Source organism: Oncorhynchus kisutch, linkage group LG7 (genome assembly GCF_002021735.2).
Source record: "Oncorhynchus kisutch isolate 150728-3 linkage group LG7, Okis_V2, whole genome shotgun sequence".
NCBI classification, from domain to species: domain Eukaryota; kingdom Metazoa; phylum Chordata; class Actinopteri; order Salmoniformes; family Salmonidae; genus Oncorhynchus; species Oncorhynchus kisutch.
In genome coordinates this window covers 13,754,253-13,804,786 of record NC_034180.2, presented here as the reverse complement: position 1 = coordinate 13,804,786, position 50,534 = coordinate 13,754,253, and the positions used below count along the sequence as shown (strand labels likewise).

The 50,534-nt window shown below is 41.3% G+C and overlaps 2 protein-coding genes and 2 long non-coding RNA genes across 5 annotated transcripts; all 4 read left to right on the top strand.

The window, feature by feature from the left end:
* The first annotated feature begins 4,626 nt into the window (after nucleotides 1-4,626).
* LOC109894216 (SPARC-like protein 1) lies at nucleotides 4,627-26,137 on the top strand. Of its 2 annotated transcripts, none has more exons than XM_020487515.2 (11): nucleotides 4,627-4,934; nucleotides 17,227-17,282; nucleotides 17,416-17,481; nucleotides 17,660-18,805; nucleotides 19,104-19,215; nucleotides 19,661-19,782; nucleotides 20,775-20,892; nucleotides 21,128-21,264; nucleotides 21,655-21,803; nucleotides 23,680-23,828; nucleotides 24,073-26,137. In XM_020487515.2, exons 2-11 carry the CDS (start codon nucleotides 17,229-17,231, stop codon nucleotides 24,099-24,101), a joined length of 2,082 nt encoding a protein of 693 aa, XP_020343104.1. In that variant the 5' UTR covers nucleotides 4,627-4,934; nucleotides 17,227-17,228; the 3' UTR covers nucleotides 24,102-26,137. The 2 variants fall into 2 exon arrangements, with proteins under 2 accessions (XP_020343104.1, XP_020343106.1); XM_020487517.2 differs by having other exon boundaries at nucleotides 4,629-4,934; nucleotides 17,684-18,805.
* Nucleotides 26,138-26,946: 809 nt separating this feature from the next.
* Nucleotides 26,947-27,692, top strand: LOC116374630 (uncharacterized). Its single transcript, XR_004210522.1, has 3 exons — nucleotides 26,947-27,002; nucleotides 27,290-27,325; nucleotides 27,578-27,692. It is a non-coding gene; the product is annotated as an uncharacterized LOC116374630 (long non-coding RNA).
* A 10,212-nt stretch (nucleotides 27,693-37,904) lies between these two features.
* LOC116374644 (uncharacterized) lies at nucleotides 37,905-38,446 on the top strand. Its single transcript, XR_004210537.1, has 3 exons — nucleotides 37,905-37,989; nucleotides 38,121-38,171; nucleotides 38,357-38,446. It is a non-coding gene; the product is annotated as an uncharacterized LOC116374644 (long non-coding RNA).
* A 3,741-nt stretch (nucleotides 38,447-42,187) lies between these two features.
* Nucleotides 42,188-44,322, top strand: LOC109894013 (gamma-gliadin B-like). The gene is made up of 7 exons (XM_020487226.2): nucleotides 42,188-42,243; nucleotides 42,565-42,807; nucleotides 43,045-43,107; nucleotides 43,420-43,545; nucleotides 43,872-43,898; nucleotides 44,024-44,107; nucleotides 44,257-44,322. Exons 1-7 carry the CDS (start codon nucleotides 42,238-42,240, stop codon nucleotides 44,290-44,292), a joined length of 585 nt encoding a protein of 194 aa, XP_020342815.2. The 5' UTR covers nucleotides 42,188-42,237; the 3' UTR covers nucleotides 44,293-44,322.
* The last annotated feature ends 6,212 nt before the right edge of the window (nucleotides 44,323-50,534 follow it).

Sequence of the window (50,534 nt, the reverse complement as noted above, 5' to 3'; positions counted from 1 at the left end):
ACCGGACGAACGGGAGATTCCAGCAGCACCGGACAGTCGGGAGACTCCGGCAGCTCCGGATTGAAGGACGATTCCGGCAGCGCCGGCGTGACGGGCGATTCTGGCAGCTCCTGGCAGCACCGAACGAACGGGAGATTCCGGCAGCACCGGACAGGCGGGAGACTCCGGCAGCTTCGGAGTGAAGTGTGATTCCGGCAGCGCCGGCGTGACGGGCGAATCTGGCAGCTCCTGGCTGACGGACGGCTCTGGCAGCTCCTGGCTGACGGACGGCTTCAGCAGCTCAGGACAGACGGGACGGCTCTGGCAGGTCAGGACAGACGGGAGACTCTGGCAGCTCAGGACAGAGGGGAGACTCTGGCAGCTCAGGACAGATGGGAGACTCTGGCAGCTCAGGACAGACGGGAGACTCTGGCAGCAGGTCTCCTACCTGACTTAGCCACACTCCCCCCCCCAAAAAAACATTTTGGGGCTGCCTCTCGGGCTTCCAGCCACGCTGCCGTGCAGCCTCCTCATACCGCAGCCTCCTCATACCACCGCCTCTCGTCTTTCTCTGCCTCCAGCTCTGCCTTGGGGCGGCGATATTCTCCCGCCTGTGCCCAGGGTCCTTTGCCATCCAGAATCTCCTCCCATGTCCCGGAGTCTGGAGATCGCTGCTGCTGCCCGTTACCACGCTGCTTGGTTCTTTGGTGGTGGGTGATTCTGTAACGATAGTCCTCTTCTTCTGACAAGGAGTAAGAGAGGTCAGACCAATGTGCAGCGTGGTAAGTGTCCATTTTAATATATAAAACTGAACACTACAAAAATACAAAACAACAACGTGTATGAACAAACGAAAATCGAAACAGTCCCGTATGGTACAGACACCGGAAACAATCACCCACAACTCAAAAGTGAAACCAGACCATCGCCCTGACCATACTAAAACAAAGACATAACAAAAGCACTAAGGTCATAACGTGACATGTTCTCCCCACTGTACACATACACATACACCCCAGCCACCCCAGTCATAGACTGTTCTCTCTACTACCCCATGGCAAGCGGTACCGGAGTGCCAAGTCAAAGACAAAAAGGCTTCTCAACAGTTTTTACCCCCAAGCCATAAGACTCCTCAACAGGTAATCAAATGGCTACCCGGACTATTTGCATTGTGTGTTCCCTCCCCACCCCAACCCCTCCTTTTACGCTGCTGCTACTCTCTGTTTATCATATTTGCATAGTCTCTTTAACAATACATTCATGTACATACATTCATGTACTACCTCAATTGGGCCGACCAACCAGTGCTCCCGCACAGTGGCTAACCGGGCTATTTGCATTGTGTCCCACCCACCACCCGCCAACCCCTCTTTTATGCTACTGCTACTCTCTGTTCATCATATATGCATAGTCACTTTAACCATATCTACATGTACATACTACCTCAATCAGCCTGACTAACCGGTGTCAGTATGTAGCCTCGCTACTTTTATAGCCTCACTACTGTATATAGCCTGTCTTTTTACTGTTGTTTTATTTCTTTACCTACCTATTGTTCACCTAATACCTTTTTTCACTATTGGTTAGAGCCTGTAAGTAAGCATTTCACTGCAAGGTCAACACCTGTTATATTCAGCGCACGTGACAAATAAACTTTTATTTGATTTGATATTTGATGCTAACACACGCACTCTACACACACGTACACATAGATTTTGTATTGTAGATATGTGGTGGTAGAGTAGTGGCACACACTTAATGTGTTGTAAAAAGTGTTTTGAAATGTAATGTCATGTAATATTTTTTATTGTACATAACTGTAACTGGATAGAAAACCAGGTGTCTGCTAACTGGGTTGAGGAGGCTGAGAAAGCCTGGACCTCAGTCCTGATGAGAGGCTGAGAAAGGCTGGACCTCAGTCCTGATGAGGACCTGCCTTACAACAGGCCTACAAGCCCTGTTGTAAGGCAGGTCCTCATCAGGCATCACCGTAACAACAGTGCCTATGGGCACAAACCCACTGTCGCTGGACCAGACAGGACTGGCAAAAAGTGCTCTTCACTGACTAGTCATAGGGGCGATGGTCAGATTCGAGTTTATCGTCAAAGAAATTAGCGTTACACCGAGGCCTGTACTCTGGAGCGGGATCGATTTGGAGGGTCCGTCATGGTCTGGGGCAGTGTATTACAGCATCATCAGACTGAGCTTTGAGCACGTCTGTGACCTGTTGGATCGGAGGGTGAGGGGCCATTCCCCACAGAAATGTCCGGGAACTTGCAGGTGCCTTGGTGGAAGAGTGCGATAACATTTCACAGCAAGAACGGGCAAATCTGGTGCAGTCCATGCGGAGGAGATCCACTGCAGTACTTAATGCAGCTGGTGGCCACACCAGATAGTGACTGTTACTTTTGATTTGGACCCCCCCTCCCCACCCTTTGTTCAGGGACACATTATTAAATTTCTGTTAGTCACATGTCTGTGGAACTTGTTCAGTTTATGTCTCAGTTGTTGAATCTTGTTATGCTCATACAAATATTTACACATTAAGTTTGCTGAAAATAAACGCAGTTGACTGTGAGAGAATGTTTATTTTTTTGCTGAGTTTAGAAGAGACTGACTAACATTGGCATAATTGAGCCATAATGCTTTTGTGGCTTGTGCATGGGCAGACCACATCTTACCAGAAAGAGTTTTGTGGGTTTCAATTATTTTCATTTAGTTGTAAACCTGATGTAAACAATCTGCCATTGCCAAGTGGATTTGGAGCAAGTTAAATATTGACAGCACAAGCGTGAATCTGTCTCAAGGCAGCAGTTTACAGTATTTACCCCAACCAAATTCAAAGTATGTGCAGCTCAAGGCACCCACTCCGCCAATGGGTTGATCTTTCATATGCTTGATTGCAGGCATTTTGGTTGTCGTGCCTTTGTGTTGAGCAGAAAAATAACCAGTCAGTTCGAGTATTGTTTGTTTAAGTTCTTGCTCGTGCTGTTGTTTTATTTTATGCTTTCTGATTGGATTATGAATGACACATGACTCGCACAATTGACCAGTCACATGTACTTATTTTGCAGTTATTTTTTTAACTTTTTATTAATAAGTTACCCAATCAAGGCAGGACCCCCAGTTACCTACGTGGGCCCCCTAACTCCTCTCCTTCCCCCATCTGATGATTCGCAGAGCAGCAGCAGGCAGCAACAGGCTGTCAACACTCATTGAGAGTGGGCTCCTGAGTTCTTCTGTGGTTGGCAGTTGCAGTACATATATAATATATACTGTGTATATATATTTGTTGCTGTCTCCTGGGCAGAGGGGCTTCAGTCCCGGTAAACCCCTACATTAACTTGGTCCTGACTGTGGCCTTCCCCTCTTAGCCACCTACTACATAACACAATGCTTATGTGTGTTCACACCACAGGAGGCTTCTGAGGGGAGGATGACTCATAATAATAGCTGTAATGGAGTGAATGGAAAGGTACACTATATATAGCAAAGTATCTGGCTCCCCTTTCAAATCAGTGGATTTGGCTATTTCAGCCACACCAGTTGCAGACAGGTTATAAAAGTGAGCACACAGCCATGAAAACTCCGTAGACAAACATTGACAGTAGAATTGCCTTACTGAAGAGCTCAATAACTTTCAACCTGGCACTGTCATAGGAGGCCATCTTTCCAAGAAGTCAGTTGGTCAAGTTTCTTCTCTGCTAGAGCTGCCCAGGTCAAATATAAGTGCTGTTATTGTGAAGTGGAAACGTCTAGGGGCAATAACAGCTCAGTCACACAAGCACACAGAGCAGGACTGCGGAGTGCTGAAGCGATTAGCACGTAAAAATCGTCTGTCCTATGTTGCAACACTCACTACTTTCCAGAGTTCCAAACACCTCTGGAAGCAACATCAGCACAATAACTGTTAGTCGGGAGCTTCATGAAATGGGTTTACATGGCAGAGCAGCAGCACAAGCCTAAAATCACCATGCACGATGCAGTGAAAACACGTTCTCTGGAGTGATGAATCACACTTCAGCATATGGCAGTCCAACGGAAAAATCTGGGTTTGGCGGATGCCAGGAGAATGCTACCTGCCCCAATGCATGGTGTCAACTGTAAAGTTTAGTGGAGGAGAAATAATGGTATGGGGCTGTTTTTCATGGTTTGGGCTAGGCCCCTTAGTTCCAGTGAAGGGACATCTTAACGCTACAGTATACAATGACATTCTAGATGATTCCATCGACCACCTTTTGGATGAATTGGAACACCGACTGTGAGCCAGGCCTAATCGACCAACATCAGTGCCCGACCTCACTAATGCTCTAGTGGCTAAATGGAAGCAAATCCCCATAGCAATGTTCTAACATCTAGTGGAAAGCCTTCCCAGAAGAGTAGAGGCAGTTATAGCAGCAATCGGGGGATCAACTCCATATTAATGCCGATTATTTTGGAATGAGGTGTTCGACAAGCAGGTGTCCACATGCTTTTGGTTAAGTAGTGGATCAAACACATGGGAACCATCTGTTCGATGTGTCCAATACCATTCCATTGATTCCATTCCAGACATTACTATGAGCCCGTCTCCCCTTTTAAGGTGCCACCGGCCTCTTGGGTTTCACGCGTCAGTGTATCATCCATTCTTGTGATTGTAAACCATTTCGGGTGATTTTAGTTGACCATAGGAAATACGAGCTTGCGTGTAATATTCTGCCATAAGGGTTTGATTGAATAAGCTCTCTCTCTTGCTTCCCTGCTTGGCTATACTCAGTTGACCGTCTCCTTTGCTGTGGTCCACTGTCCACTGTTTCCTTTGACATAGAAGGCATGAAAGACGAGGTGTGGTGTGTGTGTTGCTGGACGACACGCCAGTGTGCACTGTCTTGGGTGAGATAGGACATTGTGTGTGTATGTGTGTTTGCATCTTTGTGACCCAGTCTCAGACCTCTCCTTGCAGCTGCCAACACCAGGTAACAACTTTATCTTCTTCTCTCTTAGCTACATCCACTTGAAATTATCATTTAAAATTCCTTGAAGACACATTTTTGATGTCGCAAAAACTAAACCCTCAAAACGTATTTATTGTCTTACTGAGGAAATTGATACTGGGGATGTGGTGGTTACGTATTGTAATGAGAAGAGTGATTTTGTGTTATGTTAACTGCTCAGTCAATCTGCTCAGATGGGTATATTTTGGCCCCATTGTGTTGCATAGGGTGCATCTTCAGGATTGTATTAGGTGTTATGGATGTTTCAGACGTCTACAACTCCGTTTTTTCCTTTATGATTTTACATTAGCATGCATGCTTTAGAGAGCATTTCATTAAATGACTGGGTAAAAAAAACTTTATAAACTCTGCAAAGTTTGACCAAAGAGTAATCCCATTACCTTATGTAGCTAGTAAAACCGACAAAGACAACATTCACGTGATATTTATACCATTAGGCTAAAACAGAATCATCCCTTCTCAATCTTTTCCAAGTGATTTATCATTTTTAGCATTCAATACCCCCTCATGCTTTAGAGAGCATTTAATGTAATTACTGGGTAAAAAAAAAACATTAAAATCTCCACAAAGTTTGACCAAAGAGTAATCTCATTACCTTATGTAGCTAGTAAAACCAACAAAGACAACATTCACGTGATATTTATATTACACTGGATATTTTATATTTAATGGCTAAAACAGAATCATCCCGTTTCAATCTTTTCCAAGTGATTTATCATTTTTGTCATTCCCCCCAAACTCTCCAAACCCAGAGACAAAAAAGTTTGTGGACTTAGTCGACTCTATTTCCTATCTAGTAGCTTCTGGTGTTTGCTTTAGCGTCTGCTGAACTCTCAATGTGGCTTTTGAGAGACTGGCGCATCTCTGAAGGGAGAGCCTCACACAATGGCAACCGAGAGGAGGCGTGGGAGGGGGGTCAAGATTGAAATGTTCTAGAGTTGGGGAAAATGGTTTGTCCAACTTGTTTTTCAACCACTCCACAAATGTCTTCTTAACAAACTATAGTTTTGGCAAGTCGGTAAGGACATCTACTTTGTGCATGACAAGTCATTTTTCCAACAATTGTTTACACACAGATTATTTCACTTATAATTCACTGTATCACAATTCCAGTGGGTCAGAAGTTTACATACACTAAGTTGACTGTGCTTTTAAAACAGCTTGGAAAATTCTAGAAAAATATGTAATGGCTTCTGTGTCAATTGGAGGTGTACCTGTGGATGTATTTCAAAGCCTACCTTCAAACTCAGTGCTCTTTGCTTGAAATCATGGGAAAATCAAAAGAAATTAGCGAGGATCTCAGAAAAAAAACTGTAGACCTCCACAAGTCTGGTTCATCCTTGGGAGCAATTTCCAAACGCCTGAAGGTACCACGTTCTTCTATACAAACAATAGTGCGCAAGTATAAACACCATGGGACCAAGCAGCCATCATACCGCTCAGGTAGGAGAAGCATTCTGTCTCCTAGAGATGAACGTACTTTGGTGCGAAAAGTGCAAATCATTCCCAGAACCATAGCAAAGGACCTTGTGAAGATACTGGAGGAAACAGGTACAAAAGTAACTATATCCACAGTAAAACAAGTCCTATATCGACATAACCTGAAAGGCCGCTCAGCAAGGAAGAAGCCACTGATCCAAAACCACCATAAAAAAGCCTGACTACGGTTTGCAAGTGCACATGGGGACAAAGATTGCACTTTTTGGAGAACTGTCCTCTGGTCTGATGAAACAAAAATATAACTGTTTGGCCATAATGATCATCGTTATGTTTGGAGAAAAAAGGGGGAGGCTTCTATGCCGAAGAACACCATCCCACCCGTGAAGCACAGGGGTGGCAGCATCATGTTGTGGGGGTGCTTTGCTGCAGGAGGGACTGGTGCACTTCACAAAATAGATGGCATCATGAAGATAGAAAAATACGTGGATATACTGAAGCAAGATCTCAAGACATCAGTCAGGAAGTTAATGCATGGTCGCAAATGGGTCTTCCAAATGGACAATGACCCCAAGCATACTTCCAAAGTTGTGGCAAAATGGCTTAAGGACAACAACGTCAAGGTATTGGAGTAGCCATCACAAAGCCCTGACCTCAAGCCTATAGAAAATGTGTGGGCAGAACTGAACTGAACTGAAAAAGCGTGAGTGAGCAAGGAGGCCTACAAACTTGACTCAGTTACACCAGCTCTGTCAGTAGGAATTGTCCAAAATTCACCCAACTTATTGTGGGAAGCATGTGGAAGGCTACCTGAAACATTTGGCTTTTTAAAGGCAATGCTACCAAATACTAATTGAGTGTATGTAAACTTCTGACCCACTAGGAATGTGATGAAAGAAATAAAAGCTGAAATAAATCATTCTCTCTACTATTATTCTGACATTTCACATTCTTAAAATAAAGTGGTGATCCTAACTGACCTAAAACGGAATTTTTACTAAGATTAAATGTCAGGAATTGTGAAAGACTGAGTTTGAATGTACTTGGCTAAGGTGTATGTAAACTTCCGACTTCAACTGTATGTACTAATTGCACTTTGCCTCTTTTAAGGCCCAATACATCTGTTTTTATCTCATTATCAAAACATTAATTGGTAAATATGAAGTACCTTACTGTAATAGTTTTCCATAAAAAATAACAAAAAAACGATTTCTCAAGCAAGAATTTAGCTAGGAATGTGTCGGGAGAGAAAGGGTTCCCTTTCAGTCTGCACTCTCGGTACAACACAACTCACTTTCGCGACTTTGATTGAAGAACTGGAATCATGCCTGACAAGGCTAATGAAATCTGTGCCTTTCTGAAAATGATAACCTTCCACAGGTGATAACGATAACCCCGAGGCCACGAATTCATTCCTGCAATTCTTTCACTCTTCACCTCGATTGTGAGCAGGAACAATTCACGCTTCTGCAAAAAATAATAATACCGGAACATGAGATTATCTGACTTTGTGCCAACTAAACTGTCATGTTCACTCGTTGTGTGCTGGGGTTTGTATTTGTTCTCAGAGTTTTCTTGTCACAAAAAATGCGTTATTCTTCAATATGCTTCAGCAATGAGTAAGACGGCAAAACATTTGACCGAGACGATGAAGGCTAAGCTGGGTTCAGGTTCGGGACCATGTCTCCAGTCATGCGGTTGTACTATTTCTCCCATAGATACTCATGATTTATTTTGTTCGGCTTGGAACATGCTCAGGGGGCACTCTTTCAAAACCAGTCCAGCGGCTGCATGCAAACTCCTTAGATAGACATATAGCATTCTTGAGAAAGCTTGGGGTTAACATTGGCGACCTTCCTCTGCTGGATACCGGTACCTGCTAAGTTGCAGGACGTGGGGAGGGATTTGGGGCTGTGGTCAAAGCAAATAGAACTAGCCTGGCTGATTCGGTCTCCCACAGAGATTCACTGGGCCCAAGTTCGGATGACGACATGTTGTCTCTGGCGGGCTCAGGGGGGTTCTTGGTTGAGGACTTAATTCCGGGGCAGCTACCTCTTCACGCTAGTGATCGTCCTTCCCCGCAGAAGTGACCGTCCTTCCCGCTGAAGAAATCTTCCACATACCTGCCCCCTATGATTGCCGCAGTCCAAGCACCACCTGCCTCTTTTTCCGGTTTTCAGCAAGGAAGTGGCAACAACCTGGTCCAAGCCACATTCCCTTTCGTCCACCACTATTCTACAGTTCTACCAGACCGAGCTGCTGGCAGAGTAGGACCCAACTTTGACTGCCAGGTAGCCCCACACATTTCATTCTACTAATGTCCTGGTGCACTGTTCTGTTGCTCAGGGAAAGTATGGGAGCTACTGTGGTGGGAAAGTGTCATCTTTAGCTGACTCTCTTGGAGGTGCCAGAGAGGGACAGATAGATGTAATTTGATAAGAAGATTTCTCCGGCCCAGTTTGAGGCTAAAAAGAAGCAGGAAGAGGCGCTGCGTGGTTTTCTCACTCTGAGGTCTTTCGGGGCTGACTGTGGAGAACCTTCCCGAAAAGAGACAGGCGGAGCCCTACCAGCTAAGCGGGCTGACCCGCTTAGACACACAGTTGTCGAGAGTGGTGGAAATAAAAAATAACCAATTCATCCCAGTCCACGAGAGGGCATTATGCCCCCTCAGATGACACTTTACGGGAGACTCACTGCCTGCTGCGAACAACGTCGCACATGCGCAGTGTTACCCTAGATCATGTGAGGATGCAGTCAGGAGGCAGGCTGCAAGATGGTGCCGGCAGCTCTGCTTCTAGCTCCTAAGCAACTTTGCAGTAATTATTTTTGTGTGTGTTATTTCTTACGTTATTAACTCAGGACATTTTTTGTGTTATTACATACAGCCGGAAATTACTTTTGGATAAGAGAGCGGCGGTAACTTAACAGTATTACGATCGGGAATACGACTTTCCCGAATTGGATCCTTGGTTCGTACCCCCCCAGGGCAATTGAACTGATTCCAGAGGCTGATCCAAATCACCGCCTGCAGAGAAGAAGGATTCGGAGTGAACTTCTAGTCCGACTCAGGAGGTCCTCACACTATTCACCACATCCGAGTATTTTACTCATTAATGTTCAGTCTCTGGATAATAAAGAAGACGAGCTCAGGGCAAGAATTTCCATCCAGAGAGACATCAGGGATTGTAACATACTCTGTTTCACGGAAACATGGCTCTCTCGGTATATACTGTCTTTGTCCATACAGCCAGCTGGGTTCTCAGTATATTGCGCAGACAGGAATAAATAACTCTCTGGGAAGATGATTAACCACTCATGGTGTGATTGTGATAACATACAGAAACTCACGTCCTTTTGTTCACCCGACGTTGAATACCTCACAATCAAATGACCGTATTACATCCCAAGAGAATTTTCTTTGGTTATAGTCACAGCCGTGTATATTCCCCCTCAAGCCGATACCACGACGGCCCTCAAAGAACTTCGCTGGACTTTATGTAAACTAGACACTACATATCATGAGGCAACATTTATTGTAGCTGGGGATTTTAACCAAGCAAATTTGAGGAAAACACTACCGAAGTTCTACCAACACATTGACTGTAGCACTTGCTCTGGGAAAATATTAGACCACTGCTACTCAGCTTTGAAATGCCTACAAGGCCCTTCCCTGCCCTCCCTTCGGCAAACCTGATCACGACTCCATTTTGCACCTCCCTTCCTATAGGCAGAAACTCAAACAGGAAGTACCTGTGCTAAGGACTATTCAATGCTGAATCCAATCTTCAAGGTTGTTTTGTGTGTATCGGCTCTCTTCTATCTCCTCCTCTGACGAAGAGGTAGAACAAGGATCGGACGAAAATGCAGCGTGGCTATTGCAATCCATGTTTATTAAATAATAAAGAAACACGAACTATACAAAAACAATAAACGTAATGTGAAAACCGAAACAGCCCTATCCCTATCTATAACTAGTGAATCTAACGTGCCAATGTAAACTCAGATTTCTTTGATATAAATATGAACTTTATAAAACAAAACATGCATGTATTATGTAACATGAAGTCCTATGAGTGTCATCTGATGAAGATAATTCAAGGTTAGTAATTAATTTAATCTTTATTTCTGTTTTTTGCGAAGGCTATATTTTGCTGGAAAATGGCAGGGCTTATTGTGGTTTGGTGGAGACCTAACATAATGGTTTGTAATGCTTTCGCTGAAAAGCCTAGTTGAAATTGGACACTTTGCTGGGATTAACAACGAAAATAGATTTAAAATGATATAAGACATGTATGTTTTAGGAATTGTAATTATGAGATTTCTGTGGTTTGAATTTTGACGCCCTCTATTTTCACTGGTAGTTGTCATATCGATCCCAGTATCGGGATTGCAGCCATAACAGGTTAAAACAGTTTTAGAAACTTCAGAGTGTTTTCTATCCAAATCTACTAATAATATGCATATCCTAGCTTCTGTGCCTGAGTAGCAGGCAGTTTACTTTGGGCACACTTTTCATCCGGATGTGAAAATACCGCCCCCTAGCCTAGAGAGGATAACTAAGAGGTAAAGTTGCCAGACTTACTTTTCATATAATTTTATTAGTCCAATATGTTTTCATTAATTGAATTCACCTAGTCTATTTTATGAGAATTTGTAAGATTCTCATTTGCATAAAATAGACAGAGACCAGTCTTATCAAAAATAGATAAGAGTATTTATTCTCAGAGCGCGCTGCCATGTAACCACGAACAACAGTTTATATACAAAATATGACGTCATAGGTTATAAAATATTATTTCTTCCAACAGTTCAAAAGTTCATTCGAGATAAACCTTTTGAAATTTTTATCCATCACAGCAGACAGTTCCAGCTAATGGAAAACCTAAGAAAACACACACTGCCTTATCTAAACATCCCAGAGCTAAGTTGAGTCGGTTCAACCATAGGTTATCGACCCTTTCTCCTTACTTAAAAAAACCCACTTCCAGTCTTCTCCAACCTGGCTGGAATGGTATTTATTTTATTTAATTACCCCCTGTTTCTGGCTCCACAATCCCTCACTTATGAATTAATATTGTTAATCAGATATAATAAAACAGAGTATAAGTTTACTTAGTTACAGTTCTATTTAAAATGGGGATATTGTTTAGTCATTATTCATAAAATTCCTAACTTATCTTTTTCAAATGGACATTTTGAATAATATCCAAATTGATTGGTTACCACAAATGAGACAATTTAAACTTTTCCACGTTAACCTTGATACAGCTACGCTTTCAGGTTAATTAAAGTTTAATTCCCAAATAGCCTATACAGGTTTTATTAGTCATTATCATTAACTAATCAATTCAATTTGCTTTTACAAGCTATTTGGAACCAAACCCCCAGTTCTGATCCAATATTGACAGAACTCCCATCTTCGCGGGAATCCCATGTGGTTTCAGCCCTAGGGATAAGTGACCCTGGTGTTGAATGTACCATCACTTTCGAACTACTGGTTACACTTATGATAATCCAGCCAATCTCAATTGATTGAATATTATCGTCTCATTCAATGTAATAAATTAATTTGTAGAACATACCTTTTCAGGTTCTTCCAATTAAATCAGACATTTTAAACTTTTCCATATTAACCTAGATGAACCAACTTCTCAGGTTAATTCAAGTTTAATTCCCCGATAGCCTATCCTATCCATCATTATCATTGATTAATCAATTCAATTTGCTTTTGCAAATTCATTCACATCCAACACCCATATTGCAGATGGTTCATTGATGGTATTGATGGTTCATTAACGTCTATATATAGATAAACATCGTTTTGCCGCTCTCCAACGACTCAAAACCCAAACTTTTAAAAAGAGTACTCACTCCTACCAGTGAGCCTGTTTTTTAAAGGTCAAGAGGACACGAAATGACCAATAGTCCCGCAATACAGACAACTCTTTGTGTCGATCATGTATTGCCATTCCGCTGGCGACAGCCCAGCTCTGCCTAGTGCCATAGGCTCAGGAAGCAGTTACTTGGCCATCTTCGGCAGCCCTTGGGGCAGGTCGGGAAGCTTTGTGTTCTCTCGGAAATGAGACCGCCGGGAGCTTCCAGGATGACTCGGAGGCAAGGTGGGAGCCCTGGGCGTGCGAGCGAAATCCAAATTCCTCTCCCTCCATCGTTCCATAATCGCCCATCGATACAAATGGTGGTCAAAGCAATGAGGGAATCGAGCTCCATAGGCAACTCCCATGCTGCAAGCTCGTCCTTGACCTCCTCCGAGACACCGTGCAGGAACATATTGAACAGTGCCTCTTGATTCCAAGAGGTGCAGAAATTCACTGCATAATCAGCTACACTGTGGGAGTCCTGCCGCAGCTGGATTAGCTTCCGGGTGGCTTCTCGCCCGGAGAACGGGGCATCAAAAACCTTCCTCACGAACCCCTCCAGACTAGCGCATATACTGTTGTTCCCACATGGCAGTAGCCCACGTGAGAACCCTCCCGAACATCAGCGTGATGAGGTAGGCTATCTTCGAGCGATCCGAGGGGAAGGAAGAGGGCTGGAGCTCGAAGACAAGGGCACACTGAGCTAGGAACGCCTGACAGGTGCTCAGCTCTCCATTGAAGTGTTCTGGAGGAGTTAACCGAGAAGGTGGAGTGAACGATGAGACGGCGCTGCTAGCAGCTGAGTCATTGAGGAGCTGTGGGGTTACCACCATGGTAGGTAGGTTCCCAGACAACCCGTGGAATTGCTCCAGCAAACTGTCCAATGCCTGGTCATGGCGTTCAGCCAACATTTGGCAACAGAACTGGCAACAGACAAACAGAGAACACAGGTATAAATACACAGGGGATAATGGAGAAGAAAGGCGACACCTGGAGGGGGGTGGAAAGAATCACAAGGACAGGTCAAACAAATATTCCATAAAAAATCTGCCGTTTCCAGCTACAATAGTAATTTACAACATTAACAATGTCTATACAGTATTTCTGATCAATTTCACGTCATTTTAATGGACAATTTTTTTTTTTAAACAAGGATATTTCTAAGTGACCCCAAACTTTTGAAAGGTAGTGTACATTTTACAGACACAGTATATTTTACATTTGTTATCTTGTTGTTATTAGTCCCACCCTTCAGCTCCATTCAGCTCCTCCCATCTATCTCTTAAAACTCTTACAAATATTGCATTATATTTTTCAACTGTGCTGTGATGCTTTAGAAAAGTTCTGAACCTTTCTATTCTCATAGTTTCTACAGATGGTAAATTAAAGATTTTTTTTTACAAAAAGTATTATTATATTATTCATCGATTGGGAATTACTTTTCAAATCACCCAGCATTGCTATATGCAGCGTTAGCTCCAGGTAAATGTTACAATTCTTCAGCCATTCCTGGACCTGTGACCAAAAACAAGCTACATATGGACTGTACCAAAATGAATGAGCTATTGACTCTGTTTATTCGCAGTAAAATCTCCAGAGCTGGGAAGGTTGTATCCCCCCATATATATAACATTATTTTGGTTGCAAGAATATTGTACAATAATTTTTATTTAAAAATGCTACGTTTTTTAAATCTGGCGTCGTTTTGCCTTTCCATTCATGAACCATGTGCTATGGAATCGGTACATCGAAAATCTCTTCCCAACTATTTTGAAATATACACTACCGGTCAAAGGTTTTAGAACACCTACTCATTCAAGGGGGTTTCTTTTATTTTTACTATTTTCTACATTGTATAATAATAGTATAATAATAAACATTATAACTATGAAATAACACATGGAATCATGTAGTAACCAAAAAAGTGTTAAACAAAAAATATATATTTTATATTTGTGATTCTTCAAATAGCCACCCTTTGCCTTGATGACAGCTTTGCACACTCTTGGCATTCTCTCAACCAGCTTCACCTGGAAAGCTTTTCCAACAGTCTTGAAGGAGTTCCCACATATGCTGAGCACTTGTTGGCTGCTTTTCCTTCACTCTGCGGTCCGACTCATCCCAACCATCTCAATTTGGTTGAGGTCGGGGGTTTGTGGAGGCCAGGTCATCTGATGCAGCACTCCATCAATCTCCTTCTTGGTCAAATAGCCCTTACTCAGCCTGGAGGTGTGTTGGGTCATTGTCCTGTTGAAAACAAATGATTGTCGCACTAAGCCCAACGCTGTGGTAGCCATGCTGGTTTAAGTGTGCCTTGAATGTGCCTTAAATAAAATGAATCATTCAAAGTTCTTGAAATGTTCCATATTGACATATCTTAAAGTAATGGACTGTTGTTTCTCTTTGCTTATTTCAGCTTTTCTTGCATAATATGGACTTGGTAAATAGGGCTATCTTCTGCCACCTTAACCGGTCACTCCGGTTGTCCCCGGCATGCCTGCAGGCACTGGCCCAGTGGGGTACTGTTGCAAGGGGTGCTCATGGGACAGGTGTTATTCCGCAAGGTGGTCATAATAGACGTGTTCCTCTAAGTGTGGGGCACACTGTGTGATAGCTACTCAAATCGGGGGTATGGATGGTGGACAGAGTGCCCAACATTTAAATTACCTGGAGCTTCAGAGGATGTAATTGGCGTTCATGCATCTCCTCCCACGTTTGATGGGCTGGTATGTGCTGGTCAGTGGAGGCTACACCCCTGGGTGGCTGCCCAGATATGGGAGAGGTTAGGCAGGGCCGATGTAGATCTTTACGCAACGCAAGAAAACAAAAGTTATTGCGCACCAGTGGTCTTGGACCCTGCTGTACCTATTGGGCCCACATGGGATTTAGCTCTGGTTTTGGAGGCATTGTGTGCTGCCCCCTTTGAGCCTCTGGAGTTGGTGGATCTGAAGATCATCTCCTGCAAGAGATCTCTGCTCATGGCTTTGGCCTCGGCTAAATGTGTTGGGGGCCTCCACGCCTTTTCCGTACAGCGTTCCTGTCCACCCCTGGCGACTCTAAGGTGACGTTGTGTGCTAATGTGGCCTTCATGGTTATGACTTACATGTCTTTAGCCTTTGAGCTTATTTTCCTTTTCACCTCCTCCTTTTGCTTCTGTAGAGCAACAGAGGTTTCATGCCCTGTCCAGTACTAGCTTTATGCACGCACTTTGAGCGGACTCGAGATAACCGGTTATGTGACCAGCTTTTTGTCTGTTTAGCTAATCCAGCTCGTAGCAGGGCGCTCTTTAAGCAACGTCTCGCCTACTGGCTTGTGAAGGCTATCACCCTGGCATACAGCAGCAAGTGGTAAGGGTTATTTAGCGGTGTACCTGCCCACTCGACCATGGGTTTGGCAGCGTCTTGGGCTCTTTTTGAAGGATTGACTGTAGGGGATATTTGCGCTGGGGCAAGTTGGGCATCACCACACACATTTGTGAGGTTTTATAGCTTGGATGTCACTTCTCCCAGTGTAGCCCACAGTGTGGTTACAGCTGGGACAGGAGAGGGTCATTAGGCAGCGCATAGTGTGCATAATACCCAGACTACCTTGCGGGGGGAGGTCTGGGTGGTCTGCCATGGGCCATTTCAGTTGGTATCCATTGGGGCCGGCTTGGGGCGGGATTTGAATTCTACATAGTTGTGTTGAACCGACAGGGTTTGATAGGTTACTTTCTAAATAGAAATCATTAAAGTTACTAGTTACCTGTCCAAACTTGTATCAGTAATGTCATTTTTGGATTACCCAAACTCAGTAACATAATCTGATTACTTTCCTATTATGAGGCATTAGTAGAAGACACAAAGGAATATTACCAATTGAACAACATCTATTGCAGGATCAATCAATGTTAGAGTTTGTCCCGCCCTGGCCTTAGTATTCTGTGTTTTTGTTATTATTTTGGTTAGGCCAGGGTGTGACATGGGGATTTATGTGGTTTGTTTTGTCTGGGGTTGTTTGTAGTTATGGGATTGTGGTTAGAGTAGTACTCTAGGTAAGTCTATGGTTGCCTATAGTGGTTCTCAATCAGAGGCAGGTGTTTATCATTGTCTCTGATTGGGAACCATATTTAGGCAGCCATATTCTTTAGGTCTCTTGTGGGTGATTGTTCCTGTCTTTGTGGCACCAGATAGGACTGTTTCGTTTTTTTCATGGTTTGTAGATTGGTGTATTTTTCATCTTTATTAAAGATATACAAAACTAACCACGCTGCATTTTGGTCCGCCTCTTTCACCAGAAGAAAAGCGTTAGAGTTTAGCTGGCCAATAATGGATGTTGCATTTTACTTTATCGGTTAGGTATATTTCTAACCCATTGCTTTCTACTTCAATACAGATAAAGATATAGCCCAATCGTATTATTATGTTAAACTACATCTGTCAGATTTCTAGTCATTTCAGTTGATTAAATACATACCCCTTGATCTTCAAGAAATTACTTGGAAATATTGATTAGAAAATATTTTTAACTGAACATGACCCAAAAACGAAGGACTTATTAGCCTACTATTTTTGCTGTAAATGATTAAGCCCCATTGCTTCAAAGCATTGTTGAAAAATAAATGCTGTTGTCATGGAATGGCAAGCCTTGAGCACTTCCCGAAAATGTCTATTTGCTTGTGAAAAAAGATCACCTGGCCTATTGTTAAATTATTTTGTTTGTGACACTTTGATATCTCAATTTCAGTCAATTAAAAGTGCACAAGTTTGAGCATGCATCCGTTAGGCCTATTGAAAATATTAAATCAGCTCAAATTAGATTGAGCAATAAAAAGTCCCACTCATGGTATTCATAAAGGGACAAAGGGAAAATGTATTTTGACTGCACTGGTCCTTTAAACTTTATACTCAATTATAAATACTAATAAATAATATATTCCATTTAATTTGATGTCGTTATAGGTATGAAGACCCGTTTAATATTCCTTTGGCTATTGGCCTCAGCATTTGCTGTGTCTGTAAGTACTGATAAATCCACTCTTACTTTATGAACAGCTTTTTAATAAAAATGTATGATGCCAATCATTGTAGCCCTGTTGAATAACCACAAGTCTAATGATGTTTTATAAAGAATTATTTGCTATTCCCAAGGTCAAAGGCAAACCTCACGACAAACATGAAGCTTTGTCCAAGTCCTCACACATAGCTAAACAGAAGGTAAAGTGCATCCAACTCCTGTATTTTAAATAGGTTCCATACTGTAAATAAACCCCATATCTATAAAAACAGAACACATTGACAAGGATTCTCCAGAAACTTTACCTTTCATTATATGAATGGCAAAAGTTTGTCCAGAAGCTATATCTTTTGTTATATTTACAAACTGTTTTTCCAGAAACTTTTCATTTCGTTTTCCAAGGACATTGTTCCAGATGAGGTCAATGAGGGGGAGGTCCTGCCAACCTTCATGACCTTTGAGTCTAGCAGTCAGGAGCAGGAGGACGAGGACATAAGCTATAAGGACAATGCTAATGTTAATGTGGGTCCCTCCAATGAGGGAGGGGTGTTTGAGGTGTCCGACAGTGGTGAGAGGCGCACCCCCGTCCTGCTGAGAGATAAGGCACTGGTGGACCTCCTCCAGGGGGAGTCAGAGGTGGAAGAGGAGGAGGAGGAGGGAAAGATCGAGTCTGAGGAGACACAGTCTGAAGAGGAGGAGGAGGGAGAAGAAGAGGTGGGAGACTTGGAAAAGGAGCAGGAAGATGAGGAGGTGGTAGAGGTGGATGTGGAGGCAGAGAAAGAGGCGGAAAAGGTGAAGGCGATGGAGGAGGAGTCAGTTGAGGATGAGGAGAAGAGAGAGAAAGAGGACGAGGAGGAACATGTGGTCGGGGACAGAGGAGTAGAGGAAGAGGTTCAAGTTGAAGAGATGGACAGCAACACCGAGCCTGAGATTCCAGAGGATCTGGACTACGCCAGCGACAGTGACAACACAGAGCCTCTTGAAACCGAGCTTGAGGAAGGGAAACCCCTCGCCGAAGACGCCCAGTTCCTTTCAAATAAGAAAGTGGAGGCCGAGGTGGAGGAGAAAGAAGAACAAGCTAGCAAGGAGGACGAAATCCCCACTGCCACTGATGACTATGAGTCCCAGCCAGACATACAAGAAGCCGAGTTCACTGAGAGCCAGGAAGTGCTCGGCCAGTACAAGTACGATTCCCAAGAAAAGGGGACCAATAAAAAGGACGCAGACACAGACACTGAACTCCAAGAGACAAAGAACAGTGTGGATCTTGATGGGACACATCTTTCAGTAGAAGGGGGAGAAGAGAAGGAGGAGAAGAACATAAACAAGAGTGCCAGTCACACCAGAGGCAAAGCCAGGAAGCAGAGGAAGAACCAGAGAGTGAGGAAGCACCCCCTACAGAGGGATGAGGCCCCACCAGGAGAGGGAGTCCCAGACCACCAGGGGGATGAGGGTGTGAAGGAGCACTACCGCACCACCGACAGTGCTGTATACAAGCCCAAGAGGAGAAGAGCAGGGAAATGGGTAACACTCATCACATATCGCCCATTAGCTATAATGCAATGTCATCCTAAAACTTCAACCTACATTGAACCATGTAACCCCTATATAAAGCTAGGCCCTTTTCTGCAGGTGACCTATTTGAAATTAAACTGATGATCCATGGATGGATCTACTCTATTCCCAGAGCTTCCCAAAATGTGTGTACTATACAATATAGGAAATAGGGTGTAATTTAAAATGCAGCCCACATCTTATCTATTAACATCTGTGGGTGGTTTGTTGACCTCTATTGAGATTTCACCTTCTGTTTCCTACCCAGGCTCCTCTGGTGGGAATGAACCCGGTCCAGATCAGGGCGACAGTGGACCTCTACCCCAGCACCAGGCCCTCTTTGGCGGCCAGCCTATACAGACCCCAAGCATCCGCTGCCGGTAAGTGTAAATCTCAGCAAGGCACTCACACACACACACACATACACACCAGGAATCTGCTGACTGGGCCTTTTCACTAACACTCCCAGAAGAATAGTGCCACGCTACCAAAACAAACTCCCTCTCGTCTCTGCTGGATTAAGGGGTCAATGAGCGAGCTCATGTTGAATTCGAGCACTGTACAAACTCAAATGGCAATGGAATGCAGGGGGTAATGGCTGTGGTGGTAGTGCTGGGGTTTCCATTGACATCTATAACCAATGGAAAGTACATACTTGTGAATCATAATTAAGACATGATTAAAACATTAATAACACATGAACAAAGTATAAATACAATGACTTAGTGAATCTAGCAGAAAATAAACATCAATGTTCGCATCAATGTTCCACTGATATAAAATTATAGGGCATGAGTGTGTTTAGGTATTTTTTTTCTCTTTTAGACCCTTGTGAGAACTTCCGTTGTAAACATGGAAAGACCTGTAAACTCAACAAGGAGAAGAAGCCTGTGTGTGTGTGTCATGAGCCTTCTGCCTGCCCACAGAGTGTCACTGACTATGATCATGTGAGTATGAACAGTGGTCATTGGGGTGCCAGGTGCGTTTCAGTGTTTTAAATCGTTGCCTCTGAATCATATATACCGTAATGAAACAGGCAGGGAGCAGGTCTCAAACCCTTGACCTTCTAGCCCGAAGTCCAGCACGCTATCGACTGTGCCCCAAAAGCATGCTTGAGCGGCAGAGTCGATATCCGCGCTTATAAACACAATACTATACAGTATGTTACAATACTATACATTATGTTACAATACTATACAGTATGTACTGCTGCGAGCATGGGTTGAACCTGACCCACTGCTCTAGCATGTTCTCTCTATCCTGTCAAATAAACATAAACAATACGAAAGGAGTTCCTTTAAAAACATTTGGGAAAAGTTGCTATTAGGGTCAGGCCATGGAAATTGATGTCACGTTGGTATGAAGAGATTCGGGAGACAGGCTCAGGAATGCAAATTACAGCGTGTGGTGTAAAGGCACGGGGATGAAGACCAAACAAACACGTAGCAAAAACACAGGGTTGAAACCCCCCAAAAAGAGCAAGGAGTACCTAAAATAAATAACACTAACGCACAATGATTATCACACGGGACTAGACCCGTAATCATCTGCGCAATCCACAAGGGCACGAAAGCCCAAAACACACAGCACAGGTACTCACACGCACCAACGGACATTATAACAATAATCGACCCCACTATGGTGAACAAAGGGCACATATATACAAATACAATCAGTGGGAACAGGGGACAGGTGTGCGCAATGAAAGTTCATTGCAACATTGGGGCAACATTGGGGAGCTGTTGGTTCTGTCTAGAATTGTATCTGCAGACCTCTGTTCCTAAGACAGGTGCACTAGCCTCAGTCCCGATAGAGTTGACTATATTGGAAATATGTGATGCTTAGTTGCTTACCAAGAGCAGGATCACTACAATATCTTTATCTGAAGCATGTTCTTTGTTAAATCCATAACTCATGAAGTCATTTATCTTTCATGCAGGTATGTGGAACTGACAATGTCACCTACACACCCTGTGAGTTCTTTGCCACTAAGTGCAACCTGGAAGGCACCAAGAGAGGCCATAGACTTCACCTGGACTACACTGGAGTCTGCAAATGTAAGACAGCTATAGTCAGACCACCTCTACAGTTTCTGACCAATACAGTAACTAACATGAAATAACTACATAAAGTATAACACATTTTTGTCAATTTCTTCTACTCCCTATATTTTTATTTCTCTCTCTCGTTTGTTTCTCACACTCTATATAATTCCCTCATCTTACCTTGTCTCTTCCTCTCCTCTCTTTTTCACTCTCTCTCTTTCTTCCCCTACCTTACTCTCTCTGTTAGTCATAGCACCCTGTATGACTGGCGAACTGGTCCAGTTTCCTCTGCGTATGCGCGACTGGCTGAAGAACGTCTTGCTGCATCTCTATGAACATGACTCCATGTCCCCTGGCTTCCTCACCCCCAAGCAACGCATCAGAGTGAGTAAACATATTTTTTTATTTGGATTTCATTTTTATACATTTTTATTTAATTGAATATCATTGGATCCATAGATTTGAAAAAAACTCTCTTATGGACACACTTAACTATAAGCTTAAAATATGAGGGTAACACTTTACATTAGACATACCATCTATAAAGGGGTTATAGTAGTTTAATTATTTATATTTTCTAAATAATTTATATTAATATAAAGGGGCTTTATGAAGTTTAACCAACTGCATTCTTAGTGATTGATAGTATACATCTCAAAGACACAAAATCACCAGCACCTCACAACTGATTTTCTTGTTAGCACATATTCATATTAAATTCAATACAACTTTAATATTCATGTGTGACCATAAATGATGATGTCAATCTCCCAGGTGAGAAAGATCCACGAGAGTGAGAGGCGCCTCCATGCCGGCGACCACCCCATTGAGTTGCTGGCCCAGGACTTTGAGAAGAACTACAACATGTACATCTATCCCGTGCACTGGCAGTTTGCTCAGATGGACCAGCACCCTTCTGACAGGTACAGTACTTCAGGAAAAGATGCATTTGTTTGTTGATGTCATAATCATGAAAAAGAACCAGAACGTAATTTTACACTGAGAAGCAAGAGCCTCTTGCTTACGCCAAGCTTTCATTGAAATTAATATGAGCGTCTGTAAAAAGTTACACGCCTAGTGCAGCAGGCCAATATTAAAGAAGTGTAGCTATATGTCTTTGATATGATTCAAGAGTGAATAGCTTCACTTGGAGCTGTTCATCTACACAAGACATTACGGTTTTGTTCTCTGATTACGGTTCTCATTGTGAATCAGATACATGGTGGGTCTGAATCTAATATGAGATTAAGAATCAGTTTAACTGTGTCACGCCTTGGTCATTGTATTTTGTGTTTTCGTTATATATTTGGTCAGGCCAGGGTGTGACAGGGGTTTATGTTATTGTATTTCGTATTGGGGTTTGTAGTATTTGGGATCGCGGCTGATTAGGGGTGTTGTATAGGCTTGGCTGCCTGAGGCGGTTCTCAATCAGCAGTCAGGTGATTCTCGTTGCCTCTGATTGGGAACCGTATTTAGGTAGCCTGAGTTTCGCTTTGTCTTTCGTGGGTGATTGTTCCTGTCTCTGTGTAGTTTCACCAGATAGGCTGTAGTTAGGTTTCACGTTCCGTTTGTTGTTTTCGTATTTCTATAGTTATTTCATGTATCGTCAGTTTTCTCATTAAACTATCATGATTAACCACCACGCTGCATTTCGGTCCGACTCTCCTTCAACAAACGAAGAACGCCGTTACAAACTGAGCATTTCACATTTGAGTATACCTTAAAGGCCCATAGAGTGGGTAACACAAGTGGAAGCACAGCTGGGATATAACTGGAATTAGTCCCTTTGGGTAAATCCAGTTCAGACTGTGCGTGAATCGGTTCCAGTTTTGGGGTCAGACTCCCCCATATTCAATCCCCAATGGAATAAAATGGAGTGAAACAGGTAAGCACAATTTCAAAATCAAATAAAATCAAAGTGTATTTGTCACATGCGACTAATACATCAGGTACAGTGAAATGCTTACCTACAAGCCCTTAAACAACAATGCAGTTATAAGAAAAAAGAAAGAAAGTAAGAGATAAGAATACCAAATAATTAAAGAGCAGCAGTAAATAACAATAGCGGGGACATATACAGGGGGTACCGGTACAGAGTCAATGTGCAGGGGCACCGGTGTTGAGGTAATTGAGGTAATATGTGCATGTAGGTAGAGTTATTAAAGTCACTATGCATAGATAATAACAGAGAGTAGCAGCAGCATAGAAGGAGGGGGGGGGGGCAATGCAAATAGTCTGGGTTGCCATTTGATTAGCTATTCAGGAGTCTTATGGCTTGGGGGTAGAAGCTGTTAAGAAGCCTCTTGGACCTAGACTTGGCACTCCGGTACCGCTTGCCATGCGGAAGCAGAGAGAACAGTCTATGACTAGGGTGGCTGGAGTCTTTGACAATTTGTAGGGCCTTCCTCTGACACCACCTGGTATAGAGGTGCTGGATGGCAGGAAGCTTGGCCCCAGTCATGTACTGGGCCATACGCACTACCCTCTGTAGTGCATTGCGGTCGGAGGCCGAACAGTTGCCATACCAGGCAGTGATGCAACTCGTTAGGATGCTCTCAATGGTGCAGCTGTAAAACCCTTGAGGATCTGAGGACCCATGCCAGTCCTCTTAGGGGGAATAGGATTTGTCGTGCCCTCTTTGTGACTGTCTTGGTGTGCTTGGACCATGTTAGTTTGTTGGTGATCTAGGTGCCAGTAAAGCACAATTAGAGACACACATTTTTGTTTTCTGTTGCAAAATGTTTAAAAACGTTCTCCATTGCATAGGCTTATGAACATGACACTGGTGTTCCTATCCAGGTTCCTGTCCCACTCTGAGCTGGCCCCCCTGAGGGTCCCGTTAGTCCCCATGGAGCATTGTACCTCCCGCTTCTTCCAGGAGTGTGACGCAGACAAAGACAAACATGTGTCCTTCAGGGAGTGGACCCACTGCTTTGGCATCAAGGATGGTAAGAGTGGCAGTCTTATACAAAGTGTAAGCAATTCATTGACCAAAGAATGAGGCTTGCGTGACATTGGCAATGTTGTGATAGTTGTAGTAGTTACATGTGAGTGAATTAATGAATGCTGCATTACTGTAGCTTACAGAAGGACCATGGTCATGTGCTTTCACACATTTGATAGTATGACCCTGCATTGTGAACTCTTGTAAAGATGTCATCTCTTGTGATTTTCCATTTTCCCCCTCTGCAGAGGACATGGATGTCAACCTGCTCTTCTGAGTCCAATCAGTACCTCATCAAGCAACCAGCTTAAATAAGCATTTAACAAAATAACCTTCAATCATGGCAGAACCACATACCTTAATTGGAGAGTCACTTGTGTTGATTTCAACTGTATGTTTTTGGGATGTTCTGTAAAGTTAGCCTGGTGGAACCAGCCTGATCTCTGTGTTCACCATTCTATTTAACTTCACATATCAGTCTGGCATTGCTCCTTATTGAAACTGTTTGAGCCTATATCTGTAACGAGAGCCATTATTCAAAGCTAACTTGTCAGTGATGAAATCACCTTTAACCAATCAAAGGACGACCTAATTCAAAGCACAGGATTTTGGGGGTGGGTTTTCTGAGAGGATGCTGATTTGACCAGTAATTTCTTGGCTTGTCCAAAACTCCCATCTACAATGGCTACTGAGATTTTTTATAGCAAAGTTCCACCCCTAGTCGACATAACAAACCACAGATATAAGGAACAGTTCACAAAGTGAGACTTTATAAATGAGAAAGGAGTATCCCGTAGCCAGATACCATTCGCTATAAATTATTGTTCAGTTTGGCCCCTAAGACGAGGTTGCTATCTTGTTCCTGTTACTCCTAGTACAAAAACACCAACTCATCCAATGGCATAAATCAATTGTCAAGTCTAGACACTACCACACACTTCCCCCAAGGCCAAAGGAGGGAGTGACTGGCGCACAGACATTGTGGAAACCAGTAATTGGTTCCCCATTAATCACACCATCCCTTCACATGGTTTAACAGATACATTCACATATGAAGACAATGTTCCCTCCTGTCCTGTTCCCTTTCTGATATTCTGCATAGCACCAGGGACATGTGAAAGACAAGCCTGACCTCTCCCCTCTCTGGGCCCCAGTTGTCTGAACCCCAGCTGAGGGAAGAAGTGCAACTGCCAACACCAGAGTCCAAAGGGAAACATTCTAATAACAAGTAAGCATATTATGCAGATAAGACATCTTTATTATCTGTTACCCAGCTAATTCTGATTCATCCACCACACAGTGTAGCTATTACAGTGAAATACTACCATGCTATTGTTTGAGGAGAGTGCAGAGTTATGAACTAAAAAATGTAAACCAATTAGGCACATTTGGGCAGACTTGATACAACATTTTGAAATGAAATGCAATGGTTCTTTGGATCAGTCTAAAACGTTGCACATACACTGCTGCCATCTACTGGCCAGCATCTAAATTGTGCCTAAACTGGAATAATACATTGTGGCCTTGCTCTTGCATTTCAAAGATGATGAAAAAAAATATGCTTTTTTCTTTGTATTATTTACCAGATCTCATGTTATATTCTCCTACACTAATTTCACATTTCCACAAACTTCAAAGTGTTTCCTTTCAAATGGAATCAAGAATATGCATATCCTTGCTTCAGGTCCTGAGCTACAGGCAGTTAGATTTGGGTATGCAATTTTAGGTGAAAATGTAAAAAAATAATAATAATAAAAACATTTTAAAAAGTCTGATCATTAAATCAGACCAAGGTAAAGCAAATTTGGATCTATAAATATGTGGATGTTCTGTGATACTGTATGTAGATACTGTATAGCTGATAGTGGTATTAGTAGAGTAGGTGATTGTATTTTTTAAACAATTAACAATGATATCAGTGTTATGAACACATTCCAAGAGGGGGAAAGTTTACGAGTGCTTTTTGTAGATGACAATAAACAAAACAAAAATGGACTTCTATGCAGGTGAAACAAATCACAAATCACTTTTTGGCCAAAATATTACAGTATTTATTTTAAACATAAAAAAAGCTATAGTTTTATGCGGGTGCATTTTTTGTATGGAAACCATTTATAATTGACTCTCACAATAAATTGAGCTTAGAAATAAATACTCTATTCATGTCAAAAAGAGAAATTTTAATGGCAGTAAATGTAGTAGAACATATGATGTTGACAGAATTACTAAGAGTTGAATGTTGTAACTGTTTTTTATGTCTTGCCTGATATAGCTACTTCACTAACCATTCTAATAAAAGTCATGTTGACCTCATCGGATCTCATCACATTCCTGTTTGATTGTTTTACTTCATGCACAATTGAATTGAATGTAACTTTATTGATCCCCCCCCCCCCACGAGGAAAATGTAATCAATAAAGTTATTTCATGCACTATGATACATTTATACAATGAAGAGAAAGTACTCCAGTATTTAGTTTTTAGGTTACACTGAATTACACTCAAGCCTTCTTTATATTCTTATTTGTAGTGTACAATGACATAATAGGGAAGTAATTGTAATAAGTTGTTGTTGGTGATGTCACTTTCACGTCAGTGGTGATGCTTTGTCTCTTTTAGTTTAAATGAAAATAATAACCGGCATCTATTTTACACAGCCACCACAGGTGAACAGTTGACTCATCCAACAAAGGCTTATAATAAGGACATAATCGTAATATGATAATATGGTTCAGATTCCTGGTCTAGGTTTTGCAATCCATGTGATTTTGAACATGCATTTTGAAGTCAGCAAGCCACAATTGTGAGATCAACATTTAGAGCTGTATTCTGATTGGACTGTTACCAGTGGACATGGAGGAAGTGGCTCTTTATAAGAGCAAAACTAGAAACAACATGTCATCTTCAGAAGTGTCTTTGTGAGCTGAAAAACTGCCATCATTCACAGAGGTATGACAGATGACAACTTAACCATTTTCATGGAACAGCCTTCATGCAATTTAATCACATTTCAAGTATTGATTTTGTATTGATTGAAAATTCATGACACAGGGTTATTGCTCCTATCGGTTATATGTTTCCAACAATGAGATGCTTTTCTGACTTTCTTTTTTGTTTGGTAAAGCAGAGCAACATGTTTTGTATGCTGTGGATCATCTTTCAGACAATGGCTCACCTGGTAAGACACATTTAAATATTTATTCAATACTGTAGCTACCATAGCGTCCAGACCTGGGTTCAAATACTTGGAAATCCTTTTGAATACATTGAGCGTTTGCTTGAGTTTGCTAGTAGTGCCAGATTTGGCACATTCAGATTCAGGGTTTCCAGTTTTGGGACTTTTTAAATTTAATTTAACTACATGTAGGCAAGCTCAAACAGGCACAAAGTATTTGAATTTTTTTTTTAAGAATTTGAGACCCAGGTCTGATAGCGTCCACGGTGCTTTCCTGGTTTCATTTGTAGGTGGCGGCTGGAGGACAGTCTTCAGGTAGTGGTGAGGTATTGTGTGTTTCTTAAACATCTTAACAAAAAGATATTGTTGATAAAATTATCTTTATATACATTTACTTTCTGAGCTTCTTTACAATCACTGAGTATCTTTTACAATAATGTTATACATAAATACAATATAATACACAGAAATGTATCAATACATATACAGTATAAAGAAATAGTGTGGACAGTATGACTCAGTGAGAGAAGTTAAGGCATTATGAGCTAAGTAATAGGATAATGTGCATTACTCCCCAGGGTGGTGGTGGTGGCGGCAATGGAGGAGTTGTGAATGGAGGCATGGTCGGTAATGCTGTTAACCCAGGGGTTATGAATGGGCTTGCCTTAAATGGGCGACCCTTTCTGGCACAGGCACGTATACAGTGTGGGTGGTTAAAAAGTGTCCCTGTGCTGCAGCACAGGTTTTAAAAAACTGCAAAGTGAATATAACTACACCATCAGTGGCATATTTCAGAAATATAACTTATATATTTAATTACATAGGTTTTTGTTAGATGATTGCAAGCAAACTTACTAGAGAGTCATATAGACGATGCACTGGTGCTGCAGTACAGGCATTTTAAAAAGTAACTTTTGAACCAGCATCAGTACTATGGGCTACCTCTCTAACATGTCATATTTCTAATATAAACTGTTTCTCCTGGTCTAAACTATTCTTATTGGCAAAACAGGTAGTACCAGTTGGTGGATCATTACTTATTCAACAATCGAGTGCACTTGGTCAGGCTGCCATGCCCCAGCTGGTCCCCATTGGTGCTCTTCAGCAGGGTGGGGCACTTCCTGTAGAACAGGTGGGAGCAGCCAATGGCATACCACTACAACAGGGACAGCTTCCTCAACTAGCCAATGGGGTTTGTCTCCTTTGTCCAACTTCGCTTCTCTAACATTTACCAGAAGCCTAGAGATATCAGGAGTTTCTATTGAAAATAATCTGTGTTACAGTGTCACTGTGTAAACATATCTTTACAGGTTGTACCATTATTTGCAGTTCTGCCACAGGCAAATGGCATTGGAGGCCCCCAGGCTTCAATGTTGATGCAGGTATATCATTACTGTTGTATCAGTAGTATGTCTTATAGTGTCGTACACCTAGATATCTCAATGCACCAAATACATCCCATTTAACAGTGTTCACACCTTGATGTCAATGGTGATGGTGATTCAGGCTCTCTCATCCTTTCCTCATAATCTCTCCTGTCAGATTATTCCTGTGGGTGGAGGAAACAACATCCAGCAGCCAGCTGCTGGAGGGAAGGCAGGCAAAGCTAGAGTCAAGGTAACATGATGGGCCACCTCTACTCGTTAGTCATACAGTTGAGGGCACTAAAAAGTTCCCCAGGTTGACTGTGATTGAGATTGGGTTGTTCTGTGGTATTAGTAGAACAATTGCCACAATGCAAGTGTGTGCAACACGGCCCTAACATATCCTAGCAATACATCAATATAAAATCCTGTGCACAGGAGCGCGCCTAGATCCAGGTGCTGGCTTTGGCAGGAACAACTACTGTAGTATCCAAAAATATACAGTAGTTTGGCATAAGTATAGTAATAGTTTGTCACAAAAACATGTACAGTACTGTGGTACCAGATTATAAAAAGGTTTTAGTGCTCACAACTGTAGATTGCACAGACTACATCGCAGTCACAAAGAAATGTATTATGGACCTTGATATACTTTTGCAAGTGTTTCACCTGCTCTCTCATTTTAAATCCCTTTCACAGCATTCTGTCCCTTTCCATGGAATGGCCACATCAACAAGAACAAATACTCCACTGGTATATTCTCACAGTTATTCCTCGTCTTAACTTCATTTCCCTTATAACCCTCATCATGTATTTGAATGAATTGCCCTCAAATAAAGATGACTCATTTCCAAATTACCTTGTGGCCTTGTGGTTAGAGCACAGAGTTTCTAAATCCAGAGGCGCAACATCGCGTGTCATCCGGGAACGCTTGCGAAACAGACCAAGCAGACCAGAGCGGGGTTTGGGGTTTGAGAAGTCAATGAGAGAAGATTTAAAAAAAAATTCCATTGCTAATTTTCTCTTAATGTAAAGGACAACCTAGATTCGAGCCAATTTCTTAAGTAGTTGAACATGTTATTACTCCAACCTAGTGGAAGTGACAAATAGACACTTTTTCATTTTCGTCAAAAATAACTTTATATCGAAGGAGTGCCTTTGATTTGATGGCCTGGACATGCACAGTTCGACCGCAGAAGGCTTTTAGACCCGATTGATTACCTGTTTCTGAACATGAGTTTAGCTAGCCAAAGTCGCCATGACATTGCCTATTGGAAAAACAGTATCTGCCTATCTTTAATATGTACTGTCTTTGATTAGAGTGTCCACTCTGAGATTGGAAGGGTGGGGGTTCAACCCACAGTCAAGTTATACCAAAGACTCTAAAAATGGGAACTGATGCCTCTCTTCTTGGCACTCAGCATTAAGAAGATGTATTGCGGGTAAAGCCTTGCGACAACTAGTGTCTTGTACATGCAAAAGACTAGGGTCTTGTACATCAAGCTGCCTCATGCTACATAATCAAGACATACTGTAGTCTCCTGCCCCTATGGGCTGTTACGGCTCAGACAAGGCTTAACTTGTCCAATGTGTACTTCAAGAAACATGTATTTTCATGAAACATGCATTTAAATACGTCACTAATAAACTAAGGTTGTAGCAATACATTTGTTGTTAATATAACACTTGAGGTAACAATAACAAATGTACAAAGTAGCTAATAATGCTTCTATCATGTTCCATTCTGCCCATCAGACGAAGGTGACTACTGGAGAGGTGGAAGAATCCTCTGGCTCTGACTCACCAGTGAATGCTGAAGTGAGGCTGAGCATCTCAAACCTGAACAGCATTCTAACTAGGGTTGCAAAATTCTGGTAACTGGGATGTGTGGAAAGTGGGAAAGTTAACAGAATTGTGCAACCCAAAATTAACTATATAACCTGTAATATCAAGTACCAGAATCTCGTCAAGCTGCCAATTCCAGATGACAAATTACCTCCACAGGCGGGGGTTCAATTCCTGGGTGCGCTACTATAACTTGCTGTGTTGCCTTCTTGTTTGTCCCCCCCCCCATTTACTTCAAAATATATCTCTGAATAAACTTGATGAAAGAAAAGTGTTATTCCAATCTCCTTTGACAGAAACTAAAACTAGATTAACAGACGGTCTGACTATCTCGACTGTGTGTCCATATACATGTTTTGTAACGGCGTTCCCAATATACTGGAAATGATGTTATCACAGCTGATGTCTTTGAATAAATTTATTCAATGGATGTCAATCTTTGCAGGTTCTATCTCTCCATGTCCTGCAATCTAATTGCTATTCATTCCCTATTATTATTATTGACCATTGACCAGAAGAAACTGCTTTCTTGGGAATATGGGAGAGATCTAGATAGGTATTGTTAATTTGGTGTTGGAGAGGAAATTCCCTAAGACTCATTGATAGCTGAATGAAACACCACTGTTGTTTAAACCCTACAAATTCTCACTAAATGCCAACACAACAGCGGGGGCAACACAAGACTGGCATCATACATTACAGAACATTCAGATGGATAGAAATATATTCTATAGGTAGAAATATATTGTATAGATCAGAATGACTCAGTTATTTTGAGAAGAGTATTAAAATGTCAGGTGGACACTGATACAAATATTTCTCCTTTTTTGGAACATGTACACTGCCGTTCAAAAGTTTGGGGTCTCTTAGAAATGTCCTTGTATTTGAAAGAAAAGCAAAAAGAATTGTCCATTAACATTAAAAAAACATCAAATTGATCAGAAATTCAGTGTAGACATGTTAATGTTGTAAATGACAATTGTAGCTGGAAACGGCAAATGTTTTATGGAATATCTATATAGGCGTACAGAGGCCATTATCAGCAACTATCACTCCTGTGTTCCAATGGCACATTGGGTTAGCTAATCCAAGTTTATCATTTTAAAAGGCTAATTGATCATTAGAAAACACTTTTGCAATTATGTTAGCACAGCTGAAAACTGTTTTTCTGATTAAAGAAGCAATACAACTGGCCTTCTTTAGACTAGTTGAGTATCTGGAGCATCAGCATTTGTGGGTTTGATTACAGGCTCAAAATGGCCAGAAACAAAGACCTTTCTTCTGAAACTCGTAAGTCTATTCTTGTTCGGAGAAATTAAGTCTATTCCATGTGAGAAATTGCCAAGAAACTGAAGATCTCGTACAACGCTGTGTACTGCTCCCTTCACAGAACAGCACAAACTGTCTCTAACCAGAATAGAAAGAGTGGGAGGCCCCGGTGCACAACTGAGCAAGAGGACAAGTACATTAGATTGTCTAGTTTGAAAAACAGACTCCTCAGGGTAGCCTAGTGGTTAGAGCGTTGGACTAGTAACCGGAAGGTTGCAAGTTCAAACCCCCGAGCTGACAAGGTACAAATCTGTCGTTCTGCCCCTGAACAGGCAGTTAACACACTGTTCCTAGGCCGTCATTGAAAATAAGAATTTGTTCTTAACTGACTTGCCTAGTAAAATAAAGGTTAAAATAAAAAAACAAGTCCTCAACTCGCAGCTTCATTAAATAGTACCCACAAAACACCAGTCGCAACAGTGAAGAGGTGACTCCGGGATGTTGGCCATATAGGCAGAGTTGCAAAGAAAAAGCCATATCTCAGACTGGCCAATAAAAATAAAAGATTAGGATGGGCAAAAGAACACCAGCATCCCGGAGTCACCTCTTCACTGTTGAAGTGTTTTACGGGTACTATTTAATAAAGCTGTCATTTGAGAACTTGTGAAGCATCTGTTTTTCAAACTAGACACTCTAATGTACTTGTCCTCTTACTCAGTTGTGAACCAGGGCCTCCCACTCTTTCTATTCTGGTTAGAGCCAGCCTTAATTTCTCTGAGCTAGGCAAGATCGAACACGGTTGATCACAGTATGGCAGAGAGATAATAAAACATAAAAACAAAGAAGATCAACATCTATCTCATCATTGCAGTTACTTCGTACCCTGATCAGCTTATTCTGGGCTATCTGGAGCTTCCCCTTCAAAAGCTTAGATAAGCCCTCAAACCAGGAAGTACTAGCGTAGTCAAAATGGAGTCATTATCAAGCAGCTTGGACTTTCTAGCAAAAAATATGGCCCTGGCATTAACCTTCCCTAACACTTTAGTGACCATGCCCCAAAGCTTCCATCAAGGATGCATCCCAGATAGCTAACACAGGTTCTGGTAGTCAGCACCTCACCCGCTATATCCACTCTGTCTCCAGAGGACGTACACAATTTAGGTCTGGACCAAAAAATAATTTCCTCAGTTTTACTTAAGTGCAGAGATAGTAAGTAAAGCATACATGAGTATGTTTTTCTAAACCCTGACTGAAAATCAAAGGTTAGACTTTGTTGACATATTCATGCATTTGCTCATGTACAACTCTCTACAGGATCTTTGATGTTATACTGAAGATAGGCCTATAATTCCCAGGGTCAGACTTTATCTGTCACGGTCGTTAACAAGGACGGACCAAGGCGCAGCGTTATTTGAGTTTATTCAAAGTGGAACTACCAAAACCATAAACAAACATAAAACAACCGTGAAAGCCGTAGTGCTAAACACACTAACACAAACAATATCCCACAACCCAGGTGGGAACAATGGAGAACTTAAGTATGAGACATCAAACATCAGCTGCCTCTTATTGGGAACCATACCAAGAGCACCAACATAGAAATTAAAGGTATAGAACACCCCCTAGTCACGCCCTGACCTACAACACCATAGAGAACCAAGGGCTCTCTATGGTCAGGGCGTGACATTATCCTCTTCTTATACAGAGGTATTGTTCAAGAGAGAGATTAGTGATATGCCTAATACAATTTGCTCAGCAGAATCTCTAAGAATCTTTGCAGGAATATTATCCAGGCCTGTGGCTTTGGAGCATTCAAGCTCTGCTAGCATACTGGCTACTTTGGCTGTTGCTACCTTTGCAAAATAAAAAGAGTTTGGCTGAGAATTTCAATAAGCATTTTTCTACGGCTGGCAATGCTTTCCACCTGGCTACCCTTACCCCGGTCAACAGCACTGCACCCCCCACATCAACTCGCCAAAGCCTTCCCCATTTCTCCTTCTCCCAAATCCAGTCAGCTGTGATGTTCTGAAAGAGCTGAAAAATCTGGACCCCTACAAATCAGCCGGGCTAGACAATCTGGACCCTTTCTTTCTAAAATTATCTGCAGAAATGGTTGCAACCCCTATTACTAGCCTATTCAACCTCTCTTTCATGTCGTCTGAGATTCCCAAAGATTGGAAAGCAGCTGCGGTCATCCCCCTCTTCAAAGGGGGGGGGCACTCTTGACCCAAACTGCTACAGACCTATATCTATCCTACCCTGCCTTTCTAAGGTCTTCCAAAGCTAAGTCAACAAACAGATTACCGACCATTTCGAATCCCACCATACCTTCTCCGCTATGCAATCTGGCTTCAGAGCTGGTCATGAGTGCACCTCAGCCATGCTCAAGGTCCTAAACGATATCTTAACCGCGATCGATAAGAAACAATATTGTGCAGCCGTATTCATTGACCTGGCCAAGGCTTTCGACTCTGTCAATCACCACATCCTCATCGGCAGACTCGATAGCCTTGGTTTCTCAAATGATTGCCTCGCCTGGTTCACCAACTACTTCTCTGATAGAATTCAGTGTGTCAAATCGGAGGGCCTGTTGTCCGGGCCTCTGGCAGTCTCTATGGGGGTGCCACAGGGTTCAAATCTTGGACCGACTCTCTTCTCTGTATACATCAATGATGTCGCTCTTGCTGCTGGTGAGTCTCTGATCCACCTCTAAGCAGACGACACCATTCTGTATACTTCTAGCCCTTCTTTGGACACTGTGTTAACAACCCTCCAGACAAGCTTCAGTGCCATACAACTATCCTTTTGTGGCCTCCAATTGCTCTTAAATACAAGTAAAACTAAATGCATGCTCTTCAACCAATCGCTGCCTGCACCTGCCCACCCGTCCAACATCACTACTCTGGACGGGTCTGACTTAGAATTTGTGGACAACTACAAATACCTAGGTGTCTGGTTAGACTGTAAACTCTCCTTCCAGACTCACATAAAACATCTCCAATCCAAAGTTAAATCTGGAGTTGGCTTCCTATTTCGCAACAAAGCATCCTTCACTCATGCTGCCAAACATACCCTTGTACAACTGACCATCCTACCGATCCTCGACTTCGGCGATGTCATTTACAAAATAGCCTCCAATACCCTACTCACTAAATTGAATGCAGTCTATCACAGTGCCATCCGTTTTGTCAGCAAAGCCCCATATACAATGATTTTATGAGCAAAGTAACCCTTTGCTTCATTCATCCTGCTTTGTGCCTCATTTCTGTGACCTTTATATAGGAGAAAATCAGACTGCTCTTGAGAGTTTTTACATTTCTTAAAGGCCTTGCTTGAACAGATTCTAGAATCTCATGATTAAACCAAGGGCTAGATCTCTGCTTTACTCTGACCTGTCCAATGGAAGCCATCACATTCACCACATCAAGGAATCTATTTTCAAAGGCTTCACAGGCACTGTCTACCCGTATACTATCCAGCACAAGTGACCAGTCAATTTTACCCTCTTGCTTCCTACGCCTTTTCTCACATTATGTTTTGAGTGCTCAAATTCGAACAGTTTCGTGGCACTTAAATAGTGTATATCTTTAAAAACTCTCCTGCAAAATGTTTAAAAATGATCACTGATTCCATAGACTATTACTCCTATGCAATGAACAAGCTGCACATGCTTTCATACGACAGTGAAGTTCACATACTGCATTATGAACTTTCCCTGCCCATTCATTCATGAACCCACAAATATGTCACTAAAATGTTTCACATTTTCAGTAAGATGTTCAAGACAAACACAAGCCATTATGGATTGAACCATACTATGGGACATTTTTTAAACAAAAAATGTATTATATGACATAATATTTTGGAGTCTAACTGTTTTTCAATGTGTGTGTATAACCAAAAAGGATGAGTCATTAGTCGTAACATATAATTAAAAAACAAAGTGGGGGCATTTGGTCTCATACTTCACAAATGACATGAGATTCTATTACCACAATACAGCCGCAGACTCACCTAGGTGGTATTTACCTATAATACTGTAGTCGGATACACCAATCTCAGACAACCTATGAGCTGCATGACACCCTTCCTATCCAATCACAATGGAGAAGTGTCGTAACTAAGCATGGGTCCTGTGAACATGTGCATACGTGTATGGCTGTTACAGCATGTGAAAGAAAATAGGCAGTTTAAGGTTTATCAAAATCACAAGTCCGTTCACAATCTCTTTAGGAAGCAATAAGTACAGTATGCATTTACCCTGCTTAAGGGTGTACATAAGTACATGAGTACATTATTTGTTAAAACCACAACAATTGTGACAGTACATATAGTTAAATGTATACAGAAGCAATCTACAAACATATTATGTTTGCATTCTTAGATTCTTTACCCATATGGATTTCATGCTTTACTTAGGTCACGGGGCTCCAGGATTACAACCTGGTTGTTTAATCTGTTTGTGACCTTTCACGGTCCTACTGCGGTCACTAGTGGTCACTTAGTAATATTTGGAACAATGGACAATGATCTAATTTTGGGGACCAGGTATTGGTGTCATTGAAGATTAAAACCACACAATGCCTTTGGCTTTATTTTAATTTGGTCCCTTCTGTTATTATGTGCATTAGGTGACCAACATGAAGATTTCTCATTTCTGGGCTCTGTTCTAATTGGTTACTTTAGAAGATCAAACGTCAATAAAAGGCTATGTTCAAATGTCAGAGGGCAACTGAGAATACTGCTTGGAGGACAGCACCTGAAACAAAACCATTTTCACCACCTTAAGGTCTGTATTTTTGCCTTCATATTCAAACATTATATATGATTCGATAATTTTGTTAACAGCAAATAATCTATATAATGTATATAGTATAGTAGCCCCAGTAGCTTAGGAACAGTAATCACGTTTGTGGTCTGTCTGTCAAGATTCCAGATTGCAAAATGAAGCTTCTTCTTTTTGTAGCCTTCATGGCCACCATCTTCAATGTGAGTATATCACATGATCATCACACAACAATGTACAACATCTAATGTTAGCGTTCAAAATGACTCAGCCAATATTTTTTTTCTCAATGATCTCTTTTTAGGTCAATGCTGGCAAGGTAGGATGCTGGACACTAAAAACATATTTATCCTTCACCAATCCAATGCTATTAGGTTGATGGGAAGTATTGAATGAGTGGACACTTCAGAAGAAGCTGTTGATAGAATTAAAGGTCATATCATATCTATCTTTGCCGTTTCTCAGAAGCTGAGGCTACTGGGAGGTCTAAATGGTGGAGTTGTGTCTGGGGTTAACCCTGGACTGGTGGTGGGGGGCCTGAACCCTGGCCTCACTGGTGGCACGGGGTTGATTGGGCAGCCTATGTTTGCCCAGGTCAGTCATCAATATCTCTGTTTGCATTTTCATTTTATTTCAAGAAATGTATTTTACAGTAACTGTTCACTACAGGTTGGTAAACAAATAAGTAACTGTTTTTAAACTACTTATACACCTTTTTATAAATAATTTCACATAACAGTTTATGCAACAGACAGTCAATTGTGTATTAGGGAGAGATGAGGGAAAACAATATTTTTATCTAAGTGCTCAATAATTTGGCACGACTTTCTCCCCTCACTCATACAGATGGTTCCAGGTGTCCCCACTTATGTCATGCAGCCCCAAGCTGTCCCCGCTGGTCCCTATGGATTCCCAAATGTCGGGATGCAGCAGCCTCAACCGTTCCCTAACTTCCCTGGGCAGTACCAGTATCCTGGCCCACCAGCTAATGGGGTGTGACCCGAAATAAATACACTTTCATACTCTTATTCTGCTACATATATATTTTTTTGTTATTTTAACATTTTATGAGTTCTAAAAATAGGAAATACATTGTACACATTTTTGACCTACATGTTTATATGGCACATTATGCTTTTGTCTTTTGGTGTTATTATAGTATTATATGAGAAGAAACAATGGGAAAGGCTTTGCAGTAATTAATATGCCAATTCTCCCTTAAACAGCTGCCTTACTACATGGGCGTCCCTCAAATGACAGGAATGAATCCTACACAACAGCAAGTCATGGTATAGTCGATGCTATGTATTCAAACTTATCCTGTGTTCATTTGATGTCGGAAACTGGGAAACGCTGACATTTCAAATTTGCTAACCTAGGCGGAAGAGTTGGAATGTGAGTTTCCTACTTGGGAGGTATAAGAATTCAATAATAATAAAGCTCTTTACGCAAATAACTTATGTTAATTATAACTCGGAGGTCCTGAGTTTCCGACTTGACGTGAATGCGAGATGATCACCGGAGGGCGAGAGGGTATTACATACCAGGAAAATACATGAATATAAAAATAAAAAACATTTTGAGCATTCCATCATTTACAATTTATAATAAATGTATAATAATAACTCTTCCTTCTGGCTAGGGAGTCCAAGGTGCAGGTGGGATTCCCTTGATGCAGCAGCCACAGCAGGGTCCTCCACAAGCAGAACCAGTGAGAAGATTCAAGGTACAGTAATGGTCACTGACTGTACAGTACACGTGCCTCATGGTCAATAGTGTATCTCAATATGTAATTAACTCTGTGTAAGGAAAGGAATCTAGCTAATATGCGTATGTTCATACGATTTTCACCTTTAGCGCTTTCTGATAAGGAGGGCTCACACCATGAAACCTGATTTGGACATTCAGGTACAGAATGATGCACATTTAATCTGATACATACATTATTTATGAAATGCTTAACTACTGCTTATGAATATGTTATGTATGGGTTATGAATGTGTTATGAACTTATAAACGACAAGATAGCTCCTGTTATCAGAAGGGTTTTAATGATTTGTATTTATACTTGTTGGCTATCTTTTCTCATTCAGATTTCAACTGAGACAACCACAACTCCATCCTCAACTACTTGTTTAGACAATATTCAAGTTTAGAGTGGCCAAATTGGATTGGAACAAGGTATACATCAAAATACAAACATTCTGCTTACATTTGTGGTATTGTGCAATATCTCATTATTGAAAAAAATGATAAACAAGAACTATCTTTGGTCATTTATTTACAGGTGTCTGCTCTAGAACATGGACACGGGATTTCACCAAATTGTCCACAGCGCTTTAAGTTAATCATATCAGATACCATAGCGGTTAAGAGCTTGCGGCCATTAACCGAACGGTTCCTGGTTTGAATTCCTGAGCCAACTAGGTGAAAAATCGGTCGATGTGCCCTTGAGCAAGACACTTAACCCTAGTTTCTCCTGTTAATCGCTCTGGATAAGAGCATCTGCTAAATGACAACGTATAATGTCTTCTAACATTGTATACATGCAGATCTTATGCCAGTTAGTTAAGAACAAGTTCTTATTTACAATGACAACTTAGGAACAGTGGGTTAATTGCCTTGTTCAGGGGCAGAACGCTAGATTTTTTAACCTTATCAGCTCAGGGTTTCGATCTAGAAACCTTTCGGTTACTGGCCCAACACTCTAACCACTAGGCTACCTGCCTCTGTCCATGTATCTTTGTTTTTTTCAATAAACATGACTAGTAGCCTTCATAAAAGTTGTTTGCTTGTTTGGTTTGAAATGGTTTTCCACCCCATGAAAGGGGTTGATTTTTTGTCCCTTCCATGTGTATCATGTAAATGTATGGCATGTTGCCAGGATTTCTGGAATCTAATTTTGGCCTATATTGTCATCTAGTGGCAGAATTAAATTAATTTGAGTATCTAAAATATTATGAGTCCAGTTTACCGGACTCAGATTACTCCATAAGAAGCACTTTCAATGGAGAATCTCCACTGAGCATGCCTTTTAGTCCAGGACTAGGTTGAATTTCTGTCCAGGAAACCAGACGTTTAATAATTTGTGAGGACCGGAGAAAGTGCAGAAACTGTTGGTGAAGAAGTACATAGACAGGCTACAAGTGACTCCAGGGCTCTATGAAGAACAGACGCTGTGCCATGAAAAAGTGACTAAGGGGGCAGTTGAAATCGGGGAGGAGGCACAATTTTGGGGGGTTCTTGCAATGGAATTATATTGAATTCTGCTTATATCACGCTATACCACAATAAACATAAAGTTCAAAGACTAAGACTCCGAGACCATTGATTGAGTTCTTTTGAAGTGACAGGAAGGTGCAAAATCTGTAGCCTATCCCCACTGCACTGTATCAGCACAATGGACAGCGCCCTACACACTAAAGCAATTACACTTTGGTAATGAATATAGGCTACATATGATAGATAGGTTGTTTGTAAAAGGTGAATGACCCTATGTGAATTCAGCCATACACACAGCTGTCTTACCAAGATAATGCAAGCCAAATGCTAAAAGTAGTAGCCTAGTTATTTATGCATGAAAACACAAATACTTAATAACAGTTTGGCTTAGAATACTGCTAAACTGCGAATACGAACAAATGAATGAGAGCAGAACAAAACAACTATACCAAGTAGGCCTGGTAGAGAAAATATCAGATGGATAAAGACATGACACAATCTATATTTAGACTAGTTACATTAACAGTAACCAAACTATCAGATGGATAAAGACATGAAACAATCTATATTTAGACTGGTTACATTTAACAGTAACCAAACACAGTAAACAATAGGCGAATGTAGATCCGAATAACCAAAATATAGACTACAACCTACTACAGTGAGAAACAGCCATGCAGCGCTGTCTTGCCCCCCCAAAAAAGGCTTCAGACATGGAAAATCATGCCACTCATGTGTACAGCAACACGTGATATGGCACAATACACTTCTGTGGATTAAATTCGACCCAACGTAATCAATTAAGCAATGCCAGCCTACCATAAACATGTTTCCAATACGCACAGTTCCATATTCAACCAGGAAAACTATAATAGAATGTATCTATTTTTATGATGAAACATACCGATCTGTAACTATACCCATGGGCATCATTTAGGTTCTTGCATTGGATTTACATTGAATTCTGCAGTAACCCAGTATTCCAGAAACTCTTCCTATGAACCAAATGCTATTTAATGAGAGTTTTTGGACAGAACCTGCGGCTAGGGTTGTATTCTAGATTAACCTGGGCTGGCTCCTCTGTTCCAAGATTGTCAGGAACAGTCAGAGGTGGAGGGGGCTGTGGAGCCAATATCCTGGCAGTGCTTGTGGAAGGGTGGCCTGCGAAGCTAGCTGGAGATTGGCTGCATCATCGCTGCTGGGCTTGACTGTGGCCTCGTTGGTTTGATGCTGCAGCTGCTGCTCATCACTCTTCTTCTTCTTTTGGCTTTGTTTGGGTACTTTAGCAGTGGCCGATTAGCTGCCCCCCCCCCTTTTTTTGGGCTATTTTTATATAGGGACATAGAACTAAAACTGAGGGGAACTGGGCCTGATGAAGAACAAGGGCAAGTGTTCTACTGTAGATGGCACGTCTCACACTTCCTCAATCTCTTTTAGAGATTGGTTTTATCCTAACCAAATGATGGCGGTTAGGATCTAAAACCAGCAGCCCTCCTGTTGCCAGTTCAGCAGCCTTACAGCTACCTGCCTATAATACCTTATTTACAGGACACAATCAACACTGAAAATGTCAATCAAAATACTTCCATTTACACATATCAATCCCACACCAGTCCATAGACAAATCATCTGTCTGAAAACTCTTAACCACCTGCAGCAAACTCTCTTTCAATGATACATTATCATCACAGGTCTCTATGAAAGGTTTACAAAAAAATGCAGATTCATGGTCATAATAGGCATTGAGTTCAAGGGTCTTTTGGCTAATATAGGGAAAGTGAAGTATAATAGGAGATTATGTATATATTGTGAACATACTGTAGGGGCAGAATACCCATTGAAATAATGGGAGAAGAGTTGACTGTTATCCACCTAGTATGTGTCACATACTGTAGAGTCAACATATTAGACAACAACATGAGAAATGGAGTATGACACCCCTGATAGATAATGTCCAGCCATGAGATTCATTTTGACTTATGGTCAGTCCATAATGATACAGCTGCATATACCTGCACCGTAACTGTCTGAGTCTGAGAGTGATGTCATCTCAAAGAGCCTATGCGTCATATTGACCATAGTCTGTGTGTGTCTGGGACATGACAGCTCAAATGGGAAGATAGAGATAGTTTAAAAGTAGGAGAGACACAGTAGGCTGCACGGAGATATAAAGAACACACAGGAAAAAAGGAAGACGGACTGAAGCTGGCGTTCTCTGATAAGGTAACACTGTCATGGACTATCACTTGCTTTTGTGTCAACAAAAACAGTTAAAAATAAGTATGTATCACATATAATATGCTCAAGATGGTAACATGTATTGAAATGTCAGATATCAACAACATCTGTTCTGTCTTCATTGTAGGATATCATGAAGCTGCAGACTGTAACTGTTTTGGTCTGCCTTTTTGGTGCTAGCCTTTCACTTCCTGTGAGTTTCACACGTTACTTTAATATTCCGTCATTTATAGCACTACACTTCAAAATGAATCATAACGATCTGTTTTTGTTGCTTTTTTAAAGTTATATCAACAGCAAATTGGAATCCTTGCAAGTAACAGCAATGAGGTACATTGAATTGCCCCATATGTTTTTGTCTGCAACTCTTGACATTGCATTTGTAGTTCATGATTTTTCCTTTTAAAATGATGTTTAGTAAAATACAATGCAATGTAGAGTAATGTCCCATCCTTTACAGATCTTGCGATTCAAAGGACTGACCCTGACAGGTGTAGGCTTTGGGCAAACACAAATGCAGGTACTGAACCAATCCAATAGAACTCAATCGAGATAGAAATCATTAGCCATGATAATGCTAAAGACATACTGTAGAACAAAAAGATTGATATCATTAGCCACATTTGTAGACAGCATAATAGTTCAAAATGGTCTCCAGTAATGTATTTCAGGAGCAGCTTCCATTCCCACTACACCTTGAACTACACTAATTTTCAGCTTTGGCACATCAGCTGAATTGTTCATTCAATTGCTCATCACCACTTGAACAACTTCGGTCAGCAAAGCTTTGAAATGATGTTAGGTCAGAGACAGATTTTTTTACCCAACCTTGTTTGCTCAGGCGTCTCCGTTCATGCCCCAGTACGTGATCCAGCAGCAACCTGAACTGGGTCTCCCCCAGATGGTGAACTTTAACCCCCAGGTGGGAGGCCCTTTCGGCCCCCAGAAGATGTTCCCTACACAGGGGAACCAGCTGCCCCCCGTGCTGTACACCAATGCCCAACAGGAGCATCCTGGCGCCCCCCAGGACCCCAACAACCACAATTTCCAAATGAACCCCCAGCAACCTCAAAACCCTGCACAGGTAGATCAGTCAGTTAGTCTATGTATGTTTATACACAAATTCATTGAAATACCAATGTATTCGATGGATACCAATGACAAAAGGCTTCCCAGCTTTTACTAATGAATAGACATGTTTATTTCCTGAAGTCAGTTTGTCTATGTTTTTATACAAATTCTATGTAATTCAATGAAATACCATGTGTCAGGTAATTTCCAGTATTGATTGAAGTTGTATTTCTTTGATATTTTCCTGAAGGGGGTTCCCCAGTTTCCTCAGTACTACCCATCCTTTTCATATCCCCAGCAACCAAGAATGCAGGTACAGTGGAGTTTTACTCTTTCGATGTGATTTGATCCTCAATGTGCATCTGGTATTCACTGTAAGAAATGATATATACTCTTTATTCATATTAAAGGATCACTTTACCCCCCATTTTGTGTCGAATTGTGTTAATTAGTCCACTGTTGATATGGTCCCCACAAAGTGTGTATGTCAAGTTTTCAAGATAAAGCACTTAAAAAGCTAAATGTGTGATCATGATGCGTTTTGAATAACATGATGCAAAACATCTCATCATCACACTTTTTGATCGTTTACGACTCTTAACTTTCACAAGTGTATCTTCCCTAGGGCTACCCCTACTACACGTCTTATGGTTACCCCAACTACCCCCAGCCTAACCAGAACAACCAGGTGAACGGGCAGAACCAGCAGAACTCGGAGAAGACCCCTCAGAAACCACAGCTCCCACTACAGGTGAGGAGTGGTCATTACATCGGTGTGCTCTCCCTTCCCCTGATACTGGCCTGCTACACTAGATGCAGGACTTTTCTATAGTGTGAGACGCTCCAATTAATTTCAATGAATCTATGCATAAGCGGCACGGTTCCAGGAGAATACAAAAGTTGACTGTGGCAGTTTGAAGTGTGGTGAAATATTCTCAAAAGAAAGGAAATTAGAGACAAGAAACCGATAGTATGTCGTCATTTCATGATTTTGGTTTCATTTTAAACTAACAATCATTTTATAGGCCAGACAGAGTATCTTAATTATTATTATTTTCCCTTTCAAAATTGCAACAGGCTGCCCAACCTCAGGCACCAGGAAAAGTAAGTCATCTCTTACTACTGTGTTTGAATCATGTATGGACGGATAACATTAATGTGGCCTCTATGTGAGGGCTGCTGATGGAGACTGTGCTGTATGATATCCAACTGTATTTTTGTGTTGATAGACATGGCCTAAAAGATTCCAGACAGAGGCTGCCAACCCTCCACCAGATCACCGTGGAGACACAGTTGACCCTGGCATAGACGAGGTATGACCTCTACTTCTTATACTATGACTATAACAATACTAATATAATATATTATAGTATGTATACATTGTCTATATAGATTTTTAACATATGATATGAAACATATGTTGTTCTTGTTATCATGTCATCATGCTAAACATTTTTTACAGGGTCATCCCAACTTCTCATTCCTGTTTGAGCCATAGAATTGCATGTGGGGGCAAGGAAAATTGAGGTAGGGTAACATTAGTGCCATTTCCAGGTTTTTAATATGGGAAGGAGACATATTTTCAACTGAAAATCTGAAATGTATTCATATCAGTAATATACTTTACTTCCATTTAAGTGTTTCTTTTTTTGTTTAATTTTCAGGAATCGGCACATCAATATTTAAGATCTGTTTTCAGTTACATTTTCTATTGTCAAATAAATCCATTATCAAGCAAAATCCCAGTTGTCAATTGTACTTTGTATGCACACAAAAACAAGAGCTCTTAGTTTGCATGGTGGACGTTTTAATGAATGTTAGATAGCAATTGATTGAGAAGGTGTCCAATTACATCACAGAAGTAACCTCCACCAACACCTGCCATGTATTGTATAGATATAAAGAGGATCTAAAGAGGTCACACATAACTTGCCACTGGTGTGCTCTTAAGCCAAAAGGGGTCCCCTGAATAGACAGAAGTATCGTCCTGAAATGACCTCACTGCATACCCATACCAATGAGTAAAATCATATATTGTTAGCCTAAAACTAAGGCTTGTGTGGTCTCATGAGTTAAGAAATGGATTGGTATTTAGGAAAAATATTAGCAACTAAAAATCCATTGTTCATCTTTAAAGTTTAATGTACTCCAGGAAGATATGTAAATTTGTCATCTCAATCCAATCAACTAATCCAATCCAGATGCAAGCCTTGGGCTTCTTCTCCCTGTAAACAGGGAGAAGTGCTTGAATCCAAAGTGCTTGACAAGTCAGGATAGCCTCACCTTCCACATCTTGTATCCGCCATATCATTTCCCTTTCCCCTCCCAAGTCTCTGTCTCCTCAGCCTGCAGATATATCAGTCATAACATGGTTCAAGTAGGAAATATATTAGTGTACTGTAAGAATACAGATACAACACATCATATTAGGAAGAATATAGCAATGTTATTAGTAATTTCTTACCTTCATGAATGATGGGAGCTTTGGGTATAGGTTGAAAGATTAAAATAATGCATGTTTTAGATGGTATTGTGAGTGACATTTGATTGAAAAATAAGCAATATTGTTACTTTTGACAATATTTATTCATGACGACACTAAAGCTGAAAGGAAAAATTAAAATCTGAATAAGATACTTACAAGTGTTGTTATCCCATATTCAAATGAGATGTTTGTCTGCAGGGAAAATAACAGATAAACATTTAAACATTTGTAAATGTAATTATAAAAACGCTCACAAAATATTTTCTGTTAACATTGTGATATTTTGATCATGTTAAAACATAAATGTTTACATACTGTAGCTGAGGGGTTGTAGATGAGCTTCAGGTAAGGCTAGGAATTGAGACAAATAACAAACATTTTTGTTTATTAGTCTAATTTTAAAATCAACTTGTTCTCTGTTTGTTCAGCATTGTAAATATGTAAATATGTCTATGTCCTGGGAAATTTTCTTGTTACTTACAACCTCATGCTAATCGCATTAGCCTACGTTAGCACAACCATCCTGTGGACGGGACACCAATCCGAAAGAAGTTTTAAAGGTTCATAAGACACTTACCTGGAAACCAGATGATTATGGGTAACCAAACTATCAAAACTAGGGACACTGCTTTTGACTGCTTTTCAAGTTCTTTCAAGAAATTCACACTTAACCTAAATGTAGTGAATTTGATTTAAAATGTCTGTCCCAGACCTGCTGTTTTCAACTCTCTAGAGACAGCAGGAGCAGTAGAGATATGAAAAGCCAACTGAAATTTACTCCTGTGGTGCTGACTTGCTGCACCCTCGACAACTACTGTGATTATTATTATTTGACCATGCTGGTCATTTATGAACATTTGAATATCTTGGCCATGTTCTGTTATAATCTCCACCCGGCACAGCCTGAAGAGGACTGGCCACCCCTCATAGCCTGGTTCCTCTCTAGGTTTCTTCCTAGGTTTTGGCCTTTCTAGGGAGTTTTTCCTAGCCACCGTGTTTCTACACCTGCATTGCTTGCTGTTTTAGGCTGGGTTTCTTTACAGCACTTTGAGATATCAGCTGATGTAAGAAGGGCTATATAAATCAATTTGATTTGATTTGATATTTTCGTACCCCTAATTCTTGAGGTCGTTTACGTACATTCAGTAAAACATATTACAGCCACTTTAGTAGATTCCAGTTTTCGCATCTGTTATATACAGTACAATGGCATACTTCCTGTTATTTTGCCTACAATAACTTCAGAGTAATAGAATTAAGCTAAAATAGAAAGTGACACCAGGCTTGTCCATACCATTGGTGGGGGTGTTCCTCTTCCTCTCTGATAGTAAAGAAAATACAGTATTTTTTTTACAGAATTCAATCATGGAGTACTGCAGCTATCAAAATACTAAAATAAATCATTTTTTGTGTGAATTCCTTACCTTTGACAGCAGGAAAATGTTCTCACCCTACAAGGGAAAACATGTTTGCCACATGAACAGATATAGAAGACATAGACTATTAGACTGTGACTTAACACATTGATATCATGATAACAATGCAATAGCCTGATTTTATTTTAGATCAATTCAGGTAAATTCATTATTTACCTCTTTCAGGGGCAGACCGCTAGCATTCTGGGAAGGAAAAAAAGCATTTTGTTTCAATATGAGTTTCAGCAATATTGGTTTTAATGTAAATACATTTAGTTTTCGATAGTAAAAACATAATCTTACCTGTAAAGTCACATCGACAGCCTGTAAAAGAATCATAACATGAAAACTAATATTATTTCTAATTTCTCAGACATTTCTAAATTAATAAACAAGGAATAACTAATTAACATAATATGTAATTACATGTAGTTATATGTAATTATCCATGTCTGTATTCTCAAAGCAATGTTCTTCATGACATACACTAATTACCAATGACCAAAGAACTGTACCTGAAAAAAGGGGCTGAATTCTCTGTTGCCCTTAAACATTAAAAAAAAATTGACGTTAGTACATATTGCCTACATTAAACTTTATGCCGGGTAATGACATAACCAGGATCTTTTAACAACCTACCACCATCTCAGGTTGCAATGGTCTTCCTACAAAGAAGGTGTCATCAAATGGAGGCTGTCCACCTGCTCCAGATGGAACAGCTGAGTGGCGAAGGGGGTTCCTGTCAGGCTGGGGAGATACAGAGACACCAGACCCTTCATTATCAAAGCTAATTAGTTCTGTAGTCTCCTAGCCCGTGTCCCATAACTCTTAATGAAGAAAGACAGAGAGGGATAAGTTGGCTAAAACACTAACAAACTGGACCACCAGGCCAGTACTTTCCAATATGGTCTGACATAAAAGTAAATATTTTCTTACCCTTGCATCAAGGTTTCTCATGTTGGGTCTCCATCCTCCTGGGCGCCCTGCAGGTCTACCCTATCGGCCCTCTGGTCCGCGAGGGAGGCGCTGGCCAGGGTGCAGTCCAGGTCCATTGGGAGGATACCCAAAGTCAGATCCCTGTAGAGAGAGAGAAACATCAAAGTCTAGTTCTACAATCAGGTAAGCATCTTAAGTGGGATTGGTGATTGTATTCATAGCAGGTTGAATGGAGGTTGCCATTACACCGGCAGGGGATGATGATCCTCTGTCTCCTCTCATGGTTCCCTGGTTCCACCATGGACCTTCATCCTCTCCCTTGACCAGCAGCGAGCATCATATTTTAGATTTTCAATTGATCCCTGACAGGTTTCATATTTGTATCCTTTATTTATTCAGGAGATCATATTGAGAGTATATATTTCTTTTCCAAATTGAGACCTGAGTATATCACGGCAATAAAAATATCACAAAAACAACATATGACAAGTAAAAACATCCTAAAAAGCAATACATTACAGCAATAAGAAAAAAACATTTTAAAATATATTTGAAAATAACCAGACTCTACATGCCCTTTTATAACCCCGATCAGGGTAGTCAGGGGGTCCTCCAGACTCGGGTGTCCCCCCGTTCAATCCTCCAGATTGGGGGGTCTCCCCTTTAGGCCCTCCCATTAGTCGCCGAGTGTCCCCACTTCCTGGGCCTGTTTGGGTACCAAGGGGGCATTTGATCCTCGTTGGGCTGCACAAAATACAATTTGTCATGTAAAAAGTACTATATCATGACTATTAGTGGATACAATGAATTCATAGTTTGGGAATATCACATTTGTTAATCAAATTAGGCCATCATACCCGTCCTGGGCTGTCAGTTTGACGCATATTCCATCCTTGCCACATAGGTCCTCCCCCGATTGTTCTAGAGTTCTCTCCTCCTCCATATATATACATCTGTTGGTCACAGATCCAGCGCATTCGGAAAGTATTCAGACCCCTTGACTTTTCCACATTTAGTTACATTACAGCTTAAAAAAAAGGATTAAATCGTTTTCCCCCCTCATCAATCTACACACAATATCCCATAATGACAAAACAAAAACAGGTTTTTAGACATTTTGGCAAATGTTTAAAAATAAAAATCACATTTACATAAGTATTCAGACCCTTTATCCAGTACTTTATTGAAGCACCTTTGTCAGCGATTACAGCCTTTAGTCTTCTTGGATATAATGCTACAAGGGCGGCAGCGTAGCCTAGTGGTTAGAGAGTTGGACGAGTAACTGAAAGGTTGCAAGAGCGAATCCCTGAGCTGACAAGGTTAAATCTGTCGTTTTCACCCACTGTTCACCCACTGTTCCTAGGATGTTATTGAAAATAAGAGTTTGTTCTTAACTGACATGCCTAGCTAAATAAAGGTACAATTAAAATAAATTAACAACCTTGGCACACCTGTATTTGTGGAGCTTCTCCCATTCTTCTCTACAGATCCTCTCAAGCTCTGTCAGGTTGGATGGGCAGCGTCGCTGCACAGCTATTTTCAGATCTCTCCAGAGATGTTCGATCGGATTCAGAGTCAAGGACATTCAGAGACTTGTCCCAAAGCAAATCCTGTGTTGTCTTCGCTGTGTGCTTAGGGTCGTTGTCCTGTTGGAAGGTGAACCTTCACCCCATTCTGAGGTCCTGAGGATCTCTCTGTAATTTGCTCCGTTCATCTTTCCCTTGATCCTAACTAGTCTCCCAGTCTCTGCTGCTGAAAAACATCTGCCACCACCATGCTGCCACCACCATGCTTCACCGGAGGGATGGTGCCTGGTTTCCTTCAGACGTGACACTTGGCATTCAGGCCAAAGTTCAATCTTGGATTCGCCAGACCAGATAATCTTGTTTCTCATGCCTTTAGAGTCCTTTAGATGCCTTTTGGCAAACTCCATGTGGGCTGTGTGCCTTTTACTGAAGAGTGGCATCCATCTGGCCTCTCTACCATAAAGGCCTGATTGGTGGAATGCTGCAGAGATGGTTTTCCTTATGGAAGTTTCTCCCATCTCCACAGAGGAACTCTAGAGCTCTATCAGAGTGACCATCGGGATCTTGGTCATCTTCCTTCTCTCCCGATTGCTCAGTTTGACCGGCCAGCCAGCTCTAGGAAAAATATTGGGGGTTCCAAACTTCTTCCACTTAAGAATGACGGAGGCCACTGTGTTCTTGGGGGCCTTCAATCCTGCAGACATTTTTTGGTACCCTTACTCGGAGTTCTACAGACAATTCATTCGACCTCATGGCTTGGTTTTTGCTCTGACATGCACTGTCAATGTGGAACCTTATATAGACAGGTGTGTGCCTTTCCAAATCATGTCAAATCAATTTAATTTTCCAAAGGTGGACTCCAATCAAGTTGAAGAAACATCTCAAGGATGATCAATGGAAACAGGATGTACCTGAGCTCAATTTTGAGTCTAATAGCAAAGAATCAGAATACTTATGTAAGTAAGGTATTTCTGTTATTGACTTTTAATATATTTGAAAAAATGTCTAGAAACCTTTTTCCACTTCATCATTATGGGGCATTGCGTGTAGATTGATGAGGAAAAAATGCATTTAGTCAATTTTAGAACAAGGCTGTAATGTAACAAAATGTGGAAAAAGGGAAGGGGTCTGAATACTTTCCGAATGCAATGTACAATATACAAAGGTAGGGGCATGGATCAGAAAACCAATCTGGTGTGACCACCATTTGTCTCATGCAGCACAACACATCTCCATTTCCTAGTTACACATGGTCTGCGGTTGGGTGTACTGCCAAAGTCTTTAAAACAAAGTTGGAGGTGGCTTATGCTAGAGAAATGAACATGAATATTCAACAGCTCTGGTGGACATTTCTGCAGTCAGAATGCTAATTGCACGC

Excerpts from the sequence above, each read along its gene's own strand:
- LOC109894216 (XM_020487515.2), top strand. The coding sequence starts at position 17,229 with ATGAAGACCCGTTTAATATTCCTTTGGCTATTGGCCTCAGCATTTGCT. Across the intron at positions 18,806-19,103 it reads GGAGAAGAGCAGGGAAATGG|GCTCCTCTGGTGGGAATGAA; the intron begins GTAACACTCATC and ends TTTCCTACCCAG. Across the intron at positions 19,216-19,660 it reads ACCCCAAGCATCCGCTGCCG|ACCCTTGTGAGAACTTCCGT; the intron begins GTAAGTGTAAAT and ends TTTCTCTTTTAG.
- LOC109894013 (XM_020487226.2), top strand. Across the intron at positions 42,808-43,044 it reads AACCTCAAAACCCTGCACAG|GGGGTTCCCCAGTTTCCTCA; the intron begins GTAGATCAGTCA and ends ATTTTCCTGAAG. Across the intron at positions 44,108-44,256 it reads TTGACCCTGGCATAGACGAG|GGTCATCCCAACTTCTCATT; the intron begins GTATGACCTCTA and ends CATTTTTTACAG.